Below are 60,948 nucleotides of genomic sequence, written 5' to 3'. Positions count from 1 at the left end.
CTTCTTAGACCTGTAGAAGCCTGATCAGATCTGGTTGTCTGCCAGTGGAGGAGGGGAGGCTTGGATGTGCTCAAGCCAGTTGGGTTTTGGCTACAAGCAGCTTTGTAGAGGCCTCTGTGGAGCTCATTTCTGGCCTGAGTCCCCAGCATGGTCTAGGTTTTCTTCTGAGGGGCCTCAAGCCATAAGATGGGGTCACTTGCACTATTTACCCCACAGCATGTTGTTCAGAAGTGGTCTGGACTTTCTTTATCTTTGCCCACTGGTGGGGAGCTTTCTTCTAGTCTGGAAGTTAGGCACTATTGTAGGCCCCCACCCAAGTTGGGTAAAGGAAGTAGTATCCATGCCAATGCAAGGGGAAGACCGAGCTTTGCACGTGGAAGGGTGGGGAAAGTGGCCCTCACATGGTTGGGAGCAAATCACAGGGCCATCAGGGCTCTGGGCCTCTGTGCTTCAGGCTGCTCAGGGCTTTAGGGCCAGCGTTCGGGTCCCAGCCCAACGACAGTTCGTCTTTAGGTTCTTCGGTATCTTAAAGACTCCAACCATTAGGCCGGGTGCATAGGACCACTGAGGATAGAAACATGTTTCCGGCACTTTTGGAGCCGGCCCTGCAGAAGTCCTGCGGAAAGGGCGGAGCCCCCGGAGGGGCGGGCAAGGGCGGGGCCTCGGGAGAGGGTGGGGTCAGACGGAGACGGCGGAGCCAGAGCTGGAGGGGTGGAGCCACCCGGGGTGGGGCTCGGCGAGCTGCAGCCAGCCGGGTGAGGTTCTGGCTCGGGAAGGGGGCGCGGTCACACCTCATTGGCTGTTCTTCTGCTGGAGGGGCGTGGCCACCGGCAGACGCTGGGCGGGGCGCAGCGCTGGGCGGGCCCCGCCGCGTAACGAGTGGCGTGGGATACCGCGACGCTGCGGCTCCTTTAAGACCCGGGGCGCCACCTCTGCCGCCCCGCCTCCAGCCTGGGTCTAGTTGGCTGCGAGGCCGGGGCCGCGCTAGCCGCGATGGAGCTGCACATCCTGGAGCACCGGGTGCGGGTGCTGAGTATCGCCCGGCCCGGTCTCTGGCTCTACACTCACCCGCTCATCAAGCTGCTCTTTCTACCCTGCCGCAGCCGGTGCGCGCCCGGGTTTGGGGGCGGAGGTGGGGGCTTGGCTGTCGCTCCGGGCTCGGGTTGGAGGATTAGGGTCTCCTCCAGACGAGGAGGAGCGGGTGGGGAGGCACTCCCCACTCCGGCCGCCATCCGGCTTGGGCCTACCCTTCCTGGGACGCCGCCTATCCGGCCTCCCTCCCGGGGCCGGTCCAGGCGCAAACAGCCTGGGGTGGGTCGTGCCCCGCTCCAAATGGCGTGAGGCAGGGGCCGTCTTCCCCCGAGGACGCTCCTCCTCGCCAGCCACTTGCAAGTTAGAGGAGCTGATCGAGGAGGGCAAGGTCCGGGGCCCCTTGGGCTGGCGTCCCGCTGTGCCTGAGCTTCTCTACTCCCTCTTGGGGAGGGGGAAAGGTTGCGATTGGAAGGAACGGCCCACACCCCATTGCCCAGTGTAGGAAACTGAGGTGGGGGGGGGTCAGGAAGCCCACCCGCGGGGGGTCCTATACAAGGGCAGTGGGGGCAGAGTCCCCTCTTCCTCTACCCCTCCGCCGGGAATTAATCCTTCCTAACCCCTACCAGATGCAAATTCTTCAGTCTGACGGAGACTCCGGAGGATTATACACTCATGGTGGACGAAGAAGGCTTTGCAGGTGGGCACTTGTCATTTGTGATCTCTGCCCCAGGGTCTTAAGTCCTGAGAAATCTTGGACCTTAAAGGATCTGAGTTCGAATCCACCACTCAGCAGCTGTCTGTCTTTAAGCAGATCTCTTCCCTTCTCTGAACTGTGTCCAATTCAGTAAAATGGGTATAGTTAGAGAGGTGGGGGAACTAGACATGATCTCATGGGGGCCTTAAAAAGTTAAAATCTATGTGGGGCTGAGTGTGAGAGTGGGGCAGTAAAGTTTTTAGGTCAGCACGAAGACCTAACCGCTTCAGGCAAGAGTTGGGGGTTCCTGCAGCAGTTTTGACCCCCTGGTCACTATTCCTCTTGAACTTATCTCCTCAGAGTTGGTCAGCTCCTCCCCACCACCGGTCTGGGAACTCCTGGAGCGTGAGGGCTGGGGAAGGAATGCAGAATCAGGCAGCCATCCCAGAGCAGGGTCCTGGGAGCCTCCAGGCTGTGCTTGGGCGAACAGCAGCAGCCTTGGCCCTTGTCCCTGACTCAGGACTGGACGCTGGCCTGGTCCCTCCCAGGATCCTGGGGCTAACATGTGGCTTCAGCTCTTGACTGTCCAGGTCCATCTCACAGGCCTGGAGGCTTCGGGCAGCCAACTGGAGTTTGGCCTAGCCCTCAACTCCCAACTTCAGGCCTTAGTTTCCCTGTATTGCTGGGAAGTCAGTCAGCAAACAGCATCTCTGGCCAACCTGATCTGTGGGTGCCCCCTGGTGGTGTAGAGTGATCACTAAACAGGGTTCGATCCCATTTTACAGATAAACAGACTCAAATCCCTTGCCCCACATCAAGCAGCAAGTAAATGGCAACGCTGGGATTTGAACCCAGTCTGGACTTCTGATTTTATGGGGAAGGTTTAATCTCTACCTGACCAGCTCTTGAATCACTTTTTTCCCCCTCTGTATGGAATTTCAGAACCTCAGCTAGTCTCCAGCCCTGTCCCTTACCTTTTGCTAGAACCTCCCAAGGCTCACCGAGGAAAAGTGAGGCTCAGAGAAAGGCAGGGGCTAGCCCTGCAGGCTTGGACCAGGTATATGCATCTCATCCACAGAACTGCCCCCGTCTGAGTTCCTGCAAGTAGCAGAGGCCACATGGCTGGTGATGAATGTGTCATCTCCCAGTGGTACTGCAGTGCAGGCTGCGGGTGTCACCAAGATTGCCCGCTCCGTCATCACGCCCCTGGCCGAACACCATGTGTCAGTGCTGATGTTGTCTACGTATCAAACAGACTTCATCCTGGTGAGTTTCTGTGGATTCTGGGGCAGGACAGAGTGGACAAGCATGCCCGAGGCGGGGCCCATCATGATGTACTCTCCTCCTGCGGCCTAGGTTCGAGAGCAGGACTTGTCGGTGGTAATTCACACCCTGGCCCAAGAGTTTGATATCTACCGTGAAGTGGGAGGGGAGCCTGTGCCAGTGATCAGGGAAGATTCCAGCAATGGCTTTCCCCGCACCCAGCATGGTGAGGTCTGCCCCTTGACATGCCTTTGCTAACCCCCCAGGGTTGGGTGGGTGAATGGGAATGGCAAGATAGGCACACTTCCCATCTCAGTGGTGAGTGAGGCAGGAGGGTCCTGGCTGGTTCTGGAGCTCCACCCCCCGCCCCCCAGTCCTGCCTACACTAGTCCTTCCAGATCTGGCCACCAGGGGTCGCCCCAGCCCCATGGATGGCTTTTTACCTTATGACCATCTATCTCCAACAGGGCCCAGCCCTACCGTGCACCCCATTCAGAGCCCACAGAACCGCTTCTGTGTCCTCACGCTGGACCCTGAGACGCTGCCATCCATTGCCACCATCCTCATCGACGTGCTCTTCTATTCTCACAGGTGTGCACCTGGGCTCTGTGTTCACACCACCATTTCTGATCCACCTTTGTAACCCACCTTTGCCCCATCCATTCTGCTGTTCTGTGCTTTGCTCTGTTTCTCTGGGCTCCTGCGAGCAGATGACCTTTTATATCCATGTGCCCTTCGCTCATGTTGGAAGATGTTCCTGAGAGGCAGGAGCTGGAGGTGTTTGCTTTTTATCTTGAGCCTGAAATGGGTGCATGGCAGAGCCCCTGATTTGGGGGTTTTCTCAGTGCCCCCAGGGAGGCAGCCTCTGACAGTCTCGAGTCCAGCTCCATCCCATTCTTCGCCTTCTCCCTCATCGAGGGCTACATCTCCATCGTGATGGATGCCGAGACGCAGAAGAAGTATGTGGCCTTTGACCCCAGAGGTGGCTGGGAGGAGGGGGCCACAGACCCTAAGCCAGCCCCAGTGAGAGAGAGACCAGGCTCTGAGATCACCAGGCAGGCCTGCCCCAGGGTCCACCCACAGATGGGGTCATGGGTGACCCTGGCCCCCCTCCCCCCACCTGTCCCTCCAGGTTCCCCAGTGACCTCCTGCTGACCAGCTCCTCGGGAGAGCTCTGGAGGATGGTGCGAATTGGTGGACATCCTCTGGGCTTTGGTGAGGGCCACTCTTTTGGGGAGAGGACCGTGGGGGGTGACCCTGAGGTCAGGGTGAACCACATGTACCCCCTTGAACCTCCAGATGAATGTGGGATTGTGGCTCAGATTGCGGGACCCCTGGCTGCTGCTGACATCTCTGCCTACTACATTAGCACCTTCAACTTTGACCACGCCCTGGTGAGCACCACAGGCCTGGTAGAGGGGGGAAACTGAGGCCCAGGGAAGTGGGGGAGAGTCAGAGGCAATCCCAGCTGGGCTACACTCATGGCTGCCCTTCCCTCTTGCTTCCTCTCCCATGTCCCCTCCACGTCCCTCCCAGGTGCCCGAGGACGGCATTAGCAGTGTCATTGAAGTCCTTCAGCGAAGGCCGGAGGGCCTGGTATCAGAAGGTTCCTAGAGATTGGAGCAGGCGCCAGCTCTTCCTCACCACCGGGCTTCCAGAGACTTCTCTGAACTATTTTCTCAAGCTACGGAATGAGCCCCCCCCATTCCTACAGCAGGGGGCAGGGTCACCCTCATACCGCTTTCTGTATGTAAGCTGTGTGCAGACACTGGCACCAAGGGAACGCAGACAGGTGCCACCCCTCTCCCGTGCTGCCCACACAGGGAACCTGGTGCTCGGGGCTTCCCCCCTCCTCCCCCCCCCCCCCCCGTCCCTCCCCGCAGGCTTTCAGCATTTGCACAGTCCCTGCTCTAGGCCTGAACCGACTCCCTCCTTCCCCCCCGCCCCTGCCCCCCAGGGCCAGCTATTCCCCTGGGCAGGGCTCTCTCCCAGGTCTGGCCAGTCGCCTTGCTGGCCAGGTGAGTTCTGACAGTGCCTTAAGAAAAATATTTTGCCAGGTGCTGGTGGCCTAGCTACTCAGGAGGCCAAGATCTGAGGATCATGGTTCAAAACCAGCCTGGGCACAAAAGTTCATTTGACTCATCTCTAATTAATCACCAGAAAACTGGAAGTGGTGCTGTGGCTCAAGTGGTAGAGCGCTAGCCTTGATTAAAGAGCTCAAGGACAACGCCCAGGCCCAGAGTTCAAGACCCACAACCTACCAAAAGAAAAGAAAGTATTTTTACATCTTTTTTTGTTTTTGGTTTTAATTAAAGAGCTTTTTATTGACTAGAGTATTCTGTGTCCTTGATTCTCCTTTTGAGTTTCATTCTCAACTATGGCTGGCCTTTCTTTCCTTCCTTCCTTGCCTCCTTGCCTTTCCTTCCTTTTTTGTTTTTGTTTTTATTAAAAGATTCTATTAACACTGATTTTTTACATCATATTTCAAATGTCAAGTTTAGCAAACAAGTATTTAAGAATGGAATCTCGATATGCAATCACTGGCATATAAATTTGAGAACAAAATTAAAATTAAGCTGAGAATTTGTATGTCATAGATACATATAGATCTTTATAATATATCTATAGAATATGTATCCCATCATAGATCCTTTTTTATTCATACATTTGTTTTGTGTTGGCATTAGGACTTGAACTCAGGGCCTAGGCACTGTCCTGTAGCTTTTTCACTCAAGGCTAGCACCACAACTCCACCTCTGGTTTTTGTTTTCTTGTTTATTATTAGTTAATTGGATGTAAGAGTCTCATGGACTTTCCTACCTGGTCTGGCTTTGAACTGTGATCCTCAGATCTCAACGTCTTGAATAGCTATGATGATCGAACCACTGGCACACCAACTTCCTTTTCTTTGAGTTTAAACTCAGGGCCTCACATTGGCTTAGCTTGCTTGCTTGTTTATGGCAGGTGTTCTATCCCTTGAGCCATGCTTCCAGTTCAGCCTTTTGCCAGTGAGTTAGAAATAGAGACTCAGAGTCTTTTCTGCCCAGGCTGATTTTGGAGCCTCAAGCCTGAAGACAGTCTTGTAAGTGGCTAGGATAATGGGCATGAGCCAGCCCTGGTCTCAGGCTCTCCTCACCTCACCTCCGCGCCCCTGTGCTGGACATGAACCATTGTCATGGTCCAGATGAGGAACTGAAGCTTTGAGACACGACATGACAGCTGCAGCCACATGCTCCCACGCAAGGCTGTCTGCTGCTCAGCCTGGCTTTTCTCCATTCCTTGTTGGGTTATTCCAGAATAACCCAGAGAGTTGTGGGCATGGAAAGCGACTCTGACAGCTTCCTGCTTAGGGTGTCCTTGGCCTCCTGGTGTGGAGAAGCCATCCAGGAGGGAGGCCCTGAGCACCTCTCTCTGGGTCTCAGGGCTTCGTGTATGCTAGGCAAGCACTCTACCACTAGGCAACACTCTCAGCCCTCTTTTTAGGTTCTTGTACTAGGGCTTGAACTTAGGTACTTTTTTTTGTCTGTCATGGGGCTTGGACTCTGGGCCTGGGTGTTGTCCCTGAGCTCTTCAGGTCAAGGCTACTTCCCTACCCCTTGAGCCACAGCACCACTTCCGGTTTTCTGATGGTTTATTGGAGATAAGAGTCTCAGGTTCTTTAGTGCCTGCACTGGCTTTGAACCTTGATCCTCAGATCTCAGTCTCCTGAGTAGCTAGGATTACATGTGTGAGCCACTGCACCAGGCCAACTCGGGTACTTTTCCACTCAAGGCTAAACACATTACCACTGGAGTCACAGCGACCACTTCAGACTTTTTTGGTGGTTTGTTGGCGATAAGAGACTCACAGACTTTCTTGTGCAGGCTGGCTTTGATCCACTCTCCTCAGATCTCAGCTTCTTAAGTGGCTAGGATTACAGGCATCAGCCACAAGCATCTGGCCAAGCCAGAGTTCCAGCTGGCTCTAGAGCTCTGGTGGCCACGCCTAAGCACTGGGTCTGAGCCCAGGGCTAGATGAACAAGCCATGGAGGAAGGAGCCCAGAGGTGGCTTTGTTCTGCAATGCCCAAATGGGACTGAATGCCTCTGCCTAGACTTTGGTGCCATAAAAGGCCATGCACCACTCAGGCCTGGTGCCCCCTGAAGCCCAGCAAGGGGCCCCAAATACCCTAGGGGGTTATCAGGCACCTTCAGCCCCACCCCGCCCAAACTGGGGACAGGGAAAAAGGGCGTGACTTCTGTGTACTCCCTCATCACCCTTGGCTCCCCAGAAAAGCTAGAACAAGGGGCTAGACCTCTGGCAGTGAGCCCGCTTGGGTCCTCGGCTGGGGCCTTCCTTAGGCTGCCCATGACACCAGCTGAGCGCGCAACCTGGGCCCGGTGAGTGACCCGGCGAGTGAGTGAGTGGCAGAGACCTGGGCAGGCCTCTTCCCTCTAGCCTCAGTTTCCCTAGATGCCCAGAAACCTGGTAGCTACCCCTTCAGGAACACTGGGAGGGAGAAGTTCCTTATGGTTAGAAGTAGAATATTCTGGAAGGTTCTGGTTCTGTTTGTGAGAGCCTACGAGATGAGGACCCTAGAATGGGGGAGTCTTACCTGGCCCAGGCTTGGGGTGTCTGACCATCTGTCTGTCTGTGAGTCACTGCTTTGGATGTTTCTCTCACCCTGGTTCTCAAAGAGCTTCAGGACTCACCTGGCCTCTTAATCCAGGTCCCAACTGGATATGGATAGATTTGGGGGGCTGCTAGTGACCTGGGCGAGCTGGCTGCAGGGTAAACCCAGGAGGTGGGTCTGACAGTCTCCCTTCCCCCCACCTGTGTCCCTGCCTCGGGTCTTGTTGTGCCTGCGCACTGTGGGTCCTTCAGTGGTCCCAAAACAAATCCACTGCGCATGTGCTGAGGAGACCCAGCAGGGGAACAAGCAGAGGGGTGGCCCTGCGGCTCTTAGCTGAGGGGGTGCCTTCCAGGGATTCTAGGGAGCTCCTGCTCACCCAGGCTGGGGCTCAGAGATCCCCCTGCTGCTTCCTGCCATGTGCGTGTGTGTGTGGGGGGGGGGACATGGGGGCCTCCTCCAGTTCACAGAGGCAGAGATGGGAGCCCGGGGACTCGATCTCATGAGGCAAACAGGGAGGCACCTCCATGGAAAGGCATGGTCCTGGGTGGGTAGGCCACGAGGGAACCTCAGCCAGAGGGAGGGGGCAGCTGGTTCCTTGGCTTTCTCACCTCCCTCCCCCCCCACAGGAATCGAATTTAGAATTCTGACAGATGGAGGCAGCAGAAACTTGGGCCTTAAAGACCAGACCTCCATTCCTTCCCCCAAGGAGCCCCGGGGGTGGGGGGAGGCTGTGCTTGCCCAAGTGGCTCTTTGATCCTCCTTAGAGGTGAGAGAAGAAACGCCATGTCTCCTTTGGGTGTTCTACTAGGAGAAAGCCTAGAGGGAGCAGCCTGGGGGAAACTGAGTGCACCTGCAGCTGGCTGAGGGCAGGGCGCGTGTCACGATCGTGCGTGGAGGGCGAGCCCCGCGCCTGCACACGGTGCAGCACAGCCTTCCACGACCTCATTTCACACAGGTGGAAACTCCGCGGCTGCTGGACATGGACAGAAACCCGAATCCCCCAAACCCAAGGTTAACGGAGGAGGAGAGGAGTCGGCCGAGGTGTGTTGGGGGAGGCGCTGCAGCGGAACCCCGAGGGATGGGAAGGTTTTGCAAGATCCTGGTCACGGCAGCCGTCTGCGTTGGTGGCCGGGTGTCTGCTGCCGGTGGCAACGGGTGTGTGGGCAGGCACGCGAGGCCTGACCCCGGCCGGCACAGGCCAGGGTGGGGATTGGGCAACGGCTGTGGTTTCTGTGTCACTTTCCCAGGCTCGCCCTGGGTCGGGTGTCCGAGGGCAAGGAAGCCCCCGACCTGGTGCCCAGAGGGTTCCACGCCCCCCCTCACCCCGGGGATGGGGGAGGCGCCGTGTGGAGCGCGCGTGCCCATGGGTGGGCGGGGCTGCACGGCTGCGCGCAGCCCCGTGGATGGACCACACGGTCTTCGGGGATGGATGTCTGCCTGGATATGTATGGCTGGGTGGGCACCAGCTGTGGGCCTGGCTGTGTGTGCACGCGTGTGCTGTCTGTGGGCTCGTGCATGGCAGTCCGGGTTCCGCGTGTGTGTGTGTGTGTGTGCGCCTGTGTGTGCTGTAGTTATGAGTATACCGGTGTGCGCATGCGCACCCACACAGAGCCACGCATGCGCGCAAATCCTGTCGGCATCCCTGCCCTGAACCCACATGCCCTCAGGCCTCTGCCACTCTGGTGTCCTTTCCTGAGCTCGTCCTCCCCAAAGCCGGGGAACCGGCTCTCTCCTTTCCACGCCCCACCCCCAGGTCCTATGGGGGAGGGGGCCTCACTTGGCCACTGGAGTATAGCTTAGGGCTTTTTTGGGGAGGTCGGTCTTGGGACTTGAACTTTGGGCCTCTACCCCTGCAGCCAAGCCCCACTTTCCTTTTTCTAGAGGTTAATTGGAGATAAGAGTCTCAGGTCCTTTTGTGCCCAGGCTGGCTTTGAACCTTGATCCTCAGATCTCAGCCTCCTGAGTAGCTAGGAGTACAGGCACTGAGCCACCATGCCCCGGTCTTTCTCTTTTTCTTTCTGTTGATCAAGGGACTTGAACTCAGGGCCTGGGCACTGTCCCTGAGCTCTTTTGCTCAAGGCTGGCACAGCTCCACTTCTAGATTTGGGGTGATTACTTGGAGATAAGAGCCTTATGGAGCTATCTTGTCCAGGCAGGCTTTGAACCTTGATCTTTAGATCTCAGCCTCTTTAGTAGCAAGGATTCCAGGTGTGAGCTACTGAGTAGCAAGAATTACTGGCATGAGTTGCCCAGTGCAGGGCTGAGATTAGTACTTTTCTACTCTTCAGGTGGACTAGCAGGAAGCAGGGCTCCAGGAAGGACCTGGGGCCTCTGACTCATTTTTGACCCCTCTTGACCCTTGCAGCTTGACTCATTGTCTCAGCCCTTTGGTTTTCCTGGGGTTGTGCTGTGCTTTTTTTTTTTGGCCCAGGGATGAATGAACCCAGGGTCTTCTACACTTAGACTTTCACACGTTAGGTAAGCGCTCCATCAACGAGCTACACATTCCAATCTTGCTGTATTTTTTAAAGTCTACCTTTTATTTTTTTTAAAAAAATGAAGTAAAATTTACAAAATATAAAAGTTTAAAAAATGGAGACAGGGTCACTTGTAGCTCAGGCTGGCCTCGAATTCTCTGTCCTGCCTTGGCCTCCTAAGCACCAACACATGTGACTAAAAATCAACTGATTTTGGTTGATACAGAACTTTTAAAGCTAGGAGTTGGTGTCTCATTCCTGGAATCCTAGTGAAAGGTGAGGATTGAGGTTCAAAGCCAGCTCAGGCCACAAAAGCCTATGAGTCTCTGATCACCAATTAGCCACCCAAAAGCCCGATGTGGCTCAAGTAGTAGAGTGCCAGCCTTGAGCACAAACCCGAAGGAGAGCAGGAGGCCGTGAGTTCAAGCCCCAGTATCAGCTTGGTTTAGTTAGACCAGTACTTGCTAGGAAAGTATTTTACTGCTTGAGTCACACACCCAGTACAAAATTAACCATTTTCAGTACAATTGAATAACTGAGCAGTATCGAGCACATTGACAATGTTGTGCAACTCTCAGCTCCACTTAATTCCAATGCATTAATCGCTCATCATCCCAAAAGGAGACACGTGCATGACACAGGCAGTCCCTGTTCTTTTCACTCGGTTCCTGGCTACCACTGGTCTGGGTTCTGTCTCTGGAGTTAGCTCTTTTAGAGCTTTCGTGTATCTGGACTCCTCCACTCACATGGCTTTACACTTCATTTAACGTCATGTACTCCAAGTTCACCTGTGGTGGTAATTTGGCATTTCTTTTTCAGGACAAAATAATACTCCATTATATAGCCACTGTGTGTTTTCTTGATTCAGAATTTTTGGAAATCCATCTTTTAGTGATTAAACTCTGCCTTCCAGACTGTGGACATGCTCGGCCGGTTATGTAATGCCATCATCTTCCCTCCCTCCCTCCCTCCCTCCCTCCTTCCCTCCCTAGCACATTCTATGGAACTAATCCCAACCCCTTTCCCATTGGATAGCTACTAGTAGGCCTTACCAGGGAAGCCTCAGTCATCTTCTCTCCCCTCTCTGGCCCTGTCTCTGTCTCTTATCTCTTTCTCTGAAGGCCCTGGGGCTTGAACTCAGAGCCATAGCTCAGGATAAGGCTCTCATGGACTTTCCTGCCTAGGCTGGTTTTGAACTGCAATCCTCAGATCTCAGCCTCCCTAGCTAGGATTACAGGTGCGAGTCACCGGTGCTTCTCCTCCTCTTCCTCCTCCTCTTCCTCCTCCTCTTCCTCCCTCCCTCCCCGCCTTAAACACCAGAGATTTTTCCTGGAGCTTCTGAAAGCACCAGAGGAGGAAAGTGACTTTCCATGGTGTTGGTTCTGGCATATGGTAGAGCAGCTCTTAAGTCCCCTTTCTATGCCCTGGCCCTGTGGGGACACTGCCACCTCACATACTATCCCTCTCCAGTGTCTTTGGGCATGGCAGACTCTGACCCCAGCTCCCCTTGCTGTCTATGCAGCCTGTGTGCAGAGAAGGCCGGGCCTGGGCCTTCTTCATCTTTCCTCATGTCCCTGTATCCTTCATCCTCAGCTTGTGTGGCACAGAGGGCTCCAGATTCAAGGGCTGGAATGCCACCCTAGCCAGGGAGACTTCCATTGAATCCCACAGAGCTGAGACAGACCCAGACGAGTCCTGGCTCCAGCTGGGACCAGGTGTCAGGAGAAGACCTCACTGACCATGTGTGCACCTCCTGTTCTAAGGGGCTCTGGGGAGGTGGGTAGACTTGTGACATTCATGCTCAGAACCCCAGCAGCAGTGGCTCACCTCTGCAACCCTAGATACTTAGGGAAGATCCCAGTTCACGAAGCCAGCCTAAGCAGGAAAGTCTGAGATTCATCGCAGTTGACCAGTACATCTGAGCATGCGTAAGCTTGTGTGCGTGTCACCCTTTCCACTCAGCATTCAACACTGATGCTGAAACCCTAGCCTCTTCTCTGGGAGGCTTATGATTGAAGACTTTGTGCAAGGCCACCATGATTGATTGATTGATTTGGGTGGTGGTACTAGCATTTGAACTCAAGGCCTCATACTTGCTAGACAGCACTCTACCACTTGAACCAGGCCCCTAGCGTTGTAGTTTTGGTTTTGTGTTTTTTGTTTTTCTTTTAGTTATTTCAGATAGGGACTCATGCTTTGGCTCTGGCCAGTCTTACACTGTGATCTTCCTAATTCTACTTCCTGCATTGCTTACATGCCAGCATGTGTGACTGTACTTGGCTCTTCTGTCTGCCCCGCACTCCCCACTTGAAGGCAGGACTGTCCCCTGCAGGGCAGATCAGTTTCTGTGAGATCCCGTGCTGCCTATGTGGAATTTGAGCCAAAGTCAAGTCTTTACTAGGAAGCGGGAGAAATGCTTTAGTTTTCTCTTTTTTTTTTTTTCCCTCCCTCCCTCTTTTTTCAGTTAGTTTTCCTGGAAAGTGTTGCAATCTACTTGGGGCGGGGGGGGGGTTGGGGGGGAGGCGAGGGAGAAAGCACATTTCGAATTTGCTTATTAAAAAGGTTATCATAAATAAAAAGTCAGCGCCTTTTAATTTGAGGCGCCCAGAACCAGGATCACATGAATCGGGTATTTTGAAAATGGCAGAAATCAACTTCCTTGGCAAGCAGAACCAGGACAGAAAATGCAGATGGGCCCCAAAAGAAGCTACTGTGCCCTGGGAGCAACTTCTAGAGACCTGAGCCAGGTGCACAGATGTGGACTAGAGACACATCTGGATCCTGCAGGATGAGAACCACAGGTTTCCACTTCCCTGGGTCTTCCACAGACGATGACCTGTTTAATTAAGAATTTCTTGAGGGGAGCTGGGCACACTAGCTCATTCTTGTAATCCTAGCTACTCAGGAGAACTGAGCTCTGAGGATCGCAGTTCAAAGCCAGCCTGGGCACTAAAGTCTGTGAGACTCATCTCCAATTAACCACCAGAAAACCAGAAGTGTTGCTGTGGCTCAAGGAGGAAAGCAGTAGCCTTGAGCTCAGGGACAACACCCAGGCCCAGAGTTCAAGTCTCATGACTGACCAAAAACAAAACAGAATTTCCTGAGGGGCTGGGAAGTGTGGCCTATTGGTAGAGTGTTTGCCTAGCATGCAGGAAGACCCAGGTTTGATTCCTTAGTACCACATACACAGAAAAAGCCAAACGTGGTGCTGTGGGCTCAAGTGGTAGAATGGTGGCCTTGAGGAAAGAGCCCAAGGACAGTGCTTAGGACCTGAGTACAAGCACCAGGACTGTAAAAAAAATGTCTTGTGCACCTGCTATGTTCTGAGGCCTTTGCTACGCTCCAGGAGGAATGAGGAGTTATGATCACAGCGCTCACGCCTTCTGGAATTTAGTCTTGTTGGGAGAAACAACTCCCAGTAAAACTGTACATCTGGGGAGACTGTAGTGCAGAGGTACAGCTGACAGCCTGGGAGGGCTGCAGGTGGGATGAAGACTAGCCCAGGATCTATTACTTCTAATGTCCTAGACAACTATTGGTCTGACCTAAAGAATTTGATGTTTGAAAATAAGTGTATGTTGTCATTGCTAGAAAACTCAGCACACAGCAAAGTTCCTTTATGCCTTATATATCGATGATACTGTGGATTAAAGTCAGGGTCTTGTAGTAGCTAGAAATATCCTCTACCTCTTGAGCCATGCTCCTAATCCTTTTTGTACACACACCTGCACACACCAGCCCTGCCAGTCCTGGGGCCTGTACTTAGGACCTAAGCACTGTCCTTGGACTTTCTCAAGGCTGGAGCTCTACCACTTGAGCCTCAGCACCATCTGTATGTGGTACCTTGGAATTGAATCCAGGTCTTTGTGCATGCTAGGCAAGCACTCTACCACTAGGTCAAACTCCTAGCCCCTGACCATTAGCTTTTTTGCTTAAGGCTGGCACTCTACCACTTGAGCCACATGTCCACTTGTGACATTTTGCTGGCTCACTGGTGATAAGTGTCTCCTGAATTTTCCCTGCCTGGGAAAATTGTGATTGTGATCCTTAGATCTCAGCCTCCTGAGTAGTGAGGGTGATGGTTGTGAGCCTCGGGCACCAGACAGCATGCCCAGCTTTCTTATTGGTTGAGATAAGGTCTTGCTAGTTTTTTTTACTCAGGTTGGCCTGGAACCACAATCCTCTTCATCTCTACATCTTGGGTAGCTGGGATTACAGGTGTGAGCCACTGTTCTCAGCGCTGGGATATTTTAACGTAGCACAGAGTTTCAGCGCTCAGAGCTACTAAGAGGCTCTGTCAGGCTGTGGCTTCTCTGTGATCACCTTGGAGTCCAACCAAGCAGATATGACTTGGGGCTCAGAGTGGGTGGCAAGCCTGGCCTACCAGGTTTGGCATTCCTCAGACTGGAGCTCCCTGTGGCAGGGCCTAGTGTGAGGAGCTCTGGCCGTGACCAGTATGATAGGATGGTGGAAGGCACGGGGAAGAAGGAAATTCCTCCACATACCTTCTCTATCCTTAACAGATAATTGGGGCCCTGAAAGGGAAAAGCCATGGGGTCCTTCCTTCCTTCCTTCCTTCCTTCCTTCCTTCCCTTCCCTTCCCTTCCCTTCCCTTCCCTTCCTTCTTTCCCTTCCTTCTTTTTGCTCAAGGCTAGTGCTCTACTGGTTTGAGCCACAGAGATACTTCTGGTTTTTTTGGTGATTCATTGGAAATAAGAATTTCAATCAACTTTCTTGCCCAGGTTGGCTCTAACTGTGATCCTCAGATCTCAGCCTCTTAATAGGATTTCAGGTGTGAGCCCCAAGTGGCTCACTTAACTCCATTCTTATTGGCCATTTGCCTATCATTTTATTTTTGGAGAAATGGTTATTTAAATCCTCTGCCCATTTTAAAACTGATTTTCTTCTCTTGTTAAATTGTGTCTTTGCTTTATGTACTTTTTTTGGTTGCGTGCGTGTGTGTGTGTGTGTGTGTGTGTGTGTGTGTGTGTGCCAACTTGAACTTAGGGCCTAGGTGCTATCCCTTAGCATTTTTTCTCAGGGTTGGCACTCTACCATTTGAACTACAGGTCCCTTTGGTGGGGGTTTTTTTGTTTTTTTGTTTTTGTTTTGGCTAGTTAATTGGAGAAAAGAGTCTCAAGGACTTCCCTGCCTGTGCTGGCTTTGAACCTAGGTCTTCAGACCTCTGCATTTGAGTAGCTAGATTTCCAGACATGAGTCACTGGCACTCAGCTGTTTTTGACAATCCTGGGGCTTGAACTCAGGGCCTGAGCACTGTCCTTGGACTTTCTCAAGGCTAGAGCTCTACCACTTGAGCCATAGCACTACTTCCGGCTTTTTTCTATGTATTGGTACTGAGGAATCGAACCCAGGTCTTTGTGTATGCTAGGCAAGCACTCTACCACTAGGCCAAACTCCTGGTCCCACATTCAGCTGTGTTTGTGTGTTGAGACAGAATCTGGCTAGGTAGCCCAGACTTCTGAATATGCCAGTCTGTTGCAGACCATCATGCTAAGCTTACATCATTATATTTTCTGAATGGGAAACTGAGGCCAAGATCCCTGGGCTCAGAAGCAATGAGACCAGAACCAAAGCTGGTCCTTCTATGCAGCAGTGGGTGTCTTCTAGGCCATTCTAGAACCTGTCCTTGCATTCAAAAGTGTAAGATCCTCATAGCTAGAGTGGGATGGAGCAGCCGAGAAGCAGCAGTTCTGGGGAAACAAGCCGATCTTCTCTTCCTCTCCGAATCACGCGGCCCTGACTGACGTGACCCCAGAAGAGGGGACAGCCCAGGGCTGTGGTTGGGGATCCTATTTATACCAGCTGTTGCAAGCCTTTCCTGCTGGCGACAGGGACGTCACTGAGCGCTGACCTCACCAGAAATGCTGACGCATCTTCCTTCACGCTTCTCCCGGATGGTTGGTCCGTCTGGAGGCCAACCTCCGTGCTCCAGGCCACTCCCTGTCCTCCAGCGTGTTATCCGCCTCTGGACCCTCTGCTGGGGTCCCCATTACATGTAACACTCCATCTCTGCCTCCTTCTGCAAGCTGTTATGGTCTGGATGCATCCGCCCCACTCCTACCTTACAGTGTCTCAGATATGGCTGTCTTTGGAGCTAGGCCTTGAAAGAAGGTTAAATGATGTGAGAGGTGGCCTCCACATAGTTCAACCCATAGGGTTACAAGCAGAGATTAGGAGCCAGGTATTGGAGGTTTCCACTTGTAATCATGGGATTTCATCTCAACCAACATGAAGCTGGATGTGGGGGTACATACCGTTATCCCAGGGAAGAAAGCAAAACTCTATTTGAAAAATAAGAGCCAGTAAAGGAGTGGCTTGCTCTAGTGATGAGTTTTTTTTGCCTTAGCAAGCACAAAGTGCTACGTTCAAATCTCAGTACAGAAAGAAAGAGATGGAGAATGAATGAATGAATGAATGAATGAACAAAAGAAGCTAGGCGCTGGTGACTCACCTGTAATCCTAGCTACTCAGGAGGCTGAGATCTGAGGACTGAGATGCAACAGCAAACCCGGGCAGGAAACTTCTTGAGACTCTCATTGCCAATTAACCACCAAAATAAACAAAACAAAGAGTCAGAAGTGGAGTTGTGGCCAAAATAGTAGAGCACCAGCCTTGAGCAAAACCATGCTTCAGTGCCCAGGCCTAAGTTCAAGCCCCAGGGAGGGCACATACACAAACACACACACACACACACACACACACACACACACACACACACACACACACACCACAGAAATGTTTGGGCACAGATGAACACATAGACAAACAATGACCAAGGGAGGACACAGCCAGCCATTAACAAGCCAAGAAGACACCGCAGAAGGAACCAGGAACCAACCCCAGGTGCCTTAATGCCAGATGGCCAGTTCCCCAAGCTGTGAAGCTGTGAATATTCCTTTTTTCTTTCTTTCTTTTTTTCTTTTTCTTTTTTTTTGGTCAGTCGTGGGGCATGAACTCTGGGCCTGGGCAGCCCCTGAGCTCTTCAGCTCAAGGCTACCACTCTACCACTTTGAGCCACCTTAGCCACTTCTGGCCATGGCAACAGGCTCAGGATATACTTTTCCATTGTTGAAGTCATAAAGACTCTTGGTGCAGGGTCCCAGGGCCACGCCCACAGCACCAGGCCCACAGGAGACCACACCCTCTAATGACCACGCCCACCAACGACCACGCCCACACGTTGGCTTTGGCACCATATGTTCAACTCACTGCTGATGGAAAATGTTCTTAATCTCCCAGGGAGTTCTCTCCCTGGACACTGCAAATGTCCCCCATCGTTTCCTAAACCACAGGGTATGTCAAGGGTTTCTGTTACATTTGCATTGCATTAGGGATTATTTTAAAAAATCTGGGGATGATTTAAACATTGATTGGCCAGGATTTTGGTGTCTTTTGGGCATGCTAGAGCCCATTCCATGTAAACACCAACTGCCCATCAATGCACGCACACACATGTCCCTTGACTAGTTGTTGACCTTGGTCCTTGTCCCAAGGGGGTAGCAGCCCCATCTTCTTCCCAAGTACATTATCCTGAGCTTCAGCCAACCCTTACTATTATTATTTCTAATTTACTTAATTAATTAATTTTATTTATTTTTATTTTTATTTGTTGGTTGTGGGGCTTGAACTCTGGGCCTGGGCGCTGTTCCTGAGCTTTTCAGCTCAAGGCTACTGCCCTACCTCTAGAGCCACAGGGCCACTTCTGGTTTTCTGGTGGTTAATTGAAGATGAGTCTCATGGACTTTAGTGCCTGGGCTGCCTTTGAACCTCTATCCTCAGATCTCAGCCTCTTGAGTAGCTAGGATTATAGGCATGAGCCACCACGCCTGGCTTAATTATTTTTTGGTGCCCGGCCTGGGGTTTGCACTCAGGGCTTGAGTACTGTCCCTGAACTCACGGGTAGCATTTGACCACTTGAGCCACAGCTCCACTGATAATTTACTGGAGATAAGAATCTTGGGCTGGGAGTTTGGCCCAGTGGTAGAGTGCTTGCCTAGCATGCACGAAGATCCGAGTTTACTGCCTCAGTACCATATACATAGAAAAGCTGGAACTGGTGCTGTAGCCCAAGTGGCAGAGCGCTAGCCTTGAGTAAAAACTCCAAGGACAGTGTTCAGGCCCTGAGTTCAAGCCCCAGGACTGGGGAAAAAAAAATCTTATGTAGGCTTTCTGGCTGAGGCTGGCTTTGAACTGCAGTCCTCAGATTTCAGCCTCCCGAGTAGCTAGATTACAGATGCAAGCCACAGGCACCTGACTCATTTTTATTATATTTCGAGACAGGTTCTAGCTCAGAGTGACCTAGAGTGCTCTGTCTTCCTGAGTAACTGGGATTACAGACATACACCACCTAGCCTGAACTTTAGCTCTCTCAGGAGTCTTCAGGGGTGGCCTCGGGCTGAGAAGCCTCACTTTTCTGTACTCTAGAGGTGTGCTTAAGAATGGGAGGACAGGGGGCTGGGAGTTTGGCCTAGTGGTAGAGTGCTTGCCTAGCATGCTCAAAGACCCGGGTTCGATTCCTCGGTACCACATACATAGAAAAAAGCTGAAGTGGTGCTGAGGCTCAAGTGGTAGAGCTCTAGCCTTGAGAAAGTCCAAGGACAGTGCTCAGGCCCTGAGCCCAAGCCCAGGACTGGCAAAACAAACAAACAAAAAAACAAAACAAAACAAAAGAATGGGAGGACAGGAGAGTGTGGAGCTCAGTCATGGCGAGAGTTTGGGTGAGGATCTCTCCAGCCAGCTCCAGCTCCTGTCTCCAGCAACCCCTGAGCTGCTGCTGCTGCTTCTTCTTTTTTTATTATAGAATTTATTTATTTTTATTAAAGAATTCAGCCCTGAACTTCTTGAAGCTTCCATCTCCTCATCAGAATAAGACACGGGCTCTTCCTCCCTGGGGCTGCTGTGTAAAATGCAGAAGGCTTGGGGTCCTGCGAAACAGCATTGCTGAGGAAGCCACCATGTCAGGGTGCAGGGGATGGGAAGGTGGGTGTGAGGCTGCCTGCAGTGGGCACCAGCCAGGGCTGGCACCGGGACTGGCAGGAGCAGCATTGTCTGCTATTAGGTCTGGCACACAGTATAATCAGATCCAGTTTGTTGAATGAATAGCAGAGTTGGGGGGGGGGCTTGTCAGAGACAGAGAGTGGGGGGAACAGCCTTGATGGCTTTGCTGCCATTCATAATGGAGGCTCAGGCGTGTGTGTGTGGGGGGGGGGAAAGGGTGCTTAGAGCCTCCTCTCCCCCCCAGGACAGCACAGTCCCCCTCCAGGCAAGCCCTGGGCGCCCCACCTTCTGCTGAAGGTCCTCTTTCTGGGATTTGCTGATGAAGCCTGGGACCAGTACCTGAATTTGCTGATCTAGCCTTAGCCTTGGGCCTCAGTTTACCCTACAGTGAAGCCAGGACTTTGGCTCTTTCTGGCTCCTGAGTCTTTAAGAAACCCAGGGACCAGCCCACGATCACTATCTTTCAGAGAAAGTGAAACCGGGGCTCCAACCGCCGTGACAGCAGCCCCCACCCCTCGGCTTCCCCTTCTGATCGCAGAGCTTCCCCCATCCTGTCCCCTGAAAAGTAGTACTTGGAATTAAGTGTTTCATCTTTATGTTTTTTTTTTGTCCTTTTATGTCCATGTTTGGCAGCGGTCCCAGAGGAAGCGGACCTGGACGTGCTTTTTCTGCCGTCCACTTTGCAGGGCACAGAGAGGTCGAGTGACTTGCCTCAGGCCACACAGTACATGAGAAGGCTTGGTCTTCTCTTTCTCTTATTCTAAATATCCACTTCTTTCCCTATCCCTGACTGCAGAGAGTAGGCATGGCTGTGGGCAGTGGACCTAAGATGGGAAAATTTGGTCAGGGATGCCAAACTGGAGATGCAATGACCAAGGCTAGAACCACAATCTCAGGGCTACCAGCCTGGCTCTGGCTCTGTGCCCAGAGCCCGGTGGTTTCCGCTCACAGATGTCCCAACAACCCCAGCGGGAGGGCAGGAAGGGCATTCAACAAGGAAGATGTCTCGCCCCTCTTCTGTCCCCCCAAACCCTGATGCTGTGTAAGGACCAGATTGGCTGGGATTGGGGGGGGGGGGAAGTCCTACAGTCCGGGTTCACAGGCTCTCCCTCCAACCCTGATATGGCACGGGTCTTCTTGCTGCCCGTCCGTTCCCAGGAAAGCTGAGGCTGTATTTTACATCACTCATTCTTGGGCGTGGGTTTGCCCTCGAAGAATGAATTCGAAGAAAACCGGAGGAGGCGCGGGCACGTCCATGACACCCAGCGCCCATTGGCCACGATGAAAACTTTGGTTTTGGGGGTTATGTTCCCAGAAGGCCTGCCCTCTCCCCCTCCCCCTCCCCACCCACCTCACGAGGTGTTGGCCAATCGCCCCGGGCGGGCATAAAGTGGCTGCCAGCCCGCAGGGTTCCAAACTGGGAGGTGTCACCCCCAAAGGCGCAGGCCACAGCACCGGGCACTCAGCTATGCGGGCACAGAGCACCCAGAGAGTCCTGCTCAGTAAGTACTTCCTTTCTCCTGCCAGCACCCTCTGGCTGTGCCCAGGGCACATCCGTGCCAGCTAGTGGGGAGCAGGGGAGGGCACCCTTTGCCCTCTCAGAGCTAGGCAGGGTTGGCACCAGGTGCAAGAGGGTTGGGGAGAGGAGCAGCCAGGAGGTCAGGCAGAGGCAGGAAAGTCTGAGGACCCAGACTTGTAGGAGGAGTAGAAATAGAGACCATTTGGGGGTCCAGGGTGGGAAGGAAGAGGATGAGGAGGGCAGAAGCTGGGAGGCAGAAGGGGCAGTACCTTCTGGGAGGGTCCCAGAAATCAGTGTGTGGGGGGGTGGGGGTGGAGGAAGTGGAGCAGAGGGGGCTCAGAGGGGGCCTCCTCTTCCTCCTCCTCACCCCGATTTTATCCTCAGGATCTGGAAGGAACAGAAAGTCAGCCAGGCCTCAGGGGAGCCCCTGGGAACTCCCACAATCACCCAGCAAACGTAGCCACACCCACCCCAGGGGACAGGGACACACACAGCCTGTGATGGCATGGGGGGGGGGACTTGGTGCTCACCTGCTGCAGAAACTGCACCTGTACCCCGGGGGCCATAGTGAGCAGGGCAGGTGGTTTCCAGGGCCTCCTGGGGCCGGGCTTGCAGACCTGGGACCCACGTGTCCCCCTGTCCCCCTGTCCCCCACGGGAGCCCATGGGCTCCCACCACAGACGCACCTGCAAGGTGGGTGAGGGTGGCTGTCTTGCGATGGTCACCCCAGGGTGCCTGGCCCAGCAGCTGGTTCTCCCCAACAGCCGGGCTGGCTGATAGGAAGAGGATGGTGGTGTCACTGCCTTCCCGGCCATTGCGCCACGGGGCCCCCTTCCGACCACGTGGCTGCCGGCGCCTGTGGGGGCTGGGGCATCCAGCCGGAACTGCCCCCCCCTGCCACTTTCTCAGGGGTTCACAGCATCTCTGAAGGGAGAAGAGGAAGGCATGAGAATCTGGGTGACCTGGGTAGGACCTGCCCCAGGGACTTGGTTTATCTGTCAGTGAAATGGGTTCAGGCACTGGACAGTGGGACTCACCCCACCCCCCAGGGATGGTTTCTCATCAGATTGCAGGGTTCCCTGTGGTTCTGACCTGTGTCACCCCGGTCTATTCTACCCAGAGGTTTCCACGCAGGGGACCACAATGGCAGAAAAGTCAGCGCAGTGGCAGACAAGTCAGTCTTGGGTCAGTGGTCAGCTGGTGGCTTGCAGAAACCGTCTAGTCCTGGCTCTCTGCCGTCAGCTCAGGACGGGGACTTGGGCCTCTGCTGGGCTCCAGCTGCTGGGGGGCCCTGCAGCCACCATCCTGCTTCCTCTCAGCCTCATTTTGGTCCTAGACAGGGGAGGTATGGTGGCAGGTGCCCAGCTGGCATACAGCAGTGCTCTGCTTCTGCTGGGGGTGGGGAGGGTGTGACCCCCAGGACCTGCCGAGCCGCCACCCTAAGATCCTCACCGCCCAATCAGGTGACCCTGCCCTTCTGTGCCCCAGGTCTGGCCCTCGGAGTCCTGCTCCTGAGTGCGGCTGCAACCATGCCCGGCTGCCCCAACTCCACCTCGCACCTCCTCCTCCAGATCCAAAATCTGCTCAACGCCACCGCGGCCAGCGACACCCTCCTGGAACCCTACGTGAGTGCCTGGCCCCTGTGGCCTCTCAGCCTCCGAGGATTGTGGGGCTTAGCCAGAGAGGAGGTGGTAGATGGGGAAACTGAGTCAGCTATCCCAACCAAAGCCCTGAGGAAATTCCCTGACTCCCTGACTCCATTCCTCCTCTCTTTGGGGTGTCTTTGCTTGCCTCGGGGTACCTAGATACAGCCATGCATGTCCTTATCTCTGCACCCCCTGCCTGTGCAGTCACCCTCAAATCTCCCCCCCCCCCGCCTCCGGCCCTGACCCCACCTACTGCACCCTGACAGCCCAGTGATCTGAGCTTTGGCCTCTTGGGGAGGTCTCAGTTTCCCCATCTGCTCTCTGGGATTACTCAGTTAAGTCGTCCACATGCAGGGTAGAGTGAGGGGGGCTTTTGGATGAACCCCCTGATTGTCCTGTCCTCCCCCTGCAGTTGCGGAATCAAGGCCTGGACACTCCCATCCTGAGAGGACTGTGCATGGAGTGTGACGGCGGGGCCTTCCCCAGCGAGGGCGCCCTGCGGGTGCTGAGCAAACCCCACTTCCTAAGAACCGTCTATGCCACACTGGGCCGCATCTTGCACGGCCTGGATGCTCTGCAACTGCAGATTTCACAGACTGAGGACACCGACACCCCAAAGCTGCAGCCTGCCAAGTGGAAGGTGCTAGGTCTCCGGAACAACATCCATTGTCTGGCCTGGCTGCTCAACAGCTCGCTGCAGACCCCTGAGCCCACGCGGGCAGTCCAGGGGACGCAGCCCTCATGGTCACCCACCCCCAGCCAGCCCATCTTTCAAGGCAAAGTGGACGGCTGCAAGTTCCTGTGTGGTTACCATGGCTTCATGCAGGCCGTGGGGAAGGTCTTCAGGGACTGGGGGGACAGGCGGGGCCGCAGCCGAAGACACAGCCCCCACCGGGGCCTCCTGCACAAAGGGGTTCACAGGGTCAGAAGGGCCAGCAGACCTGGCTCCCGCAGCGGGCTGCCTCGGTAGCTATGGACATGAGTAGTGGCAGGATTCTGTCCCCCCTCATTTCCACGTCTGTTCCGCAACTGCAGAGGTGCACTTTTAAAAAAATCTTAGGGGGACAAGAGTCAGACGGCCGAGGGGTCCCCCACTTTTGGAGGGGCCACTGGGTCAGGCCACGAGGGAGCAACTTTCCATTGATTCAGGGGTCTGATGACACAAGCTGACTCACGGCTGGGCGGATAGTAGCCCCCTTCCCCCTTCCCTGGCTGCCCGGCCCCCCCCCCCCCCCGGCCCTCTCATGACTTGCACACTTGCCCCAGACTTCCTTCTTTCCGTGGTGGCGAGGTTCCGAGGGGGAGGCCAGGACCTGAGCTGCTCTACACCACTGCACAGGACAGACATCTAGCTGTCTGGGTGACCTCACCTTAGGCAGAGATGACAGGAGCTGGGGGTGAGGGGGAGAGAGGAGGGGGTTCTCGGAGGAGCTCATGTCCCAGCTCAGCTCCAGACCCTTTACCTCTCTGGATCTTGGGTTTTCTCTTTGAGAAGCATGGGGGCTGGAAGGCGATGTAAAGCTCCCCGTCCTCTTTGCCAGTGCATACAAATAGAGACGTGGTGCAAAGGACCAAGGGAGAGGGTGCAAACTGAATCTCCCCCCAACTCAGGCCTCCACCATGGCTCCGCCCCCTGGTGGTGAGACATGGGATTTTTTTTTCTCATGCTGAGATGGTGACCCTTCCAGAAACTGCTGGGCAGATTTCTTGGAGATACAAGACTAATTTATTGTTTTTATTTTTTTAAAATATCAGTTTTTAAATCTGTTTCATATTTATAAGGCTTATTTATGATGTGTATTTAATGGTAATATTTTGCTAACATCTATTTAAACATTTTCCTGGTTTCTAAAGTTACTGTCTGTTGTTGCTTTTTGTGAGGGGGAAGAGGAGCTTGGGGGTGGGTCCTGGCTTCTTGAGGGGAGGGTGTTTAGGTGGTTAGAGATGTCCATACCCTGGGCTTTGGTGGAGGCCTGTGCTCTGTCCAGGAAGAGAAGTCACATGTTCAGCCAGCGGAGGTTCCAGCTCTGAGGCCATTCCCCTGTTATGTGCTTTATTTATGCATTTTTTTTGTGTGTGTGCCAGTCCTAGGCCTTGAACTCAGGGCCTGGGCATTGTTCTTAACCACTTGAACCAGAGCTCCACTTCGGACTTTATTTTGGGGGGGGGTAGTTAATTGGAGATAAGAGTCTCACAGACTTTTCTGCCTGGACTGGCTTTGAATGACGATCCTCAGATCTCAGCCTCCGGAGGATCTAGGATTACAGGTGTGAGCCAGCAATGCCTGGCTGTTATATGTTTGATGGCTGAACCCTGGGCCTCCCTGGATACAGCAGGGATGTGCGTGTCAGGGGTGTCTGCTGATGAAAGCTGCGGATATGGCATGTGTGTTGTCTGTGCTGATGAGTGTGGGTGTTTTTTCCTTCTTCAACCTCAAAGCCTGGGTGCTGCATTTGTAAGGGTATGTGTGTGTGTGTGTGTGTGTGTGTGCCATGTAGATGGGTACTGCTGTGTCATATGCTCATAGATCCTTTGGGAGGGGCAGGGGACATATGTGTGTAGAATCCACACACATTGTAGGCTGGGTTGGTGGGTGCTCATACAAGGTGGGCACTCAGAAAGGAATGGCTGGTTGGCACTGGGCAGCGTGGTGGATACACAGTAAGAGTTAGGGTGGCCCTTATGGGGTATCCCGCCTTGTCTATGCCCCTCCCATTGGTCGTTGCGACCTTGGCTAGGTGCCTGGGTCTCTGAGCCCTTATTTCCAAATCTGGGAAACAGACAAGATCCTAACTGATTCAGACTGACCTTGGGGCTTGGTGAGTGCTTGGAACAACTCCTGGAAGCCAGGCTCAGGTGGCTCGAGCCCGTCATCTTTCCTTTTTTTTTTTTTTTTTTTTTTTTTTGGTGGGTCATAGAGCTTGAATTTGGTCTGGGCGCTGTCCCTGAGCATTTCAGCTCAAGGCTGACGCCCTTATCCTTGAGCCAACCGCTACTTCTGGTTTTCTAGTGGTTAGCTGGAGATTAAGAGTCTCATTTCTTTTGTGCCAGGGCTGGCTTTGAACCTTAATCCTCAGATCTCAGCCTCCTGAGTAGCTAGGATTACAGTCATGAGCCACCACGCCCGGTTTCGAGCCCATCATCTTAGTGACTAGAGTGGTTGAGAATAGGAGGATTGCAGATCCAGATTGACCCAGGCAGTAAAGTCCATCTCCATAAAGGGGCGCTGTCATTCTGGCTGCAACAGAAAGAGTAGAACAGGCAGCTCCATGAGGCCTGCTAGGCAGCAAGACCCTATCTTAAAAATAACCACCAAGAAAAATGGCAGGTGTGGCTCAGGGGTGGATTATGTGTCTTGCAATTGCAAGGCCCTGAGTTCAAGCCTTAGTGCTGCCTAAAACAAGATGAAACAAACAAAAAAAAAACCCTTGTTCCAGAGGGACACAGGGACAATGTCCTGGGTTGCTCCCATGGGAGAGGTACCTGCTAGCCAAAGACATGCCAATAGAAGCAGGGGAACTCGAGGTTTAAAGCTCCGTATTCTTTACTAGGTAAGAAAAGGGGCCCTGGGTGGTAGGGAATCTCAGTGGTTAAGCATTTTTCTAGCATGAGTAAGGCCCTGGGTTCCATCTCCAGTACAGAAGAAGAGCTGAGGCGTGGTTCAATAGCAGAACATCTGGCTGGTAAGCCTGAAGCCCTGAGTTCAAATCCCAGCATCAGAAATAAAACCACACTCCCACCTACAAAATTGAAGGGAGAGGGGGGAAGAAGAAATGGATCTGGTCTCCAACACCTCTACTTCCTTGACATGGGGCTCCAGGGCAGCCCTCGGCCATGAGTTCAACCCACTTTGCAGAAGAGAACAGTGAGGCTGGGTGCTGGCTGAGCTAGTGAGCTGGGGACAGTTTGCTTGCATCCAGGCTGGTTGACTCTAGGATGGGAACATCTTCCCGGGCTTCTGCTCCCCGCCTCTGCAGTGTTGCCCATAATTGCTCGGAGTCCCTGGAGACAATGAGCTTTGGGTCAAGGGGCAGACAGACAACAGACAAACAAAAGAACCTAGGAGAGCCTCAGAGATTGCATGAGCTAGGCAAAAAAGAGAGAGAGGTGGGGGGGGGAAAGGCAGGATGATGAAATACACTGAGGGAAAATCAGGCGATGGGGGTGGCCGGGATGCTGTCTGGAGAGATGACGTCTACTCTGTGGTCTGAGTGACGTGCACAAGAGGTGATCAGAACAGCTAGGGCAAAGGCTCCCAGCCTTTAAGTGCCGGATTAGACTGAGGAAGGAGGTCATGATTTACCAAGAAGGCTCAGGGAGAAGAAACATCTGGCCCAAAGCCACAGAGCATCAGTCACTCTGAGTTCCAGATTCTCAGCTAGCTGTCATCCCCGTAATCCAAGCTAGTCCTGAATCGAAGCCCTCCACGACTTCTGATTAGTTTCCCTTCCACTTTAGCGCTTCCTCCTAATGGAAATTTTCTGTCTATACCCTTTGCTGGCCTAGCACGCTGTTCCCTGCGCGTGCGTGGGTGCACGCGTATTTGAGTGCATGAGCCAATCTTGAACTCAGGGCCTGGGTGCTGTCTCTGAGCTTTCTATTGCTCAAGGCTCGTGCTTGACCACTTGAGCCACAGCTCCACTTCCGGCTTTTTGGTGGTTAACTGGGAATAAGAGGCTCATAGGCTTGCCTGCATGAGCTGGTTTCAAATCTCAATCGTCATGTGTTTGCCTGCTGAGTAGGTAGGATGACAGGTATGAGTCAGGGGTGTCCATTTTTCCTTTTGGCCTGTGGAGCCAGTTAAGTCTTTACCCTAGAATTGCACAATGACACATTTCAAGGCAATTTACTGTTATTCTACCTGGGCAGAGAAGTTTGCTAGGTATCAAGAGGGATATTCCCTATTTTTTTTTTTTTGTCACAAGCAGCACGAATAATAGTTACGATTGAAGTAAAAAAGCAAGTAATTCAGGAGATAAGAGTATTTAAAAATCAGTATTAAAAAATCAGTGTTTAAGAAAGAAGTACTTTAATATGGTAGAAAAGACTTTTTCTCACACCATGATGACCGTTTTCATGCATTAAAATGAGGTTGTTATGAATACATTCACACACATGCACACAAACACACACACACTGGGACACAAGTTTTAAGGTACACTTAGGTTTTTAAAAATTAGGGCCGGGAGTTTGGCCTAGTGGTTAAAGTGCTTGCCTAGCATGCTCAAAGACCCGGGTTCGATTCCTCGGTACCACATATGTAGCAAAAAGCCAGAAGTGATGCTGTGGCTCAAGTGGTAGAGCCCTAGCCTTGAGAAAATCCAGGGACAGTGCTCAGGCCCTGAGCCCAAGACTGGCAAAAAAAAAGACATTTTTACTCCTGGTATGATAGAACCACGTGGTCATTGCTAGAGAAACAAAAACTTGCCGAGTGCTGGTGGCTCATGCCTGTAATCGTAGCTACTCAGGAGTCTGAGATCTGAGGATCCCAGTTCAAACCCAGCCCAGGCACTAAAGTCTGTGAGACTCTGTTTCTTTCATTCTTTCTTTTTTTTTCTTTATTTCCTTCTCTTTCTTTTATTTTTTTTTTTTTGTCAGATTTGGGGCTTGAACTCAGGGCCTGAGCACTGTCCTTCGACTTTCTCAAGGCTAGAGCTCTACCACTTGAGCCACAGCACCACTTCTGGCCTTTTCTATGTATGTGGTAATGAGCAATCGAACCCCAGTCTTCATGCATGCTAGGCAAGCACTCTACCACTAGGCCACACTCTCAGCCCTCTGTGAGACTCTTATCTCCATTAATCACCAGAAAACTAAGAATGGTGCTGTGGTCCAAGTGGTAGAGTCTAGCCTCGAGCTGAAACACTCTGGGACACTACCCAGGCCCAGAGTTCAAGCCGCACAACGACCAAAAAAAAAAAAATAGCCCAAAACTAAATACTTTTGCTGACAAGCGGAATCTCCTGCTCTCATAGATAACGGAGGCCTAGTTGTTTAGACAAACTCTGCTAGCAAGGCACAGAACATACGAATTGACCTTCCAACACCTTGGTGGGTGAAGGAGTAAGCTCGGTGGAGGTGGGGAGAGAGAGCACATGAAAACCCATCAGATCATCTGTCTCCTTCAAGGTGGGCATTAGTCTCCAGGGCCTGCAAAGAGCCTGGAAGGAGGTGCCCAAACCAGATTTTCAAGGAGGAGATGGTGCTTCTCCGAAACTCCTGTAGACCACACTTTCTGTCCCCTTTCTGCCTCCAGAAGGAAGGCACAGAAAGAAAGGCTGAAAGAGTGAATGTCCAACAATTGGACAGTGCTAAAAGGGAAGAGGTGAGAGGAAGGAATTCCACCAGGACAGCTTTTGAGAATTCTCAGACATTGAGAATCCAGAGTCTGAAGTGAGTGGACTCAGGAAAGAGTACACACACACACACACACACACACACACACACACACACACACACACCAGATAGGTTTGCTTTGGATATGCAATCTGTCTAACTGCTTCCATTTGGGAGTGGGTAAAAAAAGGCCCAGATCATTCAAATAAAAGTGAGAGAATCCAAAGGGACTGGGGGCCTATATCCAACCCATCCTGTGTCAGCCACACAGGGCCTGGCTGGCACTGGGGTGAAGGTGGACAGAGGGAATTTGCTTAGAGAGGACAGACAGAGAGAAGGAGAAGGAGACAGAGAGCAAGGAGAGCAAGAAAGCCTAAATGTGCCCTCTGACCAGTTACCATTACATTGGCAGGAATTATCCAAATCTCTGAGTATTGTAATAATCATTATTATTATTTTTTTAATAAAATGAATTCTTTTGGCTTGATGGAGTCCTTTAGAGGGAAGCTGATGAGACATAGAGCAGGTCAAATGAGTGGTTCAGTCATCCCCGAAACGAGAAGAGACGGGCCACAAGGCTTAGGGATCTCTCTGGTGTGGACACCAACAGAGGAGGATTCACTCACCAGATAGAGACGGGAGGCAGGAGACAGGGTGCTGGATCCATGGCCAGCGATGAAAGGTAAGAGGTCCGATGTGGGGTTCCTTCCTTGGGCAGTTTGTGTTTGAGGGAAGCGAAGCAGAAGGGGATCCAGAGACTCTTGCTAGTCACTCTCCCCTCTCAGGTCTTAGCACCAGATAGTAAGGGTTAGCGAAACCAACCTCCAAGCAGTTGAGGCAGAAATGAGTTTCTTTCCTCAATGCAAACTACACAGCCGCAGCGACTGCAGGCACAGAGGTGTTATATAGTGCAGGGCAAGAAGAGGGCGTGGCCAGGGCTGATATAGAAGTGACCTCAGAGCCTGAGGGACAGCCCACTGTCCCAGGTACATCTGTGACCTGGGTTAAAAGCACAGCATAGGGCTCTCTAGGGAGGGCACATGAGCTTTTGCACAAAGAGGGAACCAAGGGGCTTTTATGTGGAGAGGAAACAGAGATAGAGCCATTTTTCCCGGGTTGACCTAACAATCCTGAGATTCCAGGGTCCCCCGCTGTCCTCAGATCCTCTCCCAGATTTTTTTTTTTGCCAGCCCCGGGGCTGGAACTTAGGGCCTGAGCACTGTCCTTGGGCTTTATCAAGGCAAAGCTTTACCACTTGAGCCGCAGCACCACTTCTGGCTTTTTCTATGTATGTGGTACGGAATAATTGAACCCAGGTCTTTTTGTGCATGCTATGCAAGCACTCTATCCCTAAGCCAAACTCCTGGCCCCTATCCCAGATATATTTTTGTTTCCCTCTTTTGCCAGGAGTGAGAGGAAAGTCACTTAGAAAAAACTTTAGAAAGTACCTTACAAAGGCCGGGAGCATAGCCTAGAGGTAGAGTGCTGGCCTAGCATGCACAAAGTCCTGGGTTCCATTCCTTGGTACCACTAACACTGAAAAAGCCAGAAGTGGTGCTGTGGCTCAAGTGGCAGAGCTCTCGCCTTAAGCAAAAAGTGTCCAAGGACAGTGCTCAAGCCCTGAGTTCAAACCTCAGGACGGGCAAAAAGAAAGAAAGAAACAAAGAACCTTACAAAATGAGCCTCACCCTAGGGCTTAGGGCTCCTAACTCTCTCTGGCATCTTGTTTGGGCTGAGCCTCAGTTTCCCCCTTTGCACAGTAGGCCTATCATAGCTCACTGTCTAGCTGCAACAAGGCTGACGTTATAGCCTTGTCCCTAAGCAGGGTCCAGAACTATCTTCTATTTTTTTTTAACTCTTCTGTTAGTCCCTCTTCTTATCCCACCTTTTCCCTCCCAGGCCAGGCCTGAAACATCTCAGGGTAGGGAGCGGGGAGGGTGAATTCCCATAACCCCTTTCTGGTATTGAGGGCAAGGGCACAGTCCACCAGCAGTGAGTGAGTGAGAGGCCCTGGGCACCTCCCTGGGGCGTCCCTAGGGCTGGGCTTTTCAGGGAGGAGTGAAGGGGTTGGGCCCCGGCGTCTGGGGTAGAGGGCTGGTCAGACAGACAGGTGGCTCCCAGAGACTGAGGTGGGTTTCTGGGGCAGGGAGCAGGGCCTTGTGGGGTGGGGGGGGGACACTGTGTCCAGCTGCAGGCCTGTGAGTCTCCCCCTCACCCCCCGCCCCGGGACTGAACTCAGGGTGGGGAGGCAGTGGTGGTGCACACGGCCTGTGGCAGGTCTGAGTCAAAACCCCGAAGGTGGACCCCGGCTGGTCATGCGGGGTTCTGTCCAGTCATTGCCTTATGCTGGCCTGGGTCACCCAGGCAGGGCTGGGCGTGGCTCAGTCATGACTCAGGCCACAGAAGCTGGCCACGCAGCGGGGACAGACGCCCCCTCCCCATGTCCCAGCCCTGCTTCTCCCTTGGGCCACCCAGGAGATCGGCTCCCCTCTGTGTGGGGACACAGTCTCAGCGGGGACCCAGGGCCCCTCTGGTCCCCAGAGCCCTCATCTTGGGGATAGGGTGGAAGTGGGGGGAGGCTTGGGGCCACCCGGCTCTGGACGGGAAGTCAGGTGGGGGGGGGCGGGGTAAGGAACTCTGACAAGATCCAGCAGGAGAAGGAAGCAGAAGGGGGCTGGTCCCGAAGGTGATGGTGTCCTGCTGAAGATCTGGGGACATCTTTGAGGACTCTGGAGGCTGTGTGGACCAGCGATTGAGACCAGGGTAAGCTCCCCTAAGGGGCAGAGCAATGTCAGCCCCCGTTCCCCCTAATTTATCCTCCATGTGAGGAGAGATCACTCACCCTCTTGGCTGTCAGAAGGCACGGGTCAGACTGCAGAATCTCAGTTTCCCCGGGCAGGCATTCTCTGTCTGTCTGTCTGTCTGTCTGTCTGTCTGTCTGTCTCTTCCTCCCTCTTCTCCCTCTCCCTCTCTCCAGCTCTCTCTTTTGCTCTGTTCCTTTTGCTGTTCCTCTCTCTCTCTCTCTCTCTCTTTCTCTCTCTCTCTTTCTCAGGATGTCAAGGCCCAGCAGAAGGGACAGGCTGTGACAGTGTCCTGTGGTCACATGAGGGGTTAAAGGTCAGAGGAGTGTGCCCTTTAACCGGGATGCAGGAGGGAGGCCTGTGATTCGCATGTTGGACTCCCACAGTGACAGCAACCGCTCAACCTCTGGGGGAGTCTGAATTTCTGGGATGCCAAGTCCCCTTTGCTTCAGAGCAGTAGGGAGGCTCTGAGCTGTCAGAGGACACCACTTTTCCCCTTTGGGAGCTGTGGCATCAGTGTGAGTCTCTGGTCCTCTGGGAAAGACCACAGTGGCTAGGACGCCCCTTACAGGACCCAGGGGTCATCTGTCAAGGTCATGGACCTCTTATGCTTTTGACCGTGGGCCATAGCAGAACTCGAGTGACTTAGTAAAATTATGGAAATGGGGAGTTCTGGGGTTGGGATGGGGAGACAGAAAAGTCAGATTGCATAGAGCCTTTGGGCAGGGGTGTGGCAGGGGTTGGGGCTGGGTGCTTTCACCAGGAGCAGGGGCTGAGCCCCAATCTTGAGATCCACACTTCCAGGGCCTGGGGATGGGCTGTGAAGAGTGTGGGAAATTGTCCCTTGGGTCTGACTGGGACACTGGGGTCTCCTGGCATGCTGTGACGAGCAGGGACTTGGAGGGCCATCAAGGAGTCTCTGAGTGCAGAATGCCCTGGTTTTGCTTTGGGGCCTGCCGTTTGCTGTGTGACCTTTGCGTCGTTTCTGAGTCTCAGTTTGTCCCTCTGTGAAATGGAGTCCATTATCCCCCAGTCCCTCTTTGAACTGTGAGGAGCCTGGAGAATGGAGAGGCGCCAAGCCAGGAGAGTGACCCTCATCCCTCTCCCACTCCTGCCCCCCTTCCTTCTCCTTCCTCTCATCCCAGGGTTATAGCTGGACCGTGGTGGGGGTGGGGGGAGGTTCTCCATTCTCCATTGTGTGTTCTCTAGTGCCCCCTGTGGACAATCCTTGGGCCTGCAGCACCATGGAGTGGCTGGACGCGGCCTGGGTGGGGTGGGGGGGAAAAGGGGGTCCCCCTTAGTCATGCTTCTTTCTCCTACCTTGGACTATGGCATGTTGGCAACCTCCCCCATTTCAGACCGCAGGCACTCAGTTCACTTCCTCAATTCCTACTTGTCTTGGGGGAAGCGATGGCCCAGCCAGCCCTGGGGCTCTCAAGACTGGGGCTCTGGCTGCCTGCAGCCAGTGGGCAGTGGGGGGCGCTGCTGCCCACAGCTTAGAGGCGCCTGGAGAATGCAGGGCTGGGAGCCCTGCTTCTGCCTCTTCCCTAGTCTTAGGCCCAGCTTTCTAGGGGGACCTGAGACAATTCTTTCCCTGGCAACCGTATCCCCAAGACTAATGGTCTTAATCCATAATTGAGGACTGAGATGCCTCCCCTGTCCCCCCACACCCCCAGCTCCCCACCCCTACTCTTCCTGCCCTGGAATCCTCACAAACAAATCGGGGCTGAACTTAGGCACAGGAAAAGCAAGCATTTTTCCTGGGGCGGGGGGGGGGGTGTCACACTCCTGTGCTGTGTGGCTGTGGAAAGCAAGTCTCTCTCTCTGGGTCCTATCTTTAAAGTTGTCCTAGCTAAGATAAGGCACGTCTTCAGGGTGGGTCCAGCTTCCCCAAGTGGGCTCTGCCAACCCTGTTCCTTCCATCTGGAAATGAAGTCTGGGGGTGCCACGCCTATCAGTGATACAACTGGGGTTGAACCTGAGAGCTGGCAGATTCTAAAACCCTCCTGGGCTGGGACTCTGTGGCTCTCTTCCAGCTAGGTTAGACAGGTGGGCTGGGTGGGGCCTCTGCCGCCAGCCCTGAGCCCCGAGTGGACACCACGGAGGGATTTGCAGTCCTGGTGGCCCACTGGGCTGCCTGGACCAGACGTGGGTCCCACCCAGAAGGGGAGGAAATGGAAATGGGGTCCAGGGGTGGGGTGGGGTGGGGTGGGAGTGGAGGCCCAGCTGGGCAGGAGATCAGAGCCCGAAGGAGTCATGGAGCTTATTGGCTGATACATGCTTTGGCTCAGGCAGGAGAGACATCCAAGGGGTGGCTGGTCCTAGGGGACCCCCTTAGGCCCCCCGACTCCCTGCTGCAGGAGTATTGCCTGGCTGGTCACGTCACACATGACCCTCCAGGTCCTGTTTCCAGGAGGCTGGGCTAGGCTTTATATATTGTCCATCTGTCCCAGCCTCAGTTCCCCAGCTGTCAAGTTAGACTTCAGTTGCTTATGGCAGAGATGGGAGAGGGGGCTGGGTTAGGAGTGGAGGTCTTGGGTGGGGAGGAGGGGAGGCTGGAAAGCATGGATTTGCCTGAGGAATGGGAGGGGGCCTCATGGGGCCATGGCACCTCTGCCTTGTACCCCAGAAAGAGGCTGGGCTGCAAGAGTCCTCCTACAGCCAGCGAGACTCCGGGCTGGGGGTGGGGCGAGGTGGGTTGACCCCTTCCCCCCTTCTCTGTCCCAGCCCCACCTTTTGAGATCTCCTTTCCTGGAGAAGTGACAAAAGGACTTTCATCTCCTCCACCTCCCTACTTCTTGTAATACAACCATTTCACTCTTACGCAATCACTCCTGCTCTGCCTCGGGCTTACATCACCCCAGTCCCAGCACCCGAAGGACATTTCTTTGGGTCCCCTAGGGTGCTGAGAGAGCACGGCCCACCTCCCCGGCTGCTAGGAGTTGGAGGCTAGGCAGGAAGGGGAGTCCAGACCTCCCCTCGGCGGCCAGTGTCAGGCTGATGGCGTGTGTATCCCGGGGCATGCTTCCTGCTCTGGGGATTGCCTCAGAGTTCAGGAACTTGTTGAGTGACACACTCCCCGCCCCCCCCCCCCCCCACCGGCGACCCGCGCTGTGGTGTCTCTCTTTTGGAAAACCCAGGAGGAGAAGGAAGCTGTGAGCTTGGTTCTGACATCAGTGCTGCGCCTGGGCCAAGCGTCAGGGTGGCCGGGGTGTGGGGAGGGGCAGGGAAGGGTGGGGAGGAGACTGGCTGCCGGTGTCCCTAATTCCCGTGAAGTGAGGACAGGGTTCCCAGGCGAGGGAGATAGTGGGAGATACATGCCAGAGTGCAGAGAGGGACACGCGCACATGCACACACACACACACACACACACACACACACACACACACACACACACACACACAACCACACTGAATACTCACATCCTAGACACACACAGTCCAGAGCCTGCTGAACCCAGACAGACACAAATACAGAAATAGATAACCAAATGCTTATTCAGACCTAGTTGGACAGACAGACTGACCCAGCCACCCTTCCTCCCCCCTCCTCCCCCCTCCCCAGCCCATGGTGGGTCCCTAGGGGCCTTCCTCCCCCACACAGCTGCCCGGTAAGGTGGCCACTTCCTCCTCTGTGGCCCGCCCAGTGCAGGATGAAGGGCTCAGTGGGGCTGTCCCGGGCCCCACCCTGAGAAGAGGGGGGTGGAACAGGGCAGAAGCCTGGATGTGGGGGGGAGCAGGAGTCTGAGGCTCCAGAAGGAAGTGGGTAGTAAGTCTGAGCTCTGGGTGGATGGGTGGCGGGGTGAGGGGTGGCTGTGTCCTGGCAAGAGTGGATGCCAGGCCTTGGCTCCCACAGTGAGCACCTGCCCCACCCACTCAGCCCCACCGCCCCACCTCGCCCTGCCCCGCCCCAGGCCTGCACAGCACCTCTGGCCCATTCCTGAGCTGGAACCGGTGCCAGCGGAAGTGGTTCCTGGGCTGCCAACTGCGGAATGACCTGGGAAGTCACTCGGTCCCTCTGGGCCTGGCTTTCGTCAGCCGATACCAGTGGCTTGCAGAGATTTCTGACCGCCACCCACAGCGGTCAGGAAACATGTTTGCCACCAGGCACAGGTGGCTCATGCCTGTGAACCTCCTTATTCAAGAGGCTGAGATCAGAGGATCGGGGTGCAGAGCCAGCCAGGACAGGAAAGTCCATGAGACTTTTACCTCCAAGGGACCATCCAATAAGCCAGAAGTGGCACTGTGGCTCAAGTGGTAGAGCACTAGCTTTGAGCAAAACAGCTCAGGGACAGCATCCAAGCCTTGAGTTCAAGCCTCAGTACTGGCACATTAACCCTCAAACAAACAAACAAATAAACAAACATGTTGGTAATCAAAGATAAAACACTCAGACCATGAAAACAATTGGGAGAAAAAAGAAAAAAATGAAATAAATACAAAACGTGTCTGGAGTAAGACTTGTCCCTGGCTTTAGGTGGCGCCCGGTGATTTTACTATTGCATTTTCTTTCTGAAAGTGCCCACAATGGGGTGGGGTAGCTGGCATCTGTAATCTTAGCTTCTTGGGAGGTAGAGATCTGGAGGTTCCAGTTTTCAAGTCAGCCCAGGCAAAACGGTTTGGAGACCCCTCCCCCTCCACACACTTGGTCTCAATCAATAAAACCTGGTGTGGTGGCAACTGGCCTCTGCCCAGACCTGAGGAAGTGTAAATACAAGGGTTTCAGTCCCTTGTATTTACAAAGGATGCAACACCCTATGTGGAAAAGCAAGCCAAGAAAAGGGCCAAAAAAGCAGCGTCCCACCGAATCCACGTGGCGCCCAAGATGCGAATGGGGCTGTCTGCTGTGGGTCACCTCCAAAGACGGAGGTGTGGAGGGCACAGTGTGGGGTGGACCTGGGGCCCCGCACCAGCCCCAGGAATGGACCCCTGGCCCTTTTGCTGGACTCTGGGTTGTTGCTTTCTTTGCAATTTCTATCAGAGATGAAGGGGGGTAAAACAAAAAATGCAGTCACTATGATTCACCTCCAGGGGTTCATTCCTGACGCAGAGGCAGCCGGGAAATGTCCAAGGATGCGGGGGGGGGGGCGGGGGTTGGGGGGGAGCTGGCGAGGGGCCAGAGTGGCTTCTGGCTCTTCACTACCCTGAGGGGCTGCTGAACTGTGCTGGCCAGAGGGTCGGGGAGGCGAGGGGGAGGAGGGCGAGCTGAGTACAGGCCCAGCATCTGAGCTGGGGCCAGGAGATGGGAAAAGCTTTGTGTCCCATTGTTTCCATCCCCCAGAGTCTGTGCAAGGCCACCTGCTGTCCCCAGATCTCTGTGAAGATCCACAGAACAGGAGAACCCTGGGGGTCTTAATTCTCAGAGTAGATCACATACACACACACACACACACACACACACACACCCAGTGGCTTGACCCAAACCCCTGGCTCTGGCTGGACTTTCCCTCTGTACCTTCTGTGGCCACTCTGCTTAGATGGGTTGTCTACTCCTTGTCCCCAGAGCACTTTGGCTGGTGGATACTTGTTTTCAAAGGTAAATTGAGGCTCAGAGAAAGGGAGTCACTTGGTCAGGACTACACTAGCCAGGGAGGGCTGTAGGCAGGATTTGTATCCAGCCCTACATATCTGTAAGATCCACACTCTAACCGCCCCCAAGGCCCAAAAGTGTCCTTGGAACGTAAGACATCCAGAAGGTTCCACATTGCTGGAGGGAGGGGGCCACAGAGACCCCAGGGAACTCCATCTTGGTTTCCCAGGGGTTACATAACAAGATGCTGTGGGTATGTGTGCATGTACATGTGTGTGCATGCATGTGGGCCATGTGTGTGTATAAGTGTTTCTTTTTGAACATCAAGTGCCAGGACTGTGCTAGGAGTTGTTTGTTTGTGCCAGTACATGGGCTTTGCTCTCTCATTTGGCTTATAAAAAAAGGTTATTATTTTACTTTTTTTTTTTCTCTTTCTGGCCCCCTGAGCCATACTTCCACGTCTGGCTTTTTTTGCCAGTTAAAATGGAGATAGGATTTCTCAGATTGGTCTGTCCAGGCTGACATCGAACCCTGATCCTTAGATCTCAGCCTCCTGAGTAGTCTGGCTTACAGGTGTGAACCCCAGTGGCCAATTTAGCCTAGGAAGGCTTGAGCTTCTCCCATTTCCTTTAGTCACCTGTCCCTCCCTGGCCTCCATGTTGGGAAGCCTCCTGTAGCCCTAAACTCCCCCCCCCACCCCCAGGTTCATAGGGATCACTCTGTAGAAAGCCTGAGATCCTAGCCTGGGGGTTGTGGGGGGAGGAGGGGTGCCGGTGGGGGAGGGGACGCATCAGTATCTGGGTCACTGGTCTTGGGGAATTCCCAGTGCCCAGAGAACTGCTCACCTACTGAGTAACTGCCGGCTGCCCACGCAGGATGCCAAGAGGGCCCCTCCCGACACCCCCTGCCAGCCGCCGGCTCCTGAGTGCCCCGGGCCCAGGAAAAAGACCGACAGACAGACAGGCAGGGGGCTGGCCCCCACCCCCGCATCCCTCCAGAGGCTCAGCAGGGGGCGGCTGGTGATTCAAGCCCCTCAGAACTAAGCACTGAGCTGTGTCCCCATCTTTGTTGGATGGAGGGTGTGTGTGTGTGTGTGTGTGTGTGTGTGTGTGTGTGTGTGTGTGTGTGTGTGTGTGTGTGAGAATCAGCTCCTGGGGGCGATGAGATCAGCTCAAGCTCAGGCTCTGGGGGGAAAGGAGGAGAGTAAGCACACTGCCACCATCAGCCACATTTTTCCCCTCTTTCAGGGGCATCTCTGAGGCTGGAGGGTGTGGTGGGGTGAAGAGGTACCCCTCTTTTCTGCCCATTTAGGCCTGAGGCTTTCTCCATCTCTTCCTTTCTCTGGAGGGGGGGGGGCGGGGGCAGGTCCACACAATTTGTTGGGCCCATGAACCACTTTGTAGGTGCCATGTTCCATTCCACAAATGAACAACACTGAGGCCAGAGGCGACCACTTTCTCAGAGTCCACGGCTCCTACCCGGCAGAGCCAAGCCTCCAGTCTGCTTCTGAATGAGACTGAAGTCCAAAGTCAGAACGTGAGAGCTCCCCATCTCCTCCCCACCAGATTGGACAGAGATAGCTTAGGGGATGCATAAAATACTACTCTTGGAAAGCATTTCAGAGCCAGGCACCCAGAGGCTCACGCTTGAAATCCTAGCTACTCAGGAGGCTGAGCTCTGAGGATCATAGACAGAAAAAGTCCATGAGACTTTTTATCACCAATAAAATACCGAAAGGCCAGAAGTGGAGCTGTGGCTCAAGTGGTAGAGTGCCAGCCTTGAGCACAAATGTTCAGGGACAGTGCCCAGGAACTGAGTTTAAGTCCTATGACTGACAGGAAAGGCGAGATTGGATGAGGTGGCCAGGAATTTGGGAGGCAGGAGATTATTCTAGAAGTTAGAGTGCAAGATGCTGCTGGAGACAAAGACCTGGGCTACAGAGCTGCTACTGTTTTTGACTCCATGTGGCCTTTATTTGAGGTGTTGGTTCTGTTGTTGTTATGGTTTGGGGTGTTTTGGCAGTTACTTGGTACTGAACTCGGCTTGCTTGTTCGGTGGTGGGTTGTCACGCTGAGCCATGCCTCCGGGCTTACTTTTTCGGCTGGTCCTTTTGGAGATAGGAGTCTAGTGAACTTTGGTGTTTGAGCTTGGCCTCTACATCTCAGCCTCCTGGGGTTAGCTAGGATTACAAGTGAGCTACTTGTGCTTGACTTGGTTGGATGGTTTCTTTTGCGAGAGGGTCTCACTAGTTCAAGGCTCTGTGTGTAACGTTGAACAAGTACCTTCACTTATGGTGCCTCAATTTCCCCAGGTGAAACATGAGTAGCTGTGACACTCTAGGAGGGGCTTCTGGATGCAGGGTAAAGTCATCCAGGAGAAAAAAAAGTAAACTCGGTGGCAAAATCCATGCAAGGGTGTCCCAGAAGGCCCCAAGCTGGCCTGCAAACTCACTTCCTAGAGAGCAGGGCTGAGTGACAGGGAAAGAGCACCCAGGGCTATGACATGATCACCTGCCTCCCCATCCAGGTGGAGGGGTCCCCATGGGATCTCCAGCTGTGTTCTTTACCCACAGGCTTGTCACCTCGCATGCAGGCCCAGGCTTTGGGAGCCAGCTAGGATGAAGTCACAGCTGCAAGGGGTTGGGCTGGGACTGCCACTCCAGGGCGGAGCCCCCGGGGTCACAGGCCTGGGAGCAGGCAGCCAAGAAGGGAGGCTGCCTTCTGTGGGGAGCAGGGGGGAGCACACACACACACACACACACACACACACACACACACACACACGCCCGAGAGGGAGGGAGGGAAGAAAACAAACTCCAGCCGTAGTGTAGCCACGTTGCAGGAGCCTTCTGGATACTCGGCTCAGAGACCCTGTCCGGCCTCCTCCTGGGACAGGCCCAGCGCAGGTGGAGCCCAGACATGGACACGAGGGGGAAGCTGGGCTTGGGAAGCCGAGGGGCCCAGAGTACTTGGGAACCATGGAATATGAGAGGTACTGTGAGAGGGAAACTGAGGCACGGGAAACAGCACGCCTGGGGACTGGGTTAATGGCTGCATTCTCGGGGTCATGTAGACCCCGTTCCTACTTCCTGTTTCCTGTGGGGTGGAGCTGAAGTGTGGGGGTAGATGGTAGGGTCAGTGTGCGGTTCCAGGAGTCAGAGGGCAGAGTGGGCTTGCAAATCTGTGAAGAAGGGTGGGGGGAGAGGGTCTCAGAGGTGGGGGGGGGAGTGACCATGGTCACCAGGTCCTTAGAGATTTGGAAGGGACCCCTCAAATAGGTTCAAGGTGCAGGTTAAGACAGCCAAGCATGTGGAGGGAACATGTCAACGTGACCAGAGAGAGACCCAGAGTTTAGCATCTGAGCCATCCTTGCACAGAAACTGGGGGTCCAGGAATCTGGGGTTGCACAGCCACCCCCTCAACCACCTAGGGGGTACAGATCCAGAAAGGTATAAGAGTCTCCCCCTGAGGGGTTCCCCCTGCATCCCCCTGGAGAAGGAAGAGGTTCTGTGCATGGGGGTGCAGGGAGATAGAAGGAGGGCTTTACAGCCTCCTTCCTGCCAGCAAGTGCCAGCTGGGATGGGCATTTATGCCCACAGGCACCTGCCAGGAGTCTCCAGGAGGAGGGCAGGGTGTGTGTGTGTGTGTGTGTGTGTGTGTGTGCAGGGCAGGCATGACAGTGGGTCTTGGCACCAGGAGGAGGAGCGAGGCAGATCTGCAGTGTACCCAAAGGATAGGAGGATTGGCCCTGGTAAAGCCATGGTCACACCCTAGTTCTGGAGAGCTGACTGCTCCACTTGGATTTGCGGTCAAGGTCAGGTGGGAAGGTTCCATAGGGAACCAAGTTATCCCCAGGTGTTAGGACATGGGGATATGCCTGCCTTCCTTCCCACCCCACCCTCTTGTCAGTCGTGGGCCTTGAACTTAGCACCTGGTGCTCTCCCTGAGCTTTTTTTGCTCAAGTCTAGTATTGACCACTTTGAGCCACAGCACCACTTCCAGCTTCTTCTGGAATCAAACCCAGAGCTCGTGTAATGCTAGGCAAGCACTCTACCACTAGACCACGCTCCGGGCACCTCAGTGTTTGTTTAATGCCAGATCTAGGACTTGAATTCAGGACTTTGTGCTTTCGTGTGGCTTATTTCGCTTGAAGCTGGTGCTCTACCATTTGAGCCAAACCTCCACTTCTAGCCTTTTGATGGTTCACTGGAGATACAAGTCTCACAGAAGCCGGCGAGCATAGCTTAGTGGAGAGTGCTCACCTAGCATGCACAAAGACCGGGGTTCCATTCCCCGGTACCATATACTCAGAAAAAGCCACAAGTAGCATTGTGGCTCAAGTGGAAGAGCGCTAGCCTTGAGCAAAAAATGTCCAAGAACAGTGCCCAGCCCCTGAGTTCAAACCCCAGGACTGGGAAAAAAAAAAAAAAAGTCTCACGGAGTTTTCTGCATGGGCTAACTTTGAACTGTGATCTTCAGATCTCAGCCACAGGCAGCTGGGCTCGTGGTTTTTATTTTGCTTTAGAGATAAGTTCTCAAACTATTTTGTTCTCTAGATCTTTCGGACTTCACCTCTTGAGTAGTTGAGGTTATAGGCATAGTCCCCATTGCTTGCTTGCTTGCTTTTTTTCCTTCCTTCCTTCCTCTTTCCCTCCCTCCCTCTCTCCCTCGTCCACTCTTTCTCTTTCTTGTGTGTGTATATGTGTAGACAATGTGTCTATTTGCTGTACAAAGCTTAGAAGCATTGGGGCTTAGTGGTAGAGTGCTTGCCTAGCACACGTGAAGCCTTGGGTTCGATATTTTGGACCACACACAGAGAAAAAGCTGGATGTGGTGCTATGGTTCAAGTGGTAGAGCGCTAGCCTTGAGCAAAATGTGTCCAAGGACAGTGCCCAGGCCCTGAGTTCAAGCCCCAGGACTGGAAAACAAAACAAAACGCTTAGAAGCATGGTAATGAAACACGCTTGCTTACACAGTAAAAGTCTGGGCACTCAGGACAGCAAGATGGTGTGGGGTCACCTGTGTGAGCCTGGATGTGTGCAGTGAACCTGCCTTGGCCTTGGCTGCTTTCCTCCGCCGTTGTGTATCCTTGCAGCCTCAGGCACCATCACTCCTTGCTGTCTCTCCTCACCCCTTTACCAACCCGTCTGGCCATGGCTGACCCCAGAGCTCGGGACGCTGTCGTAGACTCTAGAAGCCACCTTGTTCTCTAAGGTTCCAAAGATTTTCCAAGCAAGGCCCAGGAAAGCTCCCGGCCATTCTGCTGGCCTCTGAGGAGGAGGAGGCGGGGGTCTCAGACTCGGGCTTCACTTGAGGGTCCCCTTTCAGAATGGGAATGTTGAACCTCCTCTCCAAAACTCCCTCTAAGATCTGTTAGGTTTGTTCCCACTCCATCTTCTCAGCGTGCCCTGGCCTTCTCATACAGATATGGTGGTCAGCAGAGGGTGGGCCCATCACTTCCAGGCTCCTGGGGGTTCTAGGTCCCCCAGAAAACCTTGCTTTGGAGTCCCTCTTTGCCCAGTGGCAATGGGAAAGCTTCAAGCACCCAGGTCCTGTTCGCTTTATTACACTGTTTAAAGTCCAAGCCGGGCCCCAGCCCCTCTTCCTGGAAGCTGCCTCTCTACCAAACCCTAGCCTCTCTCCTCCTACTCACCCCCCCAAAACAGCCCCCTGATCTGGGGGCCACAGTTACCAGCCTCCATCTTCTTGCTCAGTCTGTCTCCACCTCCCCAAATCCAGGTGAGTCATAAGAACATCTGGGGCTCCCAGCTGGGGAAGCCCCCCACTCTTTGAATGGGCTTAGGCACCTACCTCTCTCTTTCCCCCAAATCCATCTTCGAACAACACCCAAGGCAGGGCATTTAGGGAAACCACAGGATGGTTTTGTTTGTTTGTTTATATGTTTGTTTGGGGGTGGGTGATGATGGTGGTGGAAGCCTTGATTATAATTTTATCAATCACATTCTTAGGAGGAAAACGTTTCCCTCCCCCTCCCCTCCCCTCCCCGTCCTCCCCCTCCCCCCCCACCACACTCTCACTTTCTTCCCATTCATAATTTCCTATGATGCACCTCAAACAACTTCCTGGACTGGGGATCCCGGCTAAATATAGCTGTTTCTCTGTCTTACAACACAGGCTCGCGTATATAAATCAGGCAAATTTCCCATCCGAGCATGAACCTCTGAGAACAGCCGGCACCCAAGGTCTCCTCCCAAGGCCCGCTGGAGTCCAGCCCAGAATGAAGGTCCTGGCGGCAGGTAAATCCACCCTGCTGCTCGCATGGGATGAATAACTTAGGGTGCTGGGTGAGCAGCCCCAGAATGGGGCACCCCCCCAACTCTCTGGCTGCGGACACCCAGATCCTGCCCCCATCTGCCCTAGGCACTGGGTGACCGCACTTAATCCCGGACCCCTCGTGTCCAGCCCTCCTGTGCCTGGAACCTGCAGGTTGGCGGCAGCGAGGAAAGGGGGGGGACCCTCCAGACCCCATCGCTGCCAGGCTCCTTCCTTCCTTCTCCTTCATCTCCTCCATCTGCCATGCTGCAAGGACTTTTCGACTTTCTCCTGGAGTTACCCTCGCTTTCTTTCTCTCTTGTCTTTTTTTTTTTTCCTCCTCTCCTTCTTTCTTTTTTTCTTTCCGCTTTCTCTTTTCCACCCGCGTCCCGGGCTGCTCTCTGGGAGGAGCGCCGGGCGGCCCGAGCAACTTGTAAACTCCGGCCCGGGACGGGAGCAGGTGCTGTGCCTAAAGCCTGCTACTAACTTGGAAAAATCCTGTGCTCCGAGGCTAGGTGAGAGGAGGACGTGGGCCCCCTCCCTCTCCCCCCAGCCATCCCGGGTGTGTGTGCGTGTGTGTGTGTGTGTGTGTGTGTGTGTGTGTGTGTGTGTATGGGGGAGGGGGGCTCCACACTGCCTGAGGACTGAACTTGAATGTTCCACTGTTCTTTCTGTCCCAGCATGGAGGGACCAGGGTGTGTGTGGGGGGGGGGTGGGTCCCCAGCTTTACTGGTGGGCTCACTTCAGCCCCTTCTCACCTACTGCTGGATCCTGGAAGGGGGTGCTCTGGGAAGGGGGCAGTGTTGCTTGAGAATGAAGGGAGGGGCAGGCTCCCCAGGGGAGGGGCATGGGGACAAGCCCTGACAGCTCCCGCTCTCCCCACACCTTTCCATTCCTTTTCCTTCCCGTCCCCCTCCAACTGGATCGCCAAAGCTGGGGGGTGTGGGTGTGCGGGGGGGGGGCACAGGCCTGTGCCATGGCAAGCAGATCACAGGAGAAAGCATGTGGCATCCAGGTCTATGATAGTTTTGGGGTTGGATTGTGGGGACCTGCAGAATCTGGTTGTAGGTCCTGATCCATTTTGGGGTGGTGGTGGGATGGGATGGGGGGAGGGAACAGAGATGAGAGAATGACTGAATTAGGTAGCATAGGCCCCAAGGGCGGGGAGGGGGGAGAGATTCAAATGACAAGCTTGCAGAAGGAAGTTGACAGAAACCCTCTGCCTGCCATCCTGGGGTGGAGGGGATGCTTGGGGTGGGGGCTAGAATGGATCGGCACACCAATGTGGAGCAACCTGGGAGGCAGGCAGGCCCTGGCCAGCGGAGGTCATGTGTCTCCTGGCATCTGCCGGACCTGCAAAGTCTCGAGGTCCAGCCAGAGTCTCAGGATGGTGGCTTGGGGGCTGTCTCCGTCCCCAGCAAGGAGGCTGGCTTCCAGCAGGTGCTAATGGCTCCCCACAATCCAAGACAGAGCACACAGAGACAGGAAAGCAGCACTAAAGATCTGGAGACCCAGGGCAGAGGCAGCCATGCAGGAATGATGGGGGGTGTGGGAGGAGGGAGAAGGGGAGACAGGGGAGCCCTCCCCTCAGCCGCTTCCCTGCCCAGGCCACCCTTCCCGCCTTCCCGCTCACGTCCTCCTTCTTGCCGGTTCCCAGGAGTCGTGCCCCTGCTCTTGGTTCTGCACTGGAAGGACGGGGCAGCGAGCCCTCTGCCCATCACGCCTGTCAATGTCACTTGTGCCACACGCCACCCGTGTCACAACAACCTCATGAGCCAGATCAGGAATCAACTGGCACAGCTCAACAGCAGTGCCAGCGCGCTCTTCATCCTCTATGTAAGTCGCCCTTGGGGCATGAAGGAGGGACGGGAGGGAGGGGCTGGCAGATATCAGCGGCTGTGCTGATTGGCGGGAGACCCCTTTTAGAACTGGAAGAACACCCGTGAAGGGGCTTGGCTAAGCCACGCCTCGATTCCTCTCCATACCTGTCTCTTCTGGCCCAGGCTGCAGACCACAGGACTGGGAATGTTTGTCCTATGACAGGTGGGGGCCTGGCACTTGCAGGCCAGCCAGAGCTCTCCAGGGGGAGCCAATAGAGGAGGTGACAAGTAGACAGGGAGGTGCCATGGCTTTGATGGTCCATGAAAGTTCAAATAAGGACAAGCAGATACCTGGCTACTCAGGAGGTAGAGATCTGAGGATTGTGGTTCAAAGCCAGCCCCAGGCAGGAAAACCTATACGACTTTTGTCTCCAGCGAACCACCAGAAAACTGGAAGTGGTGCTGTGGCTTAAAGTGGTTGAGGGCTAGCCTTGAGGGAAAGAGTTCAGGGACATCATCCAGGCCCAGAGTTCAAGTCCCACAACCAACAAAAAGAAAGGAAAGTGCAAGTGTGTGTGCGTGGCCGTGTCCCGCTGAGGTGACACCTATGACACACTACATTGCCTTCCTGTCCCCATTGGGTGGTGGCGATGACAACCACTCACCTTGTCCTTGACCTTGATGATCATCCAGTATGAGCACACTCTGCGGGCTTCTGCTCTCAGCAGGGAGCTAAGACCCCTTGCCTTAGGTGGGGAAACTGAGGCCCAAGGGTTAGTGGTGGTGGGTGAGCACATCAACCCCAGTCTACCGCATCACCTTGGCATTTGTCACTCTTCTCCTTAGTACACGGCTCAAGGGGAGCCATTCCCCAACAACCTGGACAAGCTGTGTGCCCCCAACACGACAGACTTCCCGCCCTTCCACGCCAACGGCACGGAGAAGGCCAAGCTGGTGGAACTCTATCGCATCGTCGCTTACATGGGTGCTTCCTTGGGCAACATCACCCGAGACCAGAAGACCCTGAACCCCAGAGCCATGAGCCTCCACAACAAGCTCAACTCCACCGCCGACGCCCTGCGGGGGCTTCTCAGCAACGTGCACTGCCGCCTGTGCAGCAAGTACCACGTGGGCCACGTAGACGTGGCCTATGCCCCGGACACTTCCGGCAAGGAGGTCTTTCAGAAGAAGAAGCTGGGCTGCCAGCTCCTGGGGACGTACAAGCAGGTCATTAACATGGTGGCCCAGGCTTTCTAGCCCTGGACCCAGACATTTCAGAAACAGGGTTCAGATGTTGGGGTGGGACCCAGGGTATGGGAGGGGGGGCTGCTGGCAGATCCCTTCCCTTCTACAAGGGCTCCCTAGCCACGCAACTCCACTCGGGAGTGCTGTGATGAAGTTTTCATAGGCAGGACCTATGTGTAGCCCCCACTTGAAGATGGGCAGTTTCCCTGGGGGGGGACCGCCAGGGCCTGTGCCTTATTCCTTGGCCCTTTAGTTCCTCGATTACTGTGTTCAGTGAACAGCCCGTACAAATGGTCTGTTCAAACCCCTGGCCACAGGGGTGAGACAGCAAGGGACAGGGGAGATGCCTAGTACCCAGTGTCCCTTACAGAGTGGCATCCATTGATTTGTGCCTTTGCTGCCCTGAAGGAAGACTTTGAGAGGCTCAGTGGAGACTCAGGTGGGCATGAGGGGCTGGGATACAGAAGGATTTCTTGTCCCTGTAGAAGTTTTGTGGGTGGAAGATGGAGAAGGGATTTGGGGGGGGGTGTAGGATGGTAGGATAGTGTCTTCTCTTGAGCATGATCCGCGAGAGTTCAGGCCTAGAGATTGTCCCGTTGGAAGGTTCTAGAAGGTCATGTGTTCAGGCTCTAGGAAAGGCCGAGGGGCCACCTTTGGATCTGGAAAAATGGAGATGCTGGAAGGAGGACAGGACTCCAAAAGTCTTGTTCTTCCCTGCTGTCTTTGGATAGGCTTGTGCAGGTTCAGGGGTGGCATGTGTGCAGGTTAAGAAGAGACAGGTGGCACAGGCAGGTGAGGGGGTTCAGAGAGGACCAGAGTTCTTCTACAGATGGGTCTAGAAAGGAAAGCCAGGTGACTGAGAGCAGCAGCTCATATCTGAGGCCTGAAGATGCCCCGTCAGGCCACACAAAGGTCCCCGAGGCCAGCCAGAGGCCATCTTTGGTCCCTTAGAGTGAGGGACAGCAGAACTTGAGGTCAGGGTCTCAGGAAAGTCTGAGACCTGTATATCTATTTATTATGATGTTCTATTTATGTTAACTTATTGGTGCTTTCAATGGTAGAGTTAATCCCACTTTCTCTGCTCTTGAATGAGCAGACTTAAATACCATGTCTGGCCCTTACGTTGTTGTATCTAGGGTCAGGCCTCATGTAGCCTGTTCTAGTCTAGGAGACTGTAAAGGGATCACAGAGACTGGTCTGGATCTGAGGGTATCACCCAGCTCTCCCTCCCTCCATTGGAACCTGCTTTGGGAGGGGGGCGGGGGAAGCGGTTCAGGGTCCCAGTGGCCATAGCTCCAGGGTAGAGGGGTAGGGAGCAGTTCATTGGTGTACAGCTCTGTGCTCTCTGGCACCCCCTGGAGGCGTGCTACAGATGCACACCATTTATTGTCAGACCAGAATAGCCCCTGGGTGAGGTAGATTTCCTTGACTAACTGAGGGTCTTGGAGGATGCCCACCCACCACCCAATATGCTCCTATCCCGCGGTGGCTGCAACACTCACACATGCCACACGCAGAAAGTTAGGGCGGGGTGGGGGGGAGACACTTGACAGCTCCAGATTGGGGGAGGGCCCTGAGATGCCTGGGAAACAGACCCAGCAAGCTGTGGGTCCCTGTTTTTCCTCTCACCCCCACCCATGTCTGGGCTGTGAGGCAGAGAATCCCATCTGATCTGTCTTCCTTTGTGTTGGGGCCAGGAGAGTGGAGCCACGCCCTCCGGTCTGGAAGCAGAGGAGGGAGCAAGGGAAGGAGGAGGGGAGGGAGGGAGGGAAGGAGGGAGGGAATGAAGCTTGGGCAGCTGTGTGGACTGCAGTGTTTTGGCTGTTTCTCAAACCTGAACGAGGGGTGGAGTGGTCCTGGAACGTTCAGCCAGCAGGATTCTGGTTCTGAGAATGTTTGCTTTCCAGTGATTTTTTTTTTTTGTCATCGTCGTCGTTGTAGTACTTTTTTTTTTTTCCTAAGCACTTTACCTGGACAGGCCCCAGGCAGGTCCTGAGGCCTGGGGGAGAGAGGGCAAGCAAGGGTGTGTGTGCACACATCCCTGCAACAGACCAAAGCAGTGATGTCTTTTCTGGGGCTGTCTGAATGTGGAGCACGCCCTTGTCTGATGGTAGCGTCGTCTTCTCCTCTATCTTCCTTCAGCTCAGGCTCAGGGCTGTGCAATTCTCCAGAGTGAACTTTGAAGAAGAAGAAAAAAAAAGACAATGAGTGTGAAGGCCAGAAGAGATATAATTCTGTAGCCCCAGTCCAAGTTGGGGACTTGAGACATCACTGGGTATCCCACATTTCCTGAGACGGGTTCCCCTGCAGCCACTCCAGAGGCTCGGGAGCCCACAGAGTTTGGGGGATTTTTTTTTTTCTCTTCATGCCTGACAAAGCTTGGCTCAGACATTGCTTGTCTGCCCAGAGAAGGACTTGATTCTCATTGCTCTTTCTGGATCTTTCCATCAGCTGTGTGGAGATGGGGCAAGAAGACAGGCCATTGCGCTTCCCTGGAGAGGGGTGGGATGGGGGGCTCCAGTCACCCATGTACAAATGACAGACAAGGACAGTCAAGCGCTAGATTGAGGCTCTTATTTATTATTTAATTTCTTTTTCTTTCTTTCTCTCTTTTTTAAATAAGTAAGGTACTGCTAGTTCCCTTCTTTCCCCTCTCTTCATCTTCCTTGGTCTCTAACCCTAACAGAAGCCAGCCAGCCTGCTTTGCTGGCCCCATGGGTGTGAGGCTAACACCAGAATCTAGTAAGAAAGCCATTTCTTTCTCTTCAGATGGTACGGATATTAGGAGATCCTCAGTTTCCCCCCTTGTCCCAGCCCCAGTCCCCTCAGGCTGCCCCTCTCTATGCACTGCTATTTCAGTGGGGTTTCCCCCAACCTCCTGAAGGGGCCTCAAGGTGTTTCCTCCCTTTCTTTCAGAAAGGCTCTGGTTTGGGGGTGACAAATTCCTCTCTGATGAATGTACCCTATGGGGGATGTTTCATACTGACAAAATTATTTTTTATTTATTCAATGTCATATTTAAAATATTTATTTTTTTATACTGAAGGAATACTGTTTTTTTGTGTTTTTTTTTTAAGAAAAAAAAAAGAAATGAATAAAGAATCTGCTCTTGGCAAGCTTTCTGGCATGTGTTGATGTGAGGGCTGGAGTTGGGGTGGTGGGGATCCGCCTTCCCCCCTTCCCCTCACTGCCCAGCGGTGTGGGGCAGGAGGTCGGGAAGGGGGGCGCACCATGGAGGTGGGATGGGGCCCCGGCTGCTGGGTGGGATTCTGGCCCAGACAGAAGAAGGTAGGTGGTGTCTAGAAGATGGGGTACCACAAAGTGGGGGTGGGTTGTTCCTGGGAGGGCTGGCGTGTTATTTGATCACAGTCACCCCATTGACTTTCACCCACTTAACCAGGGCAGGGTGGAGGGGGAGGAAGTTGAGGTTCTGAGAGACAAAACCACATGCTCAGGGTCATTTGAAGTGTTCGGGGGCCAGCCGGGGCCACCCCTTCTGCTCCAAACTTCCCGTTCTTTCCCCTTCCACGAACTTCAGGGGTTGGGAAGAGACCAGGGCTCAGGGCTGTGTCACCCAGGAATGGTCCCTGACCTCAACCCTCCCCGTTCCCCCCCACCCCCGCCCCAGGTAGCAGGAGGTCATAGTGGGACTCAGGCCTTCAGAGCTGAGGGAGATGTGTAAAGGTTGCTGGCGGGAGCCAGGGTGGGTCACAGCTTTTCTGGACCCCAGGAGCTCCCACAGGACACTGCAGCCCCCCACTGCCCCACACCAGGAGACCCCCCTCCACAGCTCCCTTTCTTGGGGAACACATGAGGTTTGAACTGGATAGACTGAGACAAGGCATCCCTGAGTGGTCCCAAATATCTCCTGGGCTATGTTCTGGGGTTCAGGGCTGTGGCTCTTCCCCCCACTTCCCCCTAGCCATGGATGAGTTTTGGAACAGAGATCTGTGAGTTACATTCATGTCTAAGGAGTGTGTGTGTGTGTGTGTGTGTGTGTGCACGTGTGTTCACACCCTTTAGTACTGGAGCTTGACTTCAGGACCTGGGCACTGTCCCTTAGCGTTTTTACTCAAGACTGGTGCTTTCCATTTGAACCACAGCTCCTCTTTTGGCTTTTTGGTGGTTAATTGAGGTACGATCTCCCGGCCTCTCTTGCTTGGGCTGGCTTTGAATCAGGATCCTCCAATCCCAGCCTTCTGAGGAGCTAGGATAACAGACATGAGCTACAGTGGTCATTCTAATCTATGCTTAACCTTTTGTCTCTCTGTCATGGCCGATGGCCAGATGGAAGCTTTACAAGAAGAAACTTAGCAGCAAACAAAACGTGTCCCAAATGTCACAACCCTTGTGCCTGGTCTTCCTGTGGCCTTTGGGGCTGGCTAGGCCACCAGGCCTGATCCCAGGCAGGGGAGAAGGCCTGCCTGGGCCATGCAGCAGTATGGCGTAGATGGAGAGAGGAAGGTTCCAGGCAGGACAGTCTGCAGGCCTGGTCTCTGCCATTTGCTGACCCAGCCTCGTGCTTCCTTCTCTTATCTGCCATGGCAGGGATCATGGGGCCGCCCTGCCTACTTCAGAGGAAGGACTAAGAAGCAGGGGAGAAAGATGTCATGTGGTGACACCTGTGCTTTGGGAGACTCTGCCTGTCCCCCACCTGCATTGGGTAATGACAGCCCAGGGCCTCTGATGTCCCCGGCACCTGATAACCATGGCTGTGGGGGGGTGAATTCTGACAGTCAGTGCTGAGTTCGAGACCACGGCCAGGCTGGTGGGGGTGGGCAGGCCGGAGAAACGCTCCTCGAGAAGTCTCCCTCAAGATGTCTCCCTCAGGGCTGAGGTGGCAGGGCAGAGCCCAGGAGTCTGTCAGCCTGCTCCCATTCTAGGTTTCCCAAGGCTGACAGGGTTTGGGTCACAGGTTTGTAAACCAGTGCTTTGCCATTTCCTTCTGTCCTCCAACTTCTCTGCAAGCATGGGGCCGAGGCCTTTCCATTTTACAGAGGAGGAAACTGAGGCCTGGCAGACCTGGAGCATAGCCTAGTGGTAGAGTGCTCGCCTAACATGCATGAAGCCCTGGGTTTGATTCCTCAGTACCACATACACAGAAAAAGCCAGACGTGGTTCTGTAGCTCAAATAGCAGAGCGCTAGCCTTGAGCAAAAAGTGGGTAAGGACAGTGCCCGGGCCCTGAGTTTAAACAAACCCAGGACAGGCAAAAACAAAAAACAAACCAACAAAAAACCAACCCAAGCCTCACAGTAGTCAGCCCGGAAAATGATCTTTATGTGTGAGGATCGAACACGGGGCCGTGTAGATGCTAAACACAAGTTCTACTGCTGACCTACACTTAGAGGTGTGTGCCCAAGAATTTCAAAAGAAAAGAAGAAAGAAAGAAAAGCTAGGGTTTTAGGAGACCTCATGGCATAATGATAGCATGTCTGACCCCAGGTAATACTGGGCTTTCAACTCCTGGCCTTGTGCTCACAAGGCTGGTACCCTATCACTTGAGCCATGTCCCCACTCTGGCTTTTTGCTAGGTTTTTTTTTTCTTTTTTTTTTTTTTTGTAGGTCATGGGGATTGAACTCAGCCTGGGTGCTGTCCCTGAGCTCTTCAGCTCAAGGCTACCACCCTACCCTTGAGCCAAGCCCTATTTCCCATTTTCTATAGGTTAATTGGAGATAAGAGTCTCAGGTCCTTCTGTGTCCAGGGTTGGCTTTGAACCTTGATCCTCAGTTATCAGCCTCCCGAATAGCTAGGATTACAAGTGTGAACTACCAGCCTTTTTTTTTTTTTTTTTTTAGTGAGGTCTTACTATATAGCATTAAATGCTCAATCCTCCTGCTTCTACTTTTTTTTTTTTTTTTTGCCAGTCCTGGCTTGAATTCAAGGCTTGAGCACTGTCCTTGGGCTTTCTTAAGGCTAGAGCTCTCTACCACTTGAATCACAGCACCACTTCCGGCTTTTTCTATACTTGTGGTACCAAGGAATCGAACGCTGGTCTTGGTGCATGAGAGGCAAGCACTCTACCAGTAGGCCAAACTCCCGCCCCTGCTTCCACTTTCTGAGTGCTGGGATTACATTCATATAGTCCAATGACAAGCTGCTTTGAGGTGATCTTGATGTTTACTTAAGTTTACAGTCTGGACTAAGCTCCTCTGCAAAGAGTCTCCAGCTTCAGTGGTGGAAGAAACAGAATCACCTCAAATTTGTAGATAATGTAGGCGGGAGATTTATTTATGACCGAAGCACAATGGGAACCATGTAAAAATTATTCCCTGATGTAAAAACCCTCTGTTAACTTCTATAGCAGCTTCCAGAAAGGAAACATAAAAATACTGATAACGTAGAAAATCAGTAACAAGAAAATACAAACAGTGAGAAAACTAAGACCACAGAAAGAAGGAAAATAAACAGTTTTGATCACAAGGGGCCAAGTAATTGTAATTACCATGGCTGAACTTCAAAGTCTCTGAGAGTCCTGGCGGCCAAAGGAAAAAGGGAAATGTGATCTTGTTATGTGATTCTCATAATTAGAAAGGAGGAGGTTCAGAGAGGAAAGCAGGGTCTGGGACTCTGGAATCCAAAGGGAATCTTCCCCCTGGAATCCTATAGCAGGCAACACAATGGGCCTTCACCTCAGCAGTGAGTGGGTTCTTGGGACAGGGGGATTGGGGCTGGAGCCTAATACACAGAGACACCAACAAAGGTATTCCACAAGGGGCCAGGCTAGCCCAGGTGCATACGGGGGCCCTCACCCTACGTAAAGTGAGCTTTGGAGTCTTGAAGATGTAGAATAAGCTATGTGTGTCTCAGGTGGAAAAATGTTGTTTCTTCTTCTTCTAGTACTAAAGCACCAACTTGGATCCTTGTACTTTCTTAGGCTTAGTTTGCTTGCTTACTAGCCTGGCATTTTGCTGGTTACTTGGAGATAGAGTTTCATGGACTTTTTCTGCCCAGGCTGGCTTCAAACCACAATCCCCTGGCTTTTCAGCCTCCAGAGTAGCTAGGATTCTAGGCATGAGCCACCAGAGGATTGGCTCAAAATCCTTTTTCTTGTATGTCTACCATACCTACCCAACAGACATCGGATGACCTCCTTCCCTCTGGAATGTTCTGTGAAGGCTGGAGAAGAGAGGCCAGATGTTTCAGAGGCTCTGTACTCTACCATTTGAGCCACAGCGCCATTTCCATCCTCTTCCGAGTAGTTTATTGGAGAGGAAGAGCCTTACCGACTTTCCTGCCTGGGGCTGGCTTTGAACCACGATCCTCAAGTCTCAGCCTCCCGAGTGGTTAGGATAACAGGCGTGCGCCATGGCACTCGGCTCGGATGGGAAGTCTTTGGCTGGTGGCTGACCACTGGCCTCACCTCAGCCTGTGAGAAACTTCAGATGCCAGGCTTTCTTCACAGGAGGCCCAGGTTGGAAACCATCCTTGACTCCCAGCGAGGCACCGACCCCTGCTTTGGCCATATTTCAGGACTCAGATATTCCAGCTATGAGGACATGGGGGAGCCCGGCTCCCTCCAGCAAGCCTGGGGGTGGGTGTGTGCGGGGAGGAGGTGCTGCTCAGGGTGGGCTGCAGAGGGACCGGGGAGAGCCGCAGACAGGCCATGAGGCCAGAGGACTCAGCTGCTGGGGGAAGCAAGCAGACAGGGCCTTGTCCGTTGGCCCAGAGCAAAAACCACCGGCTGAGAGGAAAGTATGTTTAAAGCATTTTTATCATTCTTAGCGGCTGGGTCCCAGCTCCTGCCCAGACGGTCAATGAATCAAAGCCAGGAAAAGGCTCTACCTGTCAGCAAGCCTCTGTGCTGGCTTATTTTGGAGGTTCTACCAGGCCAGCTGGAACTGTCCTCTGGTTTGCAAACCCGAGTCAGACACAGGCCAGCCTATGGGTGCAATGCTTTTTGGTATCCACCAGGGCCTGATTTTCTTGTCCCCACCCCAGTTCCCAGGCTCTTATTTGCACGGCTTGCAGTAGTAAAGTTGAATCATTTCTCTTTCACCATCCCCCAAAAGATGGCTGATCGGGCAGAATTTCCCTGCCTCACCTCCCAACCTCCCATGGATACCTGACTTCAGAAAGGAGAGGTCGGGGCAGTGCTGGCTGAAGACAGAGGCCAACCAGCGATGTAGCCACAAGCCAAGGACTGCTGGGGCCACCAGGAACTGGAAGAATGATTTTTTCCCCAAGGTTTGGGAGGAGTTGTGGTCCTGTTTACACCTTGATTTCACACGTGGTCTCCATGCTGCAGGGGCTTTGGGGGTAGGGATGGGGGACAGATAGCTGTTGTCAGAAGTCACCCAGTTTGTGGTGCCTTATCACAGATCTAGGACATTATTGTGGTTTAGGTAAGTGTCCCCCAAAAGACTTAGTTGTGGCTGTGTGGCGCTATGAGGAGAGGGTAAGTTAAAGAGATTGCCTAAAGCTGGGTACTGGTGGCTTACGTCTGTCATCGTAGCTACTCAGGAAGCTGAGAGCTGAGGTTCGGGGTTCGAGGCAAGTCCATGAGACTCATAGCTTCAATTCATCACCAGAAAACTGGAAGTGGTGCTGTGGCTCAAAGTAGTAGCCTTGAACAAAAAAGGTCAGGGACAGCACCCAGGCCCTGTGTTCAAATGTATAACTGATAGCCACAGTGCTACTTCTGTGTTTTCTGGTAGTTAACTGGAGATAAGAAGCTCAGACTTGCTTGTGTTGACTCTGAACCCTAACTTTCAGATCTCAGCCTTGCTTGTGTTGACTCTGAACCCTAACTTTCAGATCTCAGCCTCGCGAGCAGGATTACAGATGTGAGCCACCAGCACCTAGCAGGCACGAAACTTTTATTTTTAATGAACCAGCAAAAAGCTAGAAATGGAACTGTAGCTCCAGTGGTAGATAGGCAAGCAGCTGAGCCCTTAGTTCAAGTCCCGGTGCTGGCACACACACACTAAATAAACATAATAAGCAAACAAATAGAATCAAAGCACAATACTCAACATTAGTTCTAGCATGCCAACACCCGTGGGTTTGAATCCTGACTTTGTCCTTTCTGGCTGTGAGAGCTCAGGAAAGTTTCCTAAATGTTCTGTGCCTCCGTTTCCTCCCCTGTCACGGGAAGACAAGTAGATGGGGCCTGCTGTGTGGAGATTCCTCGATATTGTGGAGGAGGGAAGGCTGCATCTGAATGACTCTATCGTGTCTTCTGCCTTCCTTGATTCATTTCTAGAATGCATTTAAGCTGGATTCCCCCATCCCTCCTGAGGGAACCCCAGCTCCCTCACAGGTAGGAAGGAGGGCTGGGGTGAAAGGGGGGATCTTGCCTACACTCTCTCTTCCAGCCCAGAGCATTACCAGTCCACTAGGTTGGCCTTCCACTGCATTCCTGGGGGGAACACCCCCACTTTCCATCAGTGGCAGCAGAGGCCCCAGGGAGGCCCCACTGGAGGGGGACCATGAGGTCAGCCCCACGTCAGCCCCTCTTGCTCCCCCTGAGTCGTGGTTGGGAAGAGGTTGTTGAGTGGGTGCCAGCCACAGAGGAGGCCTATGCCCTGCTGGGTGCCAGACCACAGGCAGCTGCGCTGGGCTGCAGCCAGGCTGGGGAGAGGGCCCTAGCTCCTCTCTGTCTAGCCCCCAGGACCCCTCCCCGACCCCAATCCCAGCAGCCAGCCAGGGGTCCCCTAAGCAGGTGAGCTCACCGACTTCCCCATGCCAGCCACCCACGTGGTGGGTCACCTGTCACACCGCTCCCCCCCAGCAGCCCTGTCCCCCTGGCTTTGTTCAGGAAGGGACCCCACACACCTGCAGGGTGAGGGGGGGAGAAATCTGGGAAAGCTGATTGCAGATGGCCCTCCCGCAGTCTCCCATGCAAGCCCAGTGACTTGAGGACCCAGGCCTGGAGAGCTGCTATCCACCCTGGGCTCGCTGGGGTTTCATCTCCGCTTGGCCACTCTTTCATAACCGTGTTTGTGTGATTGTCGATGACGGGCAGTTATTGAGGAAAGCTGGGGGGTAGGTGTGGGGGTTTCCCTCTGGAACAGAGTGGGGGTGATGCTGGACGCCCCACAAGTGCCTGGGGAGTGGAAGCCTCAAGCCTGAAGCCATTTTGCCTTGGATGGGGAGGTCCTGGAGAAATATTTAAGTGTCACACAGCCGGTGGGTAGAGGAGGGGGTAACTGAACAGAGGCAGTGCAGGGACAACCCCAACAAGGACTCGTGCCACCCTCCCCCCATAACACCCTCCTCCCATCTTCTCAGCCCCAAACCTGCTCCCCACCTGTGCAAGCCACCTGTGAGACCAGCTCAATCTCACTGCCACCAACTGCGGGTTCACGGGATGTGCACACAGGAACCCAGAGGGACAGGGGACAGAGGAATCCCATCCTCACCCCGGCCCTGGAGAGGTTTTGGTTTGTTTGTTTGTTTTGTTTTGATTGGTCTGGGGTTTGAACTCTGGGCCTGGGCATTGTCCCTGAGCTCTTCAGCTCAAGGCTACCGCTTTACTGCTTGAGCCACAGCGTCACTTTTGGTTTTCTAGTGGTTAACTGGAGATAGGAGTCTCACAGACTTCACTGCCCGGGCTGGCTTTGAACCTGGATCCTCAGATCTCAGCTTTCTGAGTAGCTAGGATTACAGGCGTCAGCCACTGTGCCTGGCACTGGGTAGGTTTTGATTGCTGTGTATACCACACCAATTGCTTTACCTCTCTGAGTCTTGTTCTATTGCCAGGCTGGTGTAATCTGGCATAGGCTTTGGAGCCCCGCTGCCCTGGATGAGATTCTGGCCCTGGGTCCTGGGACAAAGACTTAGAAGATGCCAGAGGCTCCTTGTGTGTCATCCAAGCCAACTCTGCTGGTGCGAGGGTATTGGAGTGAAACTGGGTTCCGGCTGCCTGTGGTAGAAGAGCAGATACAGAACAGTGGAATTCTAACTGCATGGGGTGCTTCCGATTCTGATGTGCTTCATCTGGCCCCCTTGCTTGTGCTTTTTTTTTTTTTTAAATAAATAAAGCTTTATTGAAACACAAGCTTGTTCGTGCATTTGCGTATTGTCTCTGGCTGGTGTGTGTGTGTGTGTGTGTGTGTGTGTGTGTGTGTGTGTGTGTGTGTGTGAGAGAGAGAGAGAGAGAGCGGGTAGGGGGGTTGGGGGGGAGAGAGCAGAGTTGAACCATGATAACAGACCCCCTTCACAGTCCAGCAAGCTCCAAGTAATAATATCTGACTTTTTCCAGAAAAAGCTGCCTGGGTCCTGATCTGTGCTTGGAAGTGGACAGACTTCGTGGAGGTTTCTGGCTACTGGGTGCGGTGGCGGGGAGGGGCGGGGGGGGGGTAGGGGAGGGAAGGAGAGATGTGAAGAAAACTCCAATGGTCCAGCGTAGAAGAAATGAGAAAGAACTGGACTGGAGGCATGGCTCAATAGTAGAGGATCAGCTTTGAACAAAAGGGCCAAGCAAAGAGTGCAGGACCCTGACTTCAAGATGCAATATGGATACCAAGAGAGAAAGAAGGGGGCTGGAGGGAGGTGGTCCTTACCACCTTCCTTTCTTCCACACTGTGCCTGCTGCACGCGGGGCTGTGCTCTCCTGGGACGCTGCTTCCAGTGAGGGTAAGAGATGCTCAAGCTCACAGACACTCATGGTGACCAGAGACCCTCGGGAGAACATTCCAAGGAGACCAGGACAGAGCCTGGGGTCTCCCTGACTCCAGTTGGGTAGTTGGAGAAGTGACGTCTTAACCTTAGAGAGAAGCCCAAGCTTCAGTTTCCCCAGCTGCTGTCTCTTTGACCCCTCAAGAGAGGTGCCTCTTGTCACCCTCTACTTACCAGGAGCATGGCCACCTTGGGTGACAGAGGGGAGAGGGAAGGTGCCAAGGCCCAAATCTTTCTGAGCGAGGACGATGGTGTGACCGATTTGATACCCATCTCCCTTCCAGTTTAGGAAATCTAGGTGGAATCTTCCCTGGTCAATCTGTGGGCAGCGGAGTCACCAGCCGTGGTGTGGGGTGTTGTGTGAGGGGGTCTGGCACCCAGGGAGCCCAGCACACAGGCACATTCCCGTGGAGGTGTCAGTGCCCCGAGGCAAGATGTGACTAACAGGGCACAGAGCCAGTTAATGGGGGGTCAGTCCCTTAAAACACAGCGGGGGTAAAAACATACGCGTGAGCTGGGCTTTAAAATTTATTGCCTACACCTCACCCGGTTGGCATTCGTTTATTTAATTCTGTAATAAGTCTCCTTTCAGTCATTCATTCAGGTGTTACCTGGACACTTGGCTCTGGGCCAGGCCCAGAACCCCAGGGAAGGATGCCAGGTACCGATTCACGGGACAGGGTGGGGGCATGTAGTTACTGCCGCCCACAGGGTAGTTCTTGCATAGGAGACCAGAAATGTAGGGGCAGGGGGGGTTGTTGTTACTGTTTTTCAAAACTCAGACTTCACCAAGAAGTCTTTGCTGCAGGACTTCCCAGAGCCTTTAGCAGTCACTGGAGGGGAGGGATGTTATAAGTTGTGAGTGTGTGTGTGTGTGTGTGTGTGTGTGTGTGTGTGCGTGCATGCATGTTGGTATTAATCCAACCCCTTCCTTTTTGTGTGTGTGGAAGTACTAGAAATTCATTAATTTATTATTAATTTTTTTTGCCAGTCCTGAGGACTGAATTCAGGGCCTGGGCTTCTTTTGCTCAAGGTTGGCACTCTACCACCTGAGTCACAGCACCACTCCTGGCTTTTCTGTGTATGTGCTATTGAGGAACTGAACCCAGGGCTTCATGCATGCTAGGTAAGCACTCTACCACTAAGCTACCTTCCTAGCTCCACTACTAGAATTTGAATTCAGTGCCATAAGCTTGCTAGGCAAGTACTCTGCTGCTAGAGCCCTGCCTCCAGCCTGAAATCCTAGCTACTCAGGAGGCTAAGACCTGAGGATCGCAGTTCAAAGCCAGGTAAGAAAGTCCATGTGACTCTTATCTCCAGTTAACCACCACAAAGCCAGAAGTGGAGCTGTGGCTCAAGTGGTAGAGTGCCAACCTTAAGCTCAGGGACAGAGCCCAGGTCCTGACTTCAATTGCTGGTACTGGCACACACATACACGTGTAACAAACATGCATGCACACAAGCACACATGTGCACACACAATGTGTTTTGGGTACCCAAGGCATTTAGGAATCAGGAGGTCTCTGGGGGAGGGTTCCCCAGACAACAGCCTTTCCACCAGTGCCCCAGCTCCCAAATGGCAAAACAAAGCTGTTGAGTGGCAGTTGTGGATGCATTAGGTTGAATGGCTGCCCTCCAGAAGTGAGTACCAGATCCTGTCTGGCGAAATGGATGTAGCCATGGCTGAACTGAGGAGATCCCTGGAACCCAGGGTCAAGTGTCTTGTAGACTAGGGAAAGACAGATGCCTGGGGGCTTGGCTCCATGCTGGGGCATGGCTCTGGGAGAAGGGGCGTGGCTCCACCCTGGGGGGCGTGGCTCCAGTGCAAGGGGCATGGCTCAAGTGATGGAATACCTGTCTAGCTTGGTCCAAAGTTCAAATCCCACTATCACTAAAAAATAGATAAATAAATGCATAAATAAGGAAAGCATGATGTCACCATCAGCTAAGGAATGTCCTTAGCCACCTTCTAGAAGCCACCATCAAGGTGCAATAAATTTCCTGGGCTGAGACCTACAGATGGGTGTGGCCTTGCACACACCTGACTTCCACTTAGAGCCTGTAGGGACTGTGTGGATGCGAAATGGCTACTGAATATTGTCATTCTCTCCCTCCCCATCTCCCAGTGGCAGCCTATGGCCCCTGGAGGCCCAAGAATATTGCTGTGGGAAGACAGCCCTGTTTTGTTTCCTGTCTGAGATTTTGATCCTGGGGTACCCATTCTTCCTGCCTCAATATCCCTAATGATGAAGCAGTATCCAAGGAAGTTGCAGATGGGAGAGATCCCTGGAGCTGCCTCTGCACTGCAGCAAGTCTGTTTCCTCTGGGGGGAAATGTGTTCCCTGCTGCCTGTCACTTGAGATTCAGTCTGCAGAAAATTGGAGACACCCTGACCCCAGCCAAACCTTCTTTATCTGCTCCCACACCAGCTTCCAGGTAGGGTCAATTCTTACTTAGTCTTGTCCCAGAGCCCCGGGTGGCTGGTGTGGGAAGCCCCTGGTCATGACACAGAGATGCAGGCCTTGGTCACTGGAAGTGTCTCCGCCTCTCCGAGCCTCTGTGTCTTCATCAGTAAACAAGAGAAAACGTCAAATAGGAAAGGAAGGAGGGGAATAGTTGGCAGGCGCCTTTGAGCCTCCAGTCTTGTGACAGTCCGCGCAGCCACGGCGGATAGGCTGAGACAGAACCGGGGGTGTCTCTGCTCCCAGCAGTGTCGTCACCAAAACACCAGGCCCTTCCCGCCTGCGCTGCGTTCCTTGGCCTGCGACTCCTGGGCAATCAGCTCTGTAAGTTTATCTTTGTGGGGTTCTGTGAATTCCTGTTTAGCCTGAGACCCACAGAAACAAACAGAATAGTCAGTGACTCGAATTTTCCATCACAGCATGTGCAGGGGTCACAGGGATGTGGGGGAGGGGCCTTGGCGTCACCCCACGGCCACCCATCACGTGGAGGCTCCTGTGGCCATCAGGTGTGGGGTGTCGGCTCTGGGGCACAGTTGAAGGGAATTGGAGAAGCTCTGAGCTCCGCACTGTGAAGCTGCTGGGGTCGCCTTGGGGCGTTGCA

At 53.6% G+C, this 60,948-nt stretch overlaps 3 protein-coding genes across 4 annotated transcripts; all 3 read left to right on the top strand.

The window, feature by feature from the left end:
• The first annotated feature begins 932 nt into the window (after positions 1–932).
• On the top strand, positions 933–4,850 carry Castor1 (cytosolic arginine sensor for mTORC1 subunit 1). The gene is made up of 9 exons (XM_090320078.1): positions 933–1,106; positions 1,659–1,729; positions 2,805–2,992; positions 3,083–3,215; positions 3,457–3,580; positions 3,835–3,948; positions 4,122–4,204; positions 4,289–4,383; positions 4,526–4,850. The coding sequence occupies exons 1-9, from the start codon at positions 994–996 to the stop codon at positions 4,601–4,603; spliced, it is 999 nt and encodes a 332-aa protein (XP_090176204.1). The 5' UTR covers positions 933–993; the 3' UTR covers positions 4,604–4,850.
• Positions 4,851–17,088: 12,238 nt separating this feature from the next.
• On the top strand, positions 17,089–23,588 carry Osm (oncostatin M). Its single transcript, XM_090320066.1, has 3 exons — positions 17,089–17,391; positions 22,103–22,239; positions 22,673–23,588. Exons 1-3 carry the CDS (start codon positions 17,295–17,297, stop codon positions 23,228–23,230), a joined length of 792 nt encoding a protein of 263 aa, XP_090176192.1. The 5' UTR covers positions 17,089–17,294; the 3' UTR covers positions 23,231–23,588.
• Positions 23,589–31,239: 7,651 nt separating this feature from the next.
• Positions 31,240–47,477, top strand: Lif (LIF interleukin 6 family cytokine). 2 transcript variants are annotated; one of them, XM_090320064.1, is made up of 4 exons: positions 31,240–31,359; positions 43,061–43,182; positions 44,856–45,034; positions 45,865–47,477. In XM_090320064.1, the coding sequence occupies exons 2-4, from the start codon at positions 43,164–43,166 to the stop codon at positions 46,273–46,275; spliced, it is 609 nt and encodes a 202-aa protein (XP_090176190.1). In that variant the 5' UTR covers positions 31,240–31,359; positions 43,061–43,163; the 3' UTR covers positions 46,276–47,477. The 2 variants fall into 2 exon arrangements, with proteins under 2 accessions (XP_090176190.1, XP_090176191.1); XM_090320065.1 differs by lacking the exons at positions 31,240–31,359; positions 43,061–43,182 and adding an exon at positions 43,657–43,713.
• The last annotated feature ends 13,471 nt before the right edge of the window (positions 47,478–60,948 follow it).

This window comes from Megascapheus bottae, chromosome 28 (assembly GCF_031878675.1).
Source record: "Megascapheus bottae isolate mThoBot1 chromosome 28, mThoBot2.hap1, whole genome shotgun sequence".
Lineage (NCBI taxonomy): Eukaryota > Metazoa > Chordata > Mammalia > Rodentia > Geomyidae > Megascapheus > Megascapheus bottae.
This window is presented reverse-complemented; position numbering and strand designations above follow the sequence as displayed.

Coding starts and splice junctions, on each gene's coding strand:
- Castor1 (XM_090320078.1), top strand. CDS start 994: ATGGAGCTGCACATCCTGGAGCACCGGGTGCGGGTGCTGAGTATCGCC. Junction 3,949..4,121: donor GATGCCGAGACGCAGAAGAA/GTATGTGGCCTT, acceptor CTGTCCCTCCAG/GTTCCCCAGTGACCTCCTGC. Junction 4,384..4,525: donor TCAACTTTGACCACGCCCTG/GTGAGCACCACA, acceptor CGTCCCTCCCAG/GTGCCCGAGGACGGCATTAG.
- Osm (XM_090320066.1), top strand. CDS start 17,295: ATGTTCAACTCACTGCTGATGGAAAATGTTCTTAATCTCCCAGGGAGT. Junction 17,392..22,102: donor ATCGTTTCCTAAACCACAGG/GTATGTCAAGGG, acceptor TCTGTGCCCCAG/GTCTGGCCCTCGGAGTCCTG. Junction 22,240..22,672: donor ACACCCTCCTGGAACCCTAC/GTGAGTGCCTGG, acceptor CTCCCCCTGCAG/TTGCGGAATCAAGGCCTGGA.
- Lif (XM_090320064.1), top strand. Junction 45,035..45,864: donor GCGCGCTCTTCATCCTCTAT/GTAAGTCGCCCT, acceptor TCTTCTCCTTAG/TACACGGCTCAAGGGGAGCC.